This window comes from Bos javanicus, chromosome 17, assembly GCF_032452875.1.
Source record: "Bos javanicus breed banteng chromosome 17, ARS-OSU_banteng_1.0, whole genome shotgun sequence".
NCBI classification, from domain to species: Eukaryota; Metazoa; Chordata; class Mammalia; order Artiodactyla; family Bovidae; genus Bos; species Bos javanicus.
The window spans coordinates 50,535,024-50,607,112 of NC_083884.1; the positions used below are offsets into that span (position 1 = coordinate 50,535,024).

Sequence of the window (72,089 nt, forward strand, 5' to 3'; positions counted from 1 at the left end):
CCAGAGAGATTGCACTTCCTCTCTCTTCCAGATTTAATGAGCATTAGTCTGACAGGAACACCTTGGGGACGTCACCTCGGACCAGAAAGGGCTGGAGCGAACTGCTTGATTCCATAATGTGATTGCTCAAGACAGGGCCTTCTAAGTTGTGCCTGGAAAGGAACTGCTAATTCACGAACTGAAACTAAATGAGAAGAATCGATGCTGGAAATGTTGGCCGAATTAATTAAGCCTTCATGGGGAAACAAGGCTGCACATTATCAGTATTTGAACCTTCATTGCCTATTATGTCAGGAACTGGCTTCTGACGCAAATCAGATGAGCCTGAGGCAGGCTAAGCACTATATGGTTGGGTTGTGGCAAATGCCTGGAGAAGGCAATGGCATCCCACTCCAGTACTCTTGCCTGGAAAATTCCATGGATGGAGGAGCCTGGTAGGCTGCAGTCCATGGGGTTGCTAAGAGTTGGACACGACTGAGCAACTTCACTTTTACTTTTCACTTTCCTGCATTGGAGAAGGAAATGGCAACCCACTCCAGTGTTCTTGCCTGGAGAATCCCAGGGACGGGGAGCCTGGTGGGCTGCCGTCTATGGGGTCGCACAGAGTCGGACATGACTGAAGTGACTTAGCAGCAGCATCAGTGGCAAATGCCAAAGTTGCACACTCAGTCACTCAGTCGTGTCCCACTCTTTGTGACCCCATGGACTGTAGGCCGTCAGGCTCCTCTGTCCATTGGATTATCCCAGCAAGAATACTGAAGTGGGTTGCCATTTCCTCCTCCAAGGGATCTTACCCACCCAGGGATTGAACCCGGGTCACATATATTGGCAGGTGGATTCTTTACCACTGAGCCACTTGGGAAACCAGCAAATGCCAAAGGCAAGTTGAAATTCCCATTCAGCAATGGGCTCCTGTAGGGTCTGTGGGTGTACGGATAGCTTTCCTACCCATGTCTTTCATCCCTTGGCAACTGGTCCCAGAGCAACTGGGACTCTACTGGGTCACATGACCACCTTGAGCCAATCACAGTTGCCAAGTTGATGGACTACACGGATTGACTCTTCCAGGGTTTTATTCCCACCCTGGAGGGCATTTGGAATCGCTGTGTCATGAGAGTGGTCTGGCCCATAGGAAATCAGGGAGCTATTTTGAGAATTAGGGGATTGGAATCCAAGGAAGAAAAAAATAATTCATTTCAATTACACAGGAGTGACATTACTTGCAAATATTTCTGAATTCTCAGAAACACTTCCCAATCCTTAGAAGTTTCTGGATGTTTTCAATACACACTGGACTACAATATAATAATATTTATCATTGGGTTAAAAATGATTTTTACACATTTATCCTGCACAGTATGACATTTCTTTAGGAAGGAAACCACACTTGCACAAAATGATGATTCACACACAGAGTCAAATAATGGTTTTCTTTCTCTCTCTCTCTCTCACACACACACACACACACACAAGCAGCTTGAGAAAGCGTACACTTTGCAAAACCAGACACCCTTTTAAGCTCCGACCCTGGTCTCTTGGGACACACGGCACTCACTAAGTAATGTTAGCTATTAGGCAACACATGACTCGTAACCTTAGCTCTGAAATGCCGAATATGATTAGCAGTTTACAGGAAAAGATTTCTCCTAAGTCCCCTGCACTAATGGACCTTTCAGAATGCTAATTGCTCCATTTTTGACGTGTGTCCTTGAACTGAGTTTATTTTCATTGTTTTAAGCTTGTTGTTTATTGGTAGACAATAATTAGCTCAAAGAGGCAGTCTGCTGACAAGCATCCAGCTCACAACTGAGTCATCCTCTCCATCAACAGCCTGCCCTCCCAGCACCACCATTTTCAGGAAGGCAAATTTCTCTCTTCTTGTTCCAAAATGAACTCATCCCTGGACCACTTTAAAGACCTCTCTCTCTTTCTCCATCTTTCTTTCTCTCCCTCTCACTCAGGAGTTCCTGGATGGAGCTGAGGATCACAGCACGGAGAAAGCCAAACTCTATATTCCCAACTGTGCGACAGCTGGGAATCAGAGCGTCAGGATTGGATCCTTTCAGGTACTCTAAGTTATGGGCGGGAGTGCTGTTAATACCATCTTAGGAGAGCAGGCCTGCATCAGGACTGCCCAGGGCAAAGTGAAAGTGTTAGTCACTCAGTTGTGTCTGACTCTTTGTGACCCCATGGACTATGGCCCTCCAGTTTCCTCTGTCTGTGGAATTCTCCAGGCAAGAATACTAGAGTGGTTGCCATTCCCTTCTCCAAGGGATCTTCCTGACCCAGGGATCAAGCCCACATATCCTGAACTGCAGGCAGATTCTTTACCATCTGAGCTACCAGGGAAACCATCACCCAGGGCAAAACAAGGTGTATAGACATTCTGCTAAGTAGCCTTTCCCAACCCCCCTGCTTTAACTCTTACTGTTCACTGCCCTTGGATGTCCCTCCTCTATGATCCAGCCCAGGCCAAAAGCTCCCTCTTCCGTGAAGATTTCCTGTCCTTGGTTGACTCCAGTCCAGGGATGTCTCAATCTTCAATTTGCCTAACACTTGGCCTCTTGGAATACTGAGGTCCCTTTCATTTTGCTAGAGACAGAAACCCAACTCAAACCAGCTTAATCAAAAAGAAAAGAATAAGGCTATCACCCGAATCATTAACTGGAACATTCTGAGTACTGGTTTAGGTGCTGCTTGATCAAATAAGAATTGGAATCTCTCTTTCTCATGAACTCCTGGCTCTGTTCTCCAAATGTACTGGCTTCAATTTCAGGATCTCTACTTTGGAAAATCAGGGCTGTGCAAGATTGAGACCTCATGCCCACTGAGTAGCAGCTGTGCCCTTTGGGTGGGACACACATTTTCTTTCTCCTTGTGAAGAGGAGACCTTGTGAACAGGACCCTATGGTCCTTCCCCATATGTCTTCTGTAGTGTAAGGGAACATCTTCTGCCTGCCTTTTGTCTGGGGAAAAGCTTTAATCAAAAAATAAGTTTAATCAGAGAAATGAGAACATGCAGAAACGAAAACAGCCAAAAAGGAGACCAAATCATGCTTATGTACTCGGTCAAGGACATTTAGTTCCTCCTCAAGGGCTGTAGATAATATTCTGAACCATCTTCTGTGAGCCGTCTTGTCCATACTGAAACTCCCATCAGGTGGGAGAAGTTAACTACATGATGACCAGACTGTAGCCATGACATAAGCTGCCACTTCTAAGAACTGGCCACAAAGAAATGGAAACAACCCTGAAACTGAAGATTACCTATGAAACCACCAAGACGACCCATCTGAAGATGACAGTCAGAGTTGATTGTGCTGTTTCTTCATGTAGCCCACTCTCTCAGCCGGTAAAATCTCTCAGCTCCTGTTTGTCAGTGGTGGGGGAAACAGACCTTGGACAGACTTCCAGCCCCGCCCCCAGTTACCGGCATCTGAAATAAAGCAAACTTTCCTTTCTGCCAACCTGGTCTGTATATTGGCTTTTGGGCAGCAAGGAGCCAGACTCCACATCTTTCAGTAAGAGTTATAATCCCTAACCCTCCTTTTGGGAAAGCTGGGTGGGAAGGATGTGGCAGAGGAATGGTAAATGGGCCAAGCAGGCATGGAGAACAGATATAAGCCATGCCAACCCACCCTTCTGCTGAAAATACAGCTCATTGGGCTGAAAAGAGTGTTTTGGCAAGAAAGCCGGAAACACACGGCTCTGAAGTTCTCTCCATGACTAGTCGTCCTCATTCCTTCTCTGTCCAACCGAGGGAGGTAATTGCCCTTAGACGGCTCCCTTTCTTAATGCCAGCAGAGAGCAGTGGAATCAACTGTTTCATTGACACTAATATTCTTCTCCTGCCCGTGCCCTGGTCATTTTCTTTGCCAGGAAAGAAGGCAGGAGGCACATTCAAATCAAGCTCGCTGTGCTTAATGAGATTTAATCTCACAGAATGATCAGTATTTTTGGCAGAGATGTCCTTCGATCATGATACCCTTTGTTTGTCTTTGAGAAAACAGTGTGATTCCTAAGGCTCCCGGAGCCAGTGCAGTTCTTGTGTGTGTGTGTGTGTGTGTGTGTGTGTGTATGTGTGTGTGTGCGTGTGTGCACATAGGCATGTGTGTGGCAGGCAGTGCCTGTTTCTTTTTCCTTTTTTGGAACTTCTTCCTCTTTAACCCCAACTAAGCGCATTTTCCTCGAAAATAGCTGGAAAGATGAAAGGTTGTGTCTGACTTACTTATGAGTCATTAGCAAAATGATCATTTTCTCTCTCATTGTACATTTTAACTTCCAGAGACCCACTTAGTGGATACGTTCAGGATTAAAAATGTCATGTTCAGGTCGTTCACCCTTGAGCTTCAGCCACGGGACCAGAGAAATAGTGTCTTTCTCTGCTCCTGTTTCACATCCCTTCCATAGAGATAAGCATGAACCTTCTCATTGAACTTTCTAGAGGATACAATGGTGAATGTTTGTCCACATGGAGCCTGGAGATGACAAGACATAGGGTTCTTCATCCAGCAGCCAAGACTCTGAAGTCAGAGTCTCTTTCCTGTATGGGTTCCACACCCCTGACATTCGTGTTATCTCCACCAAAACCACCCTTACATTCCTTTCCACCAGTGTACTGGGCTCTTTGTCCATATTCTTCCTTCCATCTGAAATGACACTTCCATTCTTTTACTAGCAACTTTCTTTTTTTTTTTTTTACTAGCAACTTTCTTATCATTCTTTTTGGAGGAGGGTATAGTTGCCTCACAACATTTTATAGCAAAGCGAATCAGCTACATGCACACATATATCCCCTCCCTTTTGAACTTCCCTCCCTCCCCACCTTACCTGCCGAGGTCATCACAGAGCAACGAGCTGAGCTTCCCATGCTGTGTAGCAGGTTCTCACTAGCTATCTGTTTTACACATGGCAGTGTATACATGTCAGTCCTAGTCTCCCAATTCATCCCACTCTCCCCATCATCCCAACCCAGGCCCATGTGTCGATTCCCTACATCTGCATCTCTATTCCTGCCCTGCAATAGTTTAGTTTAGGTATAGGTTTAGGTACACCTGCAACAGGTATAGCTTCACCTGTACCATTTTTCTAGATTCCATATATGTGTTAGTATACAGTATTTGTTTCTTTCTTTCTGACTTACTTCACTCCGTATGACAAACTCTAGGTCCATCCATATCTCTACAGATGATCCAACTTCATTCCTTTTTATGGCTGAGTAATATTCCATTGTGTATATATATACACCACATTTTCCTTATCCATTCATCTGTCAATGGCCATTTAGGTTGCTTCTATACCCTGGCTATTGTAAACAGTGTATTCTTAAGGCACAGTTTAAGTAACCCCTTCCAGGAAATTGTATGTAATAGTCCAGTCTCTTTGGTTGCAAGTGTCAGAAACCCAATAGAAAAGTCTCAGACCAAGGAGGGAGTTTATAGGTTCATGATACCATATGTCAGAAGGGGACTGGGTGGGGCTGAGACTGGGGGATGTATGAAGCAAGGACTGGGGATGTGCCCCAACTGTTCATTGGCCTTTCCAAGAAACCTCTCTGTTCCACATCCTTACTCCCCACATCGTTCTACCAGGGTCTATAAACATGACCGCTAATACTCCAAATCCCACCTTCCGCCCTCGCTGTACAAAATGGGGCAATGAACAAACAGTCTCCCTTATCCCCCTTCTCTGACTAGCACCCAAGGGGTCAGGGACTTCTTAAGGTCATTTCTGATTCAGTTTGGTACCTTTGTGTCAAGCAGAGAAACCAGCAGTTGTAATAATACAAAACCTGCTGATTAAGTGAATGAATCCTGTCAAAATCATGGTGTGATTGGATAAAATTAGTCAAATGAGAAAAAATAAAGCTAACTAAAATGTGCTTTTTGTTTCTTGTGGACTGAGACATTGAGTTAATTCATCTGTCATGTTCTCAGTGTCTTATTTTTTTAAAACATTTATTTATTTATTTGCGTGTGCCAGGTCTTAGTTGCAGTATGTGGGATCTAGTTGCCTGACCACGGGTCAAACTCAGCCCCCTGCATTGGGAGCATGGAGTCTTAGTCTCTGGACCACCAGAGAAGTCCCCACACTGGTTTATTATTATCAATCATAAACCCTCCCTTGTGCATAGTTGTCTGGAGAGCTGCCACAAAATCCCATCCAGTTCACACACTTCCCTCCAAGAAGGTGGGTCATCCCTGTTTTTCTGGACTTGGCGGCACAGACTCAGAGATGCTGGAGTCGGCCAGACCTGAGTGTGACTCCTGCTCAGAAATTCTTTCTCCTCGAGCATCCCTCACCTAGTGAATTACCACACCCAGAAATGTGAAACCATCCTTTCTTCTCCACCATGTGCTGGGGTGTAGAGTGGTGTCACCAGATCCCCAGATCTCGGTGGTGGCCTCTGACTTGTCCACCGGCTTCCAGTCCACCTTCCCTTCCGTCTGTCCTCCAGGTGAGGGTTGACACCTGAATGAGAGCTTGCCATGCCTCCCATCTCTGCCCTCTACTCAGCGTCCTCTTACTGCAACATGAAAGGTTTTCCTAACTATCCCTTGGCCCTGCCTGCTCTCACTGACCCCAGGGTGTCCCTTCTTTCCTGTATTTTTTCCTTCCCATCTGTCCTGTTGAGGCTTCATTTCAGTGCATGGTTCATTGATGCCTGTTCATCTTGAAAAGGTGGGGAATGGAATAGCCGCCCAGAAGCTCTGGGTCTGTGGTCAGAACTTGCCAATTGGGTGGCTTTCCAGGCTGGGCTGGCTCATTTCAGGATCAAGGTCAGTATTTGTAATTTTCAGTTTGTTGGTTAAGGCTTGTCAGTCTCCCTGGAGACACACCCAGCCTTGAGGCACAGAGGGAGGCGGGGAGCCTGACTGCCTGCTTTCTGGATCTGAGCTCCAGGAAGGCACTGGGGTGTCCTCACTGGAGGGGAAGTTGACTTTTCTCTACTTCCTATTTTGAATCCGAGGTTCCTTGCATAAGATGGCCTGCGGTTTAAATTTACCATTAGTTTCCTCTTTCCATAAAGTGATTCCAAGCCTCTTTCTCATGGGTGGGAGAGGCAGCTTCCTAGTTGCTGGGGAGGGGAGGGAATATTATCTTAAGATTCTAGAGACTCTAATGGAATTCTCCTGTTTTCAGATGCACACGTGTCTCCATTTTTAACTGCCCGAAAACCTGAGACTTTGGGGGCCTCTGCTGGATGAACTTCATTTCTTCTGGGTTGCCCCACTGTTGAGTTCAGTTTCAGCTGCCTTTGGCTGGGACCTGAAACCCTGAACGAATGTTATCTTAGAGCGACAGATACAAAGTATGTGTGCTCAGTCATTAAGTGGTGTCCGACTCTTTGTGACCCCATGGAATGTCGCCCACCAGGTTCCCCTGTCCTAACTATAAGAGACTAAAACTCACTGCACTGCACGCACATTTGGGGCAAATTAACAACAAGATACAAAAAGGTCAAAACCCAGCTTCCACTTCTGAGGCTCCAGGAGCAAAAGCATTTCCCTGGGCATGCCCCCTGCACACAGCATCACCAAAGGAGCGGGCAGACCTCCTAAGCCACTCCTCAGCCCAACTCACCATGATGTCACTACCCTTAAACCATTTAAGAAACTATTCCCCGCCACACCCTTCCCTGCTTCTGGGAGCAAGCAAGAGAACCTGTTACTTGTTCTCACTCTCTTGATCTGCAGCCCGAGTCCCAGTAAAGCCTTGCCCGAATTTCTCGTCTGACACATCATCAATTTCTATTGAGTCCAAGAACCTGGTGGGTAATACCTCTTGCCTATCAGTTTTTCAGCTTTCAAATTTTGCTTTTACTTTGCTTTTTCCTCGTGGGCTTATGTCACCTCCTACTATCTTTTCAAAATGACTATCATGTTAATGATATTTCCAAAGAAAATGAAGTGAAGCAATACAAATAGTCAAGTATGTTTAATAGGAACCTGTGCATGGCAAGTCGTTTCAGTCATGTCCAACTCTTTGCTACCCTATGGACTGTAGCCCACCAGGCTCCTCTGTGCATGGGATTCTCCAGGCAAGAATACTGGAGTGGGTTGCAATGCCCTCCTCCAGGGGATCAAACCAACGTCTCATACATCTCCTGCATTGGCAGGCAGGTTCTTTACTACTAGCATCACCTAGGAAGGCTGACAGGAGCCTATATCACCTTTTCATTTGGACACATGGATTAGACAGAGAGGACAATCATGTTGGCAGTTAGATGTTGCCCTGTAGACAGAGGTCTGCTTCTCTGGCACTAAGGCAAGAGCTGCCTCAGCAGGTAATCTAGGGAGGTGATTCTGAGTGCCTATTAGCCAGGCCACCTTGGGCAGGTTGCTTAGCCTACTGGGATTTGAGTTTCTCCATCTGTAAAACGAGGACAATCACAGTATTTTCTACCAAGTTGAGCCATTGTGAGGATCACATAATTAGCAAATGGGAATCAACCTCTGTAACAAAATTAGGCATCTAGAAAATGCCAATTTTGTGTCTATTATCATTATTATTATTACCACTATTATTATTCACGCACATACCTAGTTTGTTGCCCACAATCTCATCAAGAGGAGCAACACTGCATTAAAAAGAATAAAATAATGCCATTTACAGCATCATGGATGGACCTTGAGACTGGCATACTGAGTGAAGTAAGTCAGACAGAGAAGGAGAAATATTGTATGACATCCCTTAGATGTGGAATCTAAAAAGAAATGATACAAATAAACTTAGAAAACAGAAATAGACTCACAGACATAGAGAATGAACTTCTGGTTGGGAAGGAGTGGGGAAGGGATAGCTAGGGAGTTTGGGATGGACATGTATACAGTGCTCTATTTAAAATGGATAACCAACAAGAAACTCCTGTATGGCACGCGGGACTCCACTCAGTGTTATGTGGTAGTGTCGAAGGGAGGGGAGTTGGGGAAGAATGGATGCGTGTATACATACGGCTGAGTCCCTTTGCTGTCCACCTGAAACAACACAGCATTGTTTGTTAATCAGCTATACCCCAATATAAAATAAAAAGTTTTTTTTTTTTAAAAAGATGAGAAAGACTGAGGTGGGGGGGTCCATATAATCCTAGTTGGTCTCTCCTCTTTTCCAGCCCATTTCTTCCTTCCTGCCGTTGCAGACCTGAGTTAGGAGAGCAATGTCTGTTTTTATGGTCTTGTTTCTCCTGGTTGGTGTCACACCATTAAGTCAAACGTACATCCTGGCCTTTAGAAATTCAGCATGGCCAGAGCTTTAATACCTGTCCAGGTGGATAAGGGCAGGAGCAGTCAAGAAGATGGTATAAAGTTAGATCCCCTTCCCATTAGCTCAGGAAGAAAAATGACAGGAGCCAATTGCTGCCAGTCAAAAGGGCTGTTAGCATTTCCTTTATTTTATTTTAGAAGTATTTTGCTCCTTTCTTAACTGCTATTCAGTCAGGTAGCTGGATGTTTTGTAGGTAACAATCTTTCAAGTCTTCCTCAGTTGTCTGGAACCAGACAAGGGAGTGACCACCAATCACCATTGGATTGAAAGGGTCCAGTGGCTGGATTGCATTAAATGATCCATTTGACATTTAAGAGTACCACTGATATTACTCATCAGTTTGTGCTCATGCTAAAACTTTGTCACTTAAACATTATCAGGTCCCTTGTCTTTTGCTAAATGTCAACCTACTTAGGACTGAAATTTAAATTGGAAATTTCTTTGTAGCATGTACCATGAGTTTTTGTTTTTCATTCCTTCTCTCATCTGAATATTTATCCATCCATGCATCCAGTTATCCATCCTTCCATCCATCCATCCATCCATCATTTCAACAGTCTGCTCCCCTGTGCCCTTAGTTTTATCATTTTCTCCTCTCTGGGAGATACTTGGATAAAACTGGCCTCAAGGGGCAACTTAGTCAAGCAGTCACATGCACAGTTCCAACACTTCTGTGTGAGCAGTGTAGTGTTACAGAGGATTAACAGCACAAAATAGCCATAGACCATCCATAAATGATGGAGCCTGGCTGTGTCTCAAGAAAACTTTATTTATAAACACTGAAATGTCAATGTCATATTACTTTCAAACATCATAAAATACTATCTTCTTTTGATTTAAATTCACAATGTAAAGAAAAATTCACTCTTAGGTCCTGGGTCATACAGATATAGGTGGAAGATTGGATTGGGCCTTCAGACTACAGTTTACTGATCAGTGGCCGAATCCATACAAGCATATTCTGAGTTCCTACAACTGAGCTGTGGACCAGCCATCACCTGTTGAGGGTAGGCATTCTGTCTTTCATTAACAAAAGCTAATATATATGGAGAAATCAATCTGTTTTAACTTAAACTAATGCGTTCATCAAATGCTCCTCTCTCTTTATTATCTAATACAGAAGTGCAGGCAATAAAATTCTATACTGGCTCCATTAGGAAACCAAAGAATTAAACAATTAGGCAATCAGTGAGATAATGAAAACCTTTTCCATTAGGTTTTTGCCCACCAAGAGAGGGTTGGGCTTTCATAATTCAAATGCCCTCTGCAAATGTCATTGCTTGGAGCTAAAAGCATCTACCCATATGAATGCAGGCAGGATGTGGGGAGCAGTGTGGGGTCACCCTCAGTGTTCTAGAAAATTGATGAGCATGTGGCAGCCCAGGGATGCCATCAGGCAATTTCATTGTTCATCAGACCCTGTCATTTTCATCATCTCTGAAAACTTCTCTGAAATTCCCTCTCAAACAGTCCCTAAAGAGGAGCTGACAGACCACGTGTTGCTCTGGCTCCCCATTCGCTGTCACTTCTTCTGAAAATATTTTTTTCTCATTATAGTACCCTTACTGTGAGAACAGGAGATGCCTGTTGCTGGGGCAACCCTTTGTGACGCTTCAGCATGTGTCTCAGTGCAGACTCTCTGCTCTGTGGTTAAGATAACATACAAATCTTAGCCCCCCTGCTTTCTGCCACAGATTCTCCCAATATTTTCCTGAATGATACATAGTTTCCCGCCCCCAGCCCCGCATTCCCTGATGCGACACTTCTTAGTTTAAAAGAAAACTCAAAATATCTTCTATAGAGCTATACTTCTACAAAAATAACCACCAAACCCCCTTTATAGGCTCATTCTACACAACAATACACTTCCTCAGCTTCAGTCTGATTAGATTGACCTTCTGGTCAATACTCCCCATTATATCAAGGGAGGAAATGATCCCACATCTGAGGCTGCCAGCTTTATGAGGAAGTTGACATTAGAGATAAATCACAGAAAATGTAGTAATAATAAAAATAGCAGCAAGCATTTATACCACATTTACTGCAGGCCAGGCATCTAAATACTTTATTCACCAACTTTATTTTTATCTCCATTTTACAGATGAGCGAATTGAGGGATAAGGAAGGATGTTCAAGATATGAGGAAGAGTTGGAACAAAACAAGATGCAAAAGTCAGAATATTTTGATGAACAATTATTTTTAATCCAGGTAAGTTGGAAGTATGCAGTGATGAGAAGAATATTGAAGGTCATGAGTTGGGGGCCTTGAATAATGAATGAGGTGGTGATTTATTTTTCCAGTCAGTTCAGTTCAGTCGCTCAGTCATGTCTGACTCTTTGCAGCCCCATGGACTGCAGCACACCAGGCTTCCCTGACCTTCACCAGCTCCCAGAGCTTGCTCAAACTCATGTCCATCAAGTCCGTGATGCATCCGACCATCTCATCCTCTGTCCTCCCCTTTTCCTCCTGCCTTCAATCTTTCCCAGCAACAGGATCTTTTACGAAGAGTCAGTTCTTCGCATCAGGTGGCCAAAGTATTGAAGCTTCAGCTTCAGCATCAGTCCTTCCAATGAATATTCAGGACTGATTTCCTTTAGGATGGACTGGTTGGATCTCCTTGCTGTCCAAGGGACTCTCAAGAGTCTTCTCCAACACCACAGTTCAAAAGCATCAATTCTTTGGTGCTCAGCTTTCTTTATAATCCAACTCTCACATCCATACATGACTATTGGAAAAACCATAGATTTAACTGGATGGACCTTTGTCAGCAAAGTGATGTCTTTGCTTTTTAATATGCTGTTTAGGTTAGTCATAGATTTATTTTTTACTCTTCTGATTTTTCTCTCCTGGATTTCATAACCTAATTTTCAGGTCATAAAATATCTGTCTCACTTGTAGGTTTACCGTCCTGTACTTTGCCATCAAATGTTGAGACTTCTCTTCAATGCCACGCCTAAAATCCCATCTCCTGTGTACTTTATCTCTAGAAAATCCAACCCTCTGTGTGGGCCAATTTCCCCGTTTTATCTGCTCAAACAACCTCATTTCTTTTTTTTTCCAGGAAACACATCTCTTTTGATACATATTCGCTGATTAGCATGATGTTGGATTAATAAAGAATTGTTAAATAAGTAAATAAATAGCTTATTGCTCAACTAAGTAAAATCTTATTTTAAAAATAACTTTCTTTCCACCATAGAATAGACTTCTGCTTCTTAATAGCAATGTTCTCCCTCACAAATATTAGAAAGACTTCCTAACTCACAAGCTTATACCTAAATTCACCTATGAAAGTGAAAGTGTTAGTCTTTCTGTCATGTCCAACTCTTTGGGATCCCATGGACTGTAGCCTGCCAGGCTCCTCTGTCAATGGGAATTCTCCAGGCAAAAATATTGGAGTGATGTAGTCTTTCCCTTCTCCAGGGGATCTTCCTAACCCAGGGATCGAACCCAGGTCTCCTGCATTGCAGGCAGATTCTTTACCATCTAAGCCACCAGGGAAGCCCCTATATTTCCTCCTAATAGTTTGAAGATGATGATGATGAAGATGATTATTTATTGAGCATTTATTTATTGAGCTCTAATATTTTTTGAGCTCTTACTATAAGCTAAGCCACATGGTCCATTCAATTTCTATAATACCTCTGCAATACAGGTAGTATATCCATTTTATAGAGCATGAACTAAGGTTTACAGTTTTTGAGAGTATAATTGCTTTACAATGCTGTGTTAGTTTCTTCTGCACAATGAAATAAATCAGCCATATGCATACATATATCCCCTCTCTCTGGAACCTCCCTGCCACCCACCCCATCCCACCCCTCTATGTCATCAGACAGCACTGAGCTGAGCTCCCTGTGCTATACAGCAGGTTCCCACTAGCTATCTATTTTACACATGGTATATATATCACACGGTGTATATATCAATCCTAATCTCCCAATTCATCCCCCCTTTCCCCTCTGTGTCCACATGTTCATTCTCTACATCTGGGCTCTTCCTGCTGTGCAAATGGGTTCAACTGTACCATGTTTCTAGATTTTACACATAGGCATTATTATATGATATTCGTCTTCTCTTTCTGACTTACTTCACTCTGTATGACAGGCTCTAGGTCCATCCACATCTTTACAGATGGCCCAGTTTCATTCCTTTTTATGGCTGAGTAATATTTCCTTGTATATATGTACCACATCTTTATTCATTCATCTGTCAGTGGCCATTTAGGTTGCTTCTATGTCCTGGCTATTGCAAACAGTACTGCAATGAACACTGCTGGCTGATGGGAATGTAACTTGATACAACCACTATGGAGAACAGTGTGAATATCCTTTCAAAAACTAAAAATAGAACTACCATATTTTTACCGAGTCTAAGCTCACTCAGCTCACCACAGGATAGGCCAATTGAAGAGGGGTGAGGTGTTTTTCTTTGAAAAAATGGCTGACCCAAAAGTTTGCAGGCTGTCTCCAAATCACCATTTTGTCTGGGTTTGGATACCAGGTTCTTTTATAGATAATAGATGGGGGCAGGTAATGAAACAAAGTTAAAAGGCTATTAATTTTCCACATATCTCCTAGAATGGCAAGCCTCAGGCAGCAGGGGTGGTGGTGGTGGTGTGGGTCGTTTCTTCCTTCGGGCAATCTACAGGTGGACACAGTTCTGAACAGAAGCACTTTAGCTTAACAGTCAGGCAAAGCGGCAGGATTCTCTGAGTCAGGCAATTACGCTTGATTATAATAACAAAAGCAGTGGAAAGCAAGTCAAAAAAACACTTCCAACATGGAGTCAGAATTGACTTCTCTCCGTAACTTCTCTCTGTGACCCAGCAATCCCACCCTGGGCATAAACCCTGTGTACCTACATGTGGGTTGAGTCACTTGAATCCTGTCTGACTCTTTGCAACCCTATAGACTGTAGCCCACCAGGCTCCTCTGTCCATGGGATTCTTCAGGCAAGACTATTGGAGTGGATTGCCATTCCCTCCTCCAAGGGATTTTCCCCATCCAGGGATCAAATCCCTGTCTCCTGCGGCTCCTGCATTGCTGGTGGATTCTTTACCACTGAGCTGCCACCAGTGAAGCCCATAAACCCTGAGGAAACCATAATTCAAAAAGCCTTACATTTTTTAAGGACCTGAACCAAGTTCACAAACAAGATCAGCCAAGTCATGGAGCCAAGATCCTGAGACAATGTGACCCCAAAGGCTGGGCTGATGTGCTAAACATTCTGCCTATTGATTTTTCCAATCATCTATCAAAGGGGTGAGTGTGATTTCCATAATCAATGCCTCTTAGTCTCTTCCCTTCCGTTGCCTTCAGTACCTTTTCCTCCATTGTCACTGCCATTTCTAAATTTGAGTTCCTATGACAAACAGCAGGTTTGTTGATCCTTCTCTCCCTTTGCTTATATCACATGCAAACAGATATATTCACTGGGTATGCAAAGATCCCTCTTATATCAGGATGGTGATGACAGCAGCAGGGAAAAAAATTTTAACATCAACTTCCCATATCTTCCAATGAAGTTATTCCATTTCCAGAAATGCCTTTCATAACATACAGCAATGGTTTTCAGAATGGTCTCTGGACCAGCAGCATCTTGTCTCAAGTACAAATTCTCAGGTCCTAGACCCACCGCATCAGAAACTCTGGAATCTTTGCTTTCACAAGACTTCCAGTTGATTCTTTTTTCACTTTTTTAAAAAGATTTTTTATGCAGACCATTTTTAAAATCAATATAATATAATGACATTATAATCTGTTATAATATTGCTTCTGGTTTATGTTTTGGTTTTTTGGCCCTGAGGTATGTAGGATCTTAGCTCCCCAACCAGGGGTCGAACCCATACCCCCTGAGTTGGAAGGTGAAGTCTTAACCACTGGACCATCAGGGAAGTCCCTTCTAGGTGATTCTGATATTGCTAACCGTTGACCTGTAATATCGTCATCAATGAATCACTAAAATAACAGCATAATAGCAAGCATCTTATGGGCTATTCCTCTACAGAAGCATCTATAAACAACTTCAAAGAAGGCAGCAACCTCTGGGGAATCCTGTACCCTGTTGATCTCAGATGTGCTGTTGTTTTCAGCTGGCATCTCCTGCTTGTGTATATAAGGGGTGAACCCTTGCCTTGAGCACACTAAATTAAAATGAGTGCTATAATGAATTCCTCACACACACAGACATGGCATTTGCAGGCAAGTCACTAACCACACATGTCCTGATCATGTTCATTTATTTCAAATGAATTCTCTTCTCATTTATCATCTGGTAAAAAGGACCCTGGCTAATGAGGGCTGGAGCTGGGTGGGAAGGAGAAGACGAAGGAGAACAGAGCAGATGTTTTTGCAGTGTTACTAACAGCCTTGAAAACCAAAAGGGTCAAAGATTACCTTTCAACGTGCTCTTTCTGCCGAGTCTTGAGTTGTGGACAGCATCCTGGGGCATCCACGGAGGCGTTCCTTCCAAAGAATTTCTGGATGCTCTTGACTGGCCGTGTTGAATTTGGGGTGGTCCTAAACAGAAGTCTGGGCTTCCCAGGTGGCACAGTGGTGAAAACTGCACCTGCCAATGCAGGAGATGCAAGAGATGCAAGTTCAGTCCCTGGGTAGGGAAGATTCCCCTGGAGTAGAAAATGGCAACCCGCTTGAGTATTCTTGCCTGGAGAATCCCATGGACAGAGGAGCCTGGTCGGCTGTAGTCCATGGACTTGCAAACTCCAGCACAGTCGAGCACATACATACACACACAAACAGAACTCTCAGACCGCTCTTTGATTTTCCTGGCCTTTCATGAATGTGAATGACTAGAACAACCCACCGCCTTGTTTTCTCTTTTGTTTATACTCTGCCACATTCTAAACAGGCTATAATCTTTGGAGCTCTTGTCTGCAGGAAGAAAGTTAAACAAAAACACACTGTTCCTAAAGAGCAATTGTTCTCTGGTCACTCGTCTCCCTGCAGGGACCAAATTGTTTTGTAATTTTTCATTAGGCAGCCACTAATTAGCAACCAGCAATTAGCCATCATTTTCATTATAAGCTGCTCCCCCAGTAAAGACTTAAAATACAGTTAAAATGGAAGCAATCAGACTGGAGGATTACCACGGAAAGACAAAAGAGCTGAGAAAGGACGCTCACCCCAAAGTCACTATTGTATACAGAGAGAAGGTTGCATAATTAAAAGACAAAGTTGGTGTGTCGCCTATCAGCTTTGCTACCAAGAGGTGAATGCGTCTTTTTAAAATTCAACTCCGATTTTAAAAATCAATAGGTGGTTATACTCTTGAGAAAAAATGGAATAATTTCTCATATTTGAATACATAAATGAGCAATGTTGGCTTTACATCTGTTTGGAGTCAGGAATGCATTTTCTTAACCTGATATCAGAATGGTTTCACTATCCTATCAGGACTCTGGTCATGTAAATTTTTAGGAAATAAATACTATTTCAACATTTCAAGAAATAGGCTTGGGAATCTGATATTTGCATATAAATAGGTAATAACTCAGATCCCAACTACAAAAAGAAAATGATTTCAACAATTTAATCATTCCTGGTAAATTTGCTATTACAAATGTCCTTGTCGTGTTATTTTTAAATGGAAGTTAATTGCTGAAATTCCTTTTGAAACAAAAATGAAACAAGGGCTTTCAAGACACATCAATGGCATGATGCAATGAAACCACACAGAATTCTTTTTTTCCCCAAGTTTTAGCCACATGAAAAGAACATGTGTGATGATCATTTCCCATCACTTGGTTTGACTGCTTTCACCTGGAGTCATAGATTTCCACATTCACGGTTTTGGAAATCCAGACAGCACAGCAACCAGTCCACCCAATTTGGCTCCCTCCTTTAGAATAACTTGTGTATGTGTGTGTGTGGTCAATCATGGTCAACTCTTTGCAATCCCATGGACTGTAGCCCTGCCAGGCTTCTCTGTCCCTGAAATTGTCCAGGCAAGAATACTGGAATGGATTGCCATTTCCTACTTCAGGGGATCTTTCCAACTCAGGGACTGAATCTGAGTCTCTTGCATCACTTGCAAGAATGGCAGGCAAATTCCTTACCACTGTGCCACCTGGGATAACTATTAGCTGTGTACTTTCAAAGTGTCTCTGGGCTGGTATCTGTGTCATTTCCAGCATTTAAAGACTTTTAAGCAGAGAAAGACTTCCTTGTTTATCAATGTCAGAAGACCAAACTAGATTCCTGGAGCTTGCTCAATCCAGAATAAAAGGAAATTCTCTGACCCTTAGACCATCATGGCTGCTGTTTCCAGGTGTCCCCGACCTACATCCACTCAGAGGTATCAGCTTCCTCCCTTTATGCCAAGCTGGGGCCAGACATATTGTATCCACCCAGCCTGGTAAGGTCCCCAGTTGCCTCCAGCTTTTCAGGATGATGTCCTTGAGTAACAAGATATACAACCTTAACCAAACATCCTAGTTTGTGAGGGCTCTATTTTAGCACAGAAGGTCTCACTTCCTAGGAACCCCTTAGTCCTGGCTAACCCAGAACAGCTGCTCCCCTAAATCATACCTTTTTATCCTCCTCCAAACTTTTCAGTTGGCTTAGTAACCCTCTAGTTGGGCTACCTGCTCCCCTCCACATCAATGGCACACCTAGAACTACCTCTTCTCAGAAAAATTCAGCTACCTAGCCTTCAGACTTTTGAAATCCAAGCTTTCTCTATCCTCTGACATATGGAAAATGTGTATTTCTAGGAGAGAAATCTACAGTGTGAGCGTTTTCCTTGAAAGGGGAATAAAAAGACATCTTCCATCCTTTGTAAGTGCTTTCAGCCCTGAGTATATGTTAGAATTCTCTATGGAACTTGAAGAACTCTCTTATGCCTGGACCCCACTCCTGGTCAATTCAATAGGAATCTATGATGTGTGACCTGGTCATCAATAGGACTAAAATCCATTTGTCAGAAGGCAGTGGAGAAAAGGTTTTGCTTTATTTCAGTTATAAGATGTTCAATAAATTAATACAAGTGGACATCTATGTCTATAAGCTGTGAGCCTTAAAGTCTCAACTACTGATCCATGAAGGTCACAGAAATACAGCTCAAGTAAAACTAAAAGTTTCCTACATGCTGAAATTTGCTGACAGTGAAAATTTCTTGATTCATCTCCCTTTCAGATCAGATCAGATCAGATCAGATCAATCGCTCAGTTGTGTCCGACTCTTTGCGACCCCATGAATTGCAGCACGCCAGGCCTCCCTGTCCACCACCAACTCTCGGAGTTCACTCAGACTCATGTCCATCGAGTCGGTGATGCCATCCAGCCATCTCATCCTCTGTCGTCCCCTTCTCCTCCTGCCCCCAGTCCCTCCCAGCATCAGAGTGTTTTCCAATGAGTCAACTCTTCCCATGAGGTGGCCAAAGTACTGGAGTTTCAGCTTTAGCATCATTCCCTCCAAAGAAATCCCAGGGCTGATCTCCTTCAGAATGGATTGGCTGGATCTCCTTGCAGTCCAAGGGACTCTCAAGAGTCTTCTCCAACACCACAGTTCAAAAGCATCAATTCTTCGGTGCTCAGCCTTCTTCACAGTCCAACTCTCACATCCATACATGACCACTGGAAAAACCATAGCCTTGACTAGACGAACCTTTGTTGGCAAAGTAATGTCTCTGCTTTTGAATATACTATCTAGGTTGGTCATAACTTTCCTTCCAAGGAGTAAGCGTCTTTTAATTTCATGGCTGCAGTCACCATCTGTAGTGATTTTGGAGCCCAGAAAAATAAAGTCTGACACTGTTTCCACTGTTTCCCCATCTATTTCCCATGAAGTGATGGGACCAGATGCCATGATCTTTGTTTTCTGCATGTTGAGCTTTAAGCCAACTTTTTCACTCTCCTCTTTCACTTTCATCAAGAGGCTTTTGAGTTCCTCTTCACTTTCTGCCATAAGGGTGGTGTCATCTGCATATCTGAGGTTATTGATATTTCTCCTGGCAATCTTGATTCCAGCTTGTGCTTCTTCCAGTCCAGCATTTCTCATGATGTACTCTGCATAGAAGCTAAATAAGCAGGGTGACAATATACAGCCTTGACGTACTCCTTTTCCTATTTGGAAACAGTCTGTTGTTCCATGTCCAGTTCTAACTATCTTCCTTTAGGTACTCCAATTCTCCTTTTTTATATTTTTGATTGAAGTATAACAGTTATCACAGAAGTTTCAGGTGTACAACAGGGTGATTCAAATTTTTTTAAGTTATATTCCATTTATAGTTATTGTAAAATATTGGCTGTATTCCTTGCATTGTATAATATATCCTTGTAGCTTATTTATTTTATACATAGTAGTTCCTCTGACCCCCGTAAATACTAAATATAAAATCCAGTGCTTCACAGACTGGGGCCAACAAACCTACAGTCTCAAGATTTGGGGGCAGAAAGATGCTCATTCTTCCCCATCCTCCTCTACAACCCAATTGAACTCATATTATTAATATTATTATTGTTTTTAATTTCCTGATCACCTTCAGAACCTTGCTTAGCAAACTGTGACTGTCAGCTCTAAAGAGTTTCTCAAAATTGCACTTTGGTCATGCCAGCTCTCAAGAAGACACAGGAGTGTGTATATTTAAACATATGTTTAACTGTAAATGTAATCATTTATAACCACTTTTAAATGCTCACTCTGGACTCAGTCTCAAATGCCATGCTTTTACATTATTTTTGACATATTTATAATTGCCTGGAAGGGTTTCCCAGACAACTAACACTTTTATTGGGCCAGAAAATCTTGATGTGACCTAAATTTTATATAGGGCTCTTTATTTCTGTTGGTGATGCAAAATATTGGAATAATTTAAGATCCTGCTGTGTAGGAGAATCAAAAGAGGAAAATGGCATGATTAGTGCCTTTTTAAATTCTAACTAAATAATTCAAAGAAGTTTGGATAAAATATATGATACAAAATAAAACTACCTGGGAAATGTTCAAGACCATCTATTATTTAGAACCAAAGTATGTGGGTAAGAATATTAATAAGACTGTGCTGATCTGGGTCTGTTCAAATGTGGCCGCTAATGAGAACAGGCTTCAGAAGTGTTGAGTCTTGAATTAATAAGTCCTCAGCCAGAAACTCCAGACCAGAGCTTCCTCTTCTAGGACAGTGTGGCTGGAGCCTAGAGGATCCTGAGACCAGGGAAGGCAGACTCCAGCTATGAGAGTGAAATTCCTGCTTTAGATGTGTGTGTGTGTGTGTGTGTGTGTGCTAAGTTGCTACAGTCATGTCTGACTTTGCAATCCCATGGGCTATAGCCAAGCTCCCTTTCTATGGAGATCCTCCAGGCAAGAATACTGGAGTGGGTTGCCATGATCTCCAGGGGATCTTCCCTACCCAGGGATTGAATCCGTGTCTCTTATGTCTCCTGCATTGGCAGGCAGGTTCTTTACTACTAGGGCCACCTGGGAAGCCCTCTTTTAGATGTACATATGCTAAATGAGGGTTTCCCTGGTAGCTCAGCCAGTAAAGAATCCACCTGCAATGCAAGTAGATCCAGGTTCGATCCCTGGGTCAGAAAGATCTCCTGGAGAAGGAAATGGCAACCCACTCCAGTATTTTTGCCTGGAGAACCCCATGTACAGAGGAGCCTGGCGGGGATTTAGTCCATGGGGTTGCAAAGAGTCGAATATAACTTAGGAACTAGACCACCACCACAGTAAATGAAAGCAGTTTTTAAAAAACTAAAAGCAAAATTTTTAGAAATGAGAACATAAATATGAATTTTAACCTTATTTTGTATTTCTTATTTCTTCCAAGTCTATGTGAAGCCTCAAAACTGGAGGGACTTTAATATTGGATGAATGTGTGACACCCTAATATCCCTTCCTGTTCTCAGCCACTGTGTCCAGGGAGGTGGACGCTGGGTGAGACCTCAGGTTTTCTTGATGTGTCACCCAGAGTAAGTTCACAAAAGGGCCCCCACTTCAGTATTCCTCTTTGGCCTTCTGTCTCTGTTCTGGAATTCCTTTTAAACTGCTATTAATATTAAGGAGACGCCCAAAGGAGGGCAGAACACAACTGATTTGCAAGACACCTAACTGCTTTAGGGCTCCAACTTCTCTTAGTTTTTCTGGGACTTTCCCTATTTAAACACTGAAAGCCCCTTGTCCTAGGAAAAAAACCCCATCTCAACCACACTACATGGTTGATTCCCCCCAGGTGTAGAATATTTTTGGCTCCACTTTCTCATATTCAGACACAGAGATCATGCTCACAGAATAGAGTTTCTCCATTTGGAGGATGTGCAGACCAAGAGAATTGAACTTGAGATGCTCAGAGGAAGGCAGCCAACCTGGTTTATCTGCAAAGTCATAGTCAGAGGTCAAACCAAAGTGGGGCTTAAAAACATGTGAGTTCACAACAGACGTAGAGAATAGGCTTGTGGTTGCCAAGGTGGGAGCGGGGTTGGGGAACGAAGGATCAGGAGGTTGGGTCAGCAGATACAAATGATTACATATACAATGGATAAACAGCAAAGTCCTACTGTATAGCACCAAGAACTATATTCTCTGTGAAATGTAGAAATATCCTGTGATAAACCATAATGAAAAAGAATGTGGGTATATATATATATGAATATATATGTATTACTAATCACTTTGCAGGCGTCAATACATTGTAAATCAACTATGCTTCGATTTTTAAAAATATATTAATTCAGTGTGGTTGGAGACATTGAAGGAGATGAGGGTCCCCAGTCTTCAAAGCAAGAGTCATATTGTGGAACTAAAGGTCACAAATCCTTTTGTTGCTTCTCTAACTGAAAATAAAATCCTGTTTGATCTGAGCCACATCACAATGAGATTTCACAAAGGACCTTTAGCAGGAGAGGAAAGAATATACATTCAGTTGTGTTAACTCAGACCGAGTGCATAATTCAAGGTCTACCCCATTGATTTTGGAGGTACTCTTTTATAGCTGTCACAACAGTCAAAAATATTAAAGGGAATCACTAGGAATTATCATTTCCTAGTAATTATGAGAAAAGGTTTGGGGGAAACTTTGTATTTTCTCCTCCCTGTCCTCTGTTTCCAAGCTGCTGGAGAGCAGCAGAGAGCCAGAGGCTTCCTGGATGATGGAAGGGATGCAGTTCACAGCACAAGTGATGCTGAGTTAACTGGCTGGGTGTCTGAGATGGGCTGACAAAATGCAGCATGGAAAATTAGCCTGGTCAAACAGCTACAAAATTTGAGTCACAGCATCATAAAGATGCCAAAAGACCAAGGACAATAAATACTGCAAGCAGCCAAGAACAGGCAGGTTAACACATGCACAAACCTGGAAACACCATTCCCTTTCTTAACTTCCTTGTTGCACTTTTAATTAAGCCACCTCCAAAATAAAAGTCGATGTACTGAAGAGAATGAATCCCCTATCGACAGTGGGGGCAAATGTTAACCCTGAACTGACTTTGTATTTCTTCAAATAAAAAAAGCCTGCAAAGATGGAGAAGCAAGAATAAAGGCCGCTGTTCTTCCAAGTAGGAGTCAATTCTTGTTGTCTGTGGTGGTTGTGTTGTATAAAGTCATCGCAAACATTGAATTAGCAAATCCAAAACTAGGGATTCCAGAGGAAATACAGATAGAGACTCCAGGAAGCCTCTTCTCATATTTTCATCAGCTGACCAATACATAACATTTTAGAATCTGTGTTTGTGTTTAAAGGCAACATATTTAATACACATTGTTAATTCATTAACTTTGAACTCATGGCCAACTTTAAAACTAGGACAAGGACTCATGTTATTTACTGATACTTCTCTGTAAGGCACATGGCAGCACTTCAGCTCCAAGCACTATTTAGGGTCCATTTTAAACAGGAAATCGTCAATCAAAAGCGCAAAAGGGCAAAAAAACGTGACACCAAGGTGATCATGAAAAGGATGCTTGTTTACAATAAGAGAGCTGGAACAGAAGGCCAAGTGTCACCTTATTTGACTTCAACTGCTGCTGCTGCTGCTAAGTCACTTCAGTCGTGTCTAACTCTGTGCAACTCCATAGACAGCAGCCCACCAGGCTCCTCTGTCCTTGGGATTCCCTACACAATGGTGACTCAGATATTCTGCTGCTCTGCATATGCCCTTGAATGACCCTGAGAGTACTGTGAGTATTGATAATAAGTTCCTTGCTGCTAAGTCTGCTAAGTCGCATCAGTCGTGTCTGACTCTGTGCGACCCCATAGACGGCAGCCCACCAGGCTCCCCCGTCCCTGGGATTCTCCAGGCAAGAACACTGGAGTGGGTTGCCATTTCCTTCTCCAATGCATGAAAGTGAAAAGTGAAAAGTGAAAATGAAGGCGCTCAGTCGTGTCCGACTCTTAGCGACCCCATGGACTGCAGTGTACCAGGCTCCTCCGCCCATGGGATTTTCAAGGCAAGAGTACTGGAGTGGGGTGCCATTGCCTTCTAAACTTCCCAATTGATTTATGTACCTCTTGTGAAAAATACAAGGAGGCCTCAATTACAGACAGTCGGGATGGCCTGTAAAGGGAGCTGTAACACTCTACCTCTCATCAATTACCCGAAACAGGAAGACATCAGTTACTGATTCCATCAGGAAAGGACACCAGCATTCCCAAACAGGAAGTCTGACTACTCACTACCCAGCAGGACCAAGGAAAACTTCCTTCTTTCTCAACCAATAGAAAATGCCACAGCTCAGCCAAAGTGAAGCTGTCTTCACCTGAACTTCTACTTTCCTCCAATGGGTTGTCATTTTTTTCCTTACTGATGACTTCCCTTTCTTGTCCCACCCTCCTTACTACAAGTTTTCCTGTTGTGTTACCCCACTCACCCGTCTGTTTGCCAGATGAGATGTTGCCTAGTTCATGAATCATTTAAGAAAGCCAATTAGATCTTCAAATTTACTCAGTTTTATTGTTGTTGTTGTTATATCCTGAACAGTCAAACTTGCTATTTTGGGAAGATTGTGCCAAAACTATAAGAAGGCATATATTACAGTCAGAATGCCCTTAGAAGAGAGAGTCCTACACCCCCATCAGTCCTGGAGAGAGCGGACCCTCATCCCCACCTCCAGTTGTGAACCAAGACCACTTCCTCCTCTCCCTGTTCTCCAAATTTGTCCAGAGATGGACTCTCCACAAGCCAGATTCCTTTGCCTGACGCTGCTGAAGACGTGCTCCGTCTGTTTCAATTTCTGGTTTGTACTGAAGGGGAAAAAAGTAATCTATTATCTCTTAGAGGAGACAAAGCCATTTGGAGGAAATCTACTTTTCTATGGTCAGAATAGCACTACTGGCTCTGGGTGAATTTCAAACAATAATAGTGAAAGGAAGGAAGAGAACAAATAGAGAAAGAAAAAGAAAGGGAGAAGGAAAGAAAGAAAGAGAAATAGAGGAGGGAAGGAAGGAGGTAAACGTTGTGGCCTGTACACTGGTTGGAAAAGAGTTTCCAGACATGAGGCAGAATGAGAGGAGAGTAGAGTTTATTAGAGTGGGAGATGCTCAGCTCAAGGGAGAGCCCTTATGTGAGCTAGTAGCCAATTTGTATAGCCTGAAGACAAAGAAAATTCCTACTGGGAGGTTGGCATTAGGTCATTGGTTAGGATGCTATAGAGTGAGTGATGGGTGGGTATTTCACCTAAAATTCCATCAGGGAACTGGCTGGTTTAGATCCAGAGGTTCACGGCAACAGTTGCTACAGCGTTTGGTTATTTCTGGAAATTTTTGTCCTATGACCTTGGTATAAGGCTCCCATGACCTTGGTACATGGCTCTGCAGGAAGGAGGAGGGGGAGAAAAGGAAAGGAAAGAAGAAGAAAAAAGAATCTGGGAGGGAGAGAGGAGTGGAGGAAGAAGAATCCTCAAAGTTGCCCATAACCTCTGGATATTCCAGACAGTGAACACACAAATCTGTTTGCTTCTTTGTATATGAAAAAAACAAGCCATGTAAATAATTTTTCACATAGAATTTATTAAATGGACAGGGACATAAGCACAAAGAATAAAAATTCCCTTGGAATTTTCTCACTTAATTTTGTGGCTAAAATAACATTCTGAGATGTTGATCTCAGAGGCACAGTGAGCAGTGTTTTGAAGCAAGATCTGAGTTCTCTGCCCAGGAATTGAACCTGGGGAGCCTGGATGAAAACCAGGAATCCCAGCCATTAGTCCACCAGGGGCTAGAGACTAGGAGCAAAGTCATCCTGGCTCTTGACTCTTTTGAAAACAAGAATGTTTCAAGGAGGCAAAACCTGTAAAAACAGGTACAAAGTCTATTATTAGAAGCACACACAACATGTGGGAGAACACACAGAGAAGCAATTTGTTTATTTAGAACAGAAGCAAGGCAGAAATACACACCCGGAGACAAAAGATGTGAACATCTTCCCTAAAGAGGAGGAGTGCAGTAAAGACACAGTTTAAATCACTTATATGGGGCTTCCCTGACAGTCCAGTGGTTAAGACTCCACACTTCTGACACAGGGAGCATAGGTTCAATCCCTAGTAGGGGAAGTAAGATTGCACTCGCTGCATGGCGTAGCCAAAAATAAAAAATCACTTACGTAGGACAGTTCTTTCAGGTCTTTGTTTACCTTTGACCAATTATCTTGCTTCTCATGGTCATCTTGTTTCTTAGTGGTCATCTTATCTGTTTACTCCAGCAGAGTTCAGCTTCGGCCATTAACTTGGTCCTTGAAGGGTCTAGGGAAAACGAAACTCTAGTATATTATTCCTGACAAACACCAGCTTCTCAGCCCATCTACCTCAATGGTACCATTTTGTTAGGATCTTCTCCTTGGTGTTTCTCTTTTTTCTCCCCTTTGCTCTTCAGTAGACTCACCTCCTCTATTCATTGTCTCCTGGAAAGTAAGGGGCCAGTGGGCCACTTGATGGCTAGATGGCTGGTCCCTAGGGGATAATGACAGCTCACACATGTGGAGAACAGTGTTCTGGACCCAAGACTAAGCTTTTCACATTCATTAACTTATTATTAACACAGGCAGTAGCTTTAACATCATCCCTGTTACAGAACAGAAATGATGAGTTGATGACATCACCCAGATGTGCACATCTATGAAGTGGCAGAGCCAGGATTTGAACACAGCCTAGTAAGTCCCTCTGCATCCTGGGTTTCAAAATGCTGTGATGCCTCATGGTGCAAAGCTTAAGTAAACATCATCTACCATGACAGCTACCTAGTCTCCAGCAAATCCTCCAGGATAATATAGAACTATTGTCTCCTATTTGTAAATCAGGATGTGCTGGGTGTGCTCAGTCGCTTCGATCGTGTCCAACTCTGTGATCTCATGGACTGTAGCCCAGCAGGCTCCTCTATCCAAGGGGATTCTCCAGGCAAGAGTACTGGAGTGAGTTGCCATGCCCTCCTCCAGGGGATCTTCCCAACCCGGGGATCGAACCTTTGTCTCTTATGTCTCCTGCATTGGCAGGAGAGTTATCACTAGTGCCACCTAGGTCGTCTGTAAATCAGGATGGACAGCAGTAAAAGCTGTTGACAAGATCCCTCTTAATAATAATCAGCTAATGGCATATTTTACAAAGACCATTTTTTAATTAATTTTTAGTGGAGTGTAGTTGCTTTAGGATGTTCTGTTAGTTTCTTCTGTAAAGCAAAGTGAATAGGCTATACCTATATGCATATCCCCTCTTCTGGGTATTTCTTTTCCATTTTTAGGTCACAGCAGAGCAGAGTTACCGATGCTATACAGTGAGTTCTCATTAAGTGAAAGTCGCTCAGTCAAGTCTGACTCTTTGCAACCCCATGGACTATACAGTTCTAACTAAGTTCTCACCAGTTGTCTGTTTTATTGTACACGCTCAGTCACATCTGACTGTAGCTGGCCAGGCTCCTCTGTTCCAGGAATTTTCCAGCAGGAATACTGGAGTGACCTGCCATTTCCTACTCCAGGGGATCTTCCTGACCCAGGGATCCAATGAGGAAGATTCTTTACCACTGAGCCACCTGGGAAACATCTATTTTATACACAGTATCAGCAATGTGAAAGTCACTCAGTCATGTCTGACTCTTTGTGACCCTATGGTCTATATAGTCCATGGAATTCTCCAGGCCAGAATACTGGAACGGGTAGCCTTTCCCTTCTCCCGGGGATTTTCCCAACCCAGAGGTTGAACCCAGGTCTCCCACATTGCAGGCAGATTCTTTACCAGCTGAGCCACAAGGGAAGCCCAAGAATACTGGAGTGGGTAGCTTATCCCTTCTCCAGTGGATCTTCCCAACCTAGGAATCGAACCAGGGTCCCCTGCATTGCAGGCTGATTCTTTACCAACTGAGCTATCAGAGAAGCCCTATATCAACAGTGTATATATGTCAATCCCAATCTCCCAATTCATCTCACCACCCTCCTTTCCCACTTGGCATCCATGTTTGTTCTCCATATCTGTGTCTCTATTTCTGCTTTGTAAATAAAATCATCTATACCAATCTCTTTAGATTCCACATATACGATATTTGTTTTTCTCTTTCTGACTTACTTCACTATGACACTCTCTAGATCCACCCACATCTCTACAAATGACCCAATTTTGTTCCTTTTCATGGCTGAGCAATCTACAGGTTCAATGCAATCCCAATCAAATTACCAATGGCATTTTTCACAGAACCAGAACAAAAGAAGTTTACAATTTGTATGAAAGCACAAAAGACCTAGAAAAGAACCATGTGTTTTGAAGAAGTTGGCACATGTATATCCATCTTCAATATGGCTGCCTAAGCGTATTCCAACAGCAGAGCAATTCCTGCCATCTACCTGAATGATCTTCCTATTCTAATTGCCTTAAATGTCCCTTGTTACATTTGCTGAAGAAGTAGCCTCAGTCCTTACCAAACCCAGATTTACATAATAAAAATGCAACAACGCACATATATAAATGTTAAAAAGTGTACAAAAGCACTTTTAAGCTTTTGTCAAGCCCCACATTTTCCTAAAAGAGACTCAGAGTAAAGGATTGGGTGTCTTTTGGTAGCAACATATTTTAAGTTTGATTGACATCCAAAGAGTCAAAGGCAATTCTTTAAAACCCTTTTTCATTCTCCTTTATGTGTTTATGTCTTTTTAAAAATGAAATATTCCCCCAATGCATCTGTGTATCTCAACCTTCTGACAAGGCCACTTAATTATCAGGGGCATTGACTGGAAATCTCCCCCTTATCAGCACAGGGGCTGCCTGCTTTGTGTAGCCAGCAAGTGTTTGAACGGCTTTACGGAGCTAAGTCCTAGTGCTAGGAGATTTTCGTCTTTCCAAAAGTCTGCCTGTCATTGTGACTGGATTATCTGGCTGTTAAACTGTGGTCTCTTCAGTTTGTCAAGCCTCCAAAGAGACTGTGCTAGAAACTCAAGCGATAAGCAAAGAAGTGACTTTAAGTATAAATAAGCAGACTCCAGCCTTACTCCTGAGAAAGACTGAGATTCCAATGTACCAATTATTTAATCTGCAAGCAGCTACCTAGGTGCCCTCTCCATGCTGAAAACTACTGGATGACATCCTTTATTTTCTTTTTCAAAATGTCAATTTTTACTGGAGTAGAGTCGCTTTACTGATGTTATGTCAGTTTCTTCTCTACCACAAAGCAAATCAGCTTTACATACACATGTATCCCCTCTTCCTGGGATTTCCTTCCCACTTAGCTCATCACAGAGCATTGAGTAGGGTTCCCTGTGCTATACAGTAGGTTCTCATTTTAAAGTAAAAGAGTTAGTAGTTCAGTCATGTCCGACTGACTCTGCAACCCCATGGACTGTATGTAGCCTGCCAGGCTCCTCTGTTCGTGGAATTCTCCAGGCAAGAATATTGGAGTGGGTAGCCATACTCTTCTCCTGGGAGTCTTCCCAACCCAGGGATCGAACCTTGGTCTCCCCCAAGGAAGATTCTTTACCATCGCAGCCACAGGGAAGCCCAGGTTCTCATTAGTTATCTACTTTATACCTAATATCAATAGTGTATATATGCATCAATCCCAATCTCCCAATTCTTCCCCTCTTCCCCCCTTGGTGTCCATATGTTTGTTTTAGTTTATGTCTCTATTTCTTCTTTGTAAATAAGATTGAGGATGACAGCCTTTGGAAGAGGAATTTAAAAGCTAGGTTAAGTTGAGGTTATCTGAAGCTGTGGAGTCAGAGAAATGAAGAGGTAAGGGGTGAAGCAGACATACCAAAAACTAAATATATTTCACACTTCATCATGTGAGTGGGCAATTGTACAGGTTTGTAAGCAAACAGGATGAAAAGGAAGAAATACTTTTAGCATGATGAGATTACAGTGGATGGGTCCCATTGGCAGGTAAGGTTACTCTAGGACGTTGGAATCTACCCTGCCTGGTGTCTTGCCCAAGGCACAAACTCCACACTCCACTGAGCATTTTCTCTCACTTTCCACCCTGATCGAGGACAGCGCCCCCTGTGGTTGCCTATAGATTTGGGCTGTGGACTTACAAAATTTCTTAAATAAGTCTTTCTGAAATACATTTAAAGTCATTTTCTTGCACACCCTCATTCAGTTAACAAATCCCTCTTTTACCAATTTCAGACCTTAGTGGCACAAGACTGTAAAGACAGTGAGTTCCTTATACTTACCACCCACTGGAAAAATCACCTCCTTCTGTTATTTATCCTTAAATTATACCTTTTAAAGGCTGGAGGGACGTTGGAGAAAAGATCAAAGGATCTAATCAAGGGAATGTTCTCATTTCAATCAGCTATTAGTGCCCCAACTGTTAGTTAGGTGGTCATGAAGGAAAGACGGAAATTACTTAATTTTGTGGTTCAATACTGATTTTTAAAAACAATTTAACAATATTTAGACTTGTCAGCACACACAAAAATAATTTTGCACTTGTAATATCTACGGGGATAAGGTACACTCAGGTTAAGTATATTATTTTGGATGAATCACAAACAATATGAACTATCAAAAGTGCAATTCATATTTAATTATACCTCATCATAAATCTTTTTTTTTAATATTTACTTATTTATTTGACTGTGTTAGATCTTAGTTGCAGCACACAGGATCTTTACTTGAAGCATGTGGGATTTTTTTTTTAGCTGATGCACATGAACTCTTAGTTGCAGCATGTGGGATCTAATTCCCCAACCAGGGATGGAACCCAGGCCCCCTGCATTAGGAGCTTGGACCACCCAGAGAAGTTCCATCCATCTTTCTTCACAGCCTTTGAAGGCATGGAATCAGGCAGAGCAGCCTCCATTTGTAAAATGCATAGTCTAGGACCCCAGCATTCACTTCCCAGGTGTATGTCTTTCATTCTCTGGATATTTTAACAAAGTTGGATTTAGGGCTAAGAACCAGGTATTTGGTTATGTGTATTCACATTTCTTTTTTAAGCTTGCGTATGTTTGCATCATCATTTTAGAGAAGATAAAACTAAAAATTACAGAGTTGAAGTAATTTTCCCAAGAAAACTTCCAGTGTAAACCTGAATCTTGATCTGTGGCTTTCTTTGCCACTAACTCCCATGATTGCAGTGTCCACTTTACTCATTGCAAATGACACGAAAATGGAGACTTAGTAGCTCATTTGCTAGGATTTTTCAGTTTTTTCTTCCTTCCCTTCATCTTTTCCTTCCTTCATTGTTTCTCTTTTTCTTTATTTCTTCTTCTCTCTATAAGCATCCTTGAAACAAGCAATTCTTCAAAGCCACGCTGAATTTTGATCTTCAGGGGTCTTTCTTGTTGTTCCATTTCTTTTCTAGAAATACTACAATTTGAATTAAAAAGAATTTTTTCAGGTCAATAATTTGCCTATCTGAAGCAAAAAATTTCTACGTGTTGAAGGCCTTATTTTAAAATTCCAGCTACTTCAATAGCTGGTGATGTGTACCTGAATCTCAGAGGAAAAGTTTTGGTCTGGGGGTACCTATTTGGCAATGATCATCATAGAGACAGTTGTTGGAAAAACCATAAGAGTGGGGAAAATACCAAGATACATGCGTTGAGACGACCAGTTGGCCGAGGCAAAAATAATTAACAATTAAACAAAACCTTAGGGAGCAGGGAGTAGCCTCGTACATATGGAAGACAGGAGACAGAGGCAATGGAGCCACAGCTGAGCAAGAAGAGGGGGTGACGTCAGAGTCCTCGTGGTTGAGGGAAGCTTGTGAAATAAACAACTGGGTACAAAACCCAGTGAGTTACATTTCAATGTTCATGGTCAACATTTACCCTAAATCACCATCTAAAAGTAGTTCAAGAATAACATCAGCCCACTTGCCAAGCACCAATGCCCACTAGACCCTACATTCTTGTCTCCAACATCAGTTCAGCCCAAAGAATCCAGCACTCATTTGAGAGCAACTGATGCTAAACCCTGGGGCAAAAAATGGGGTCAGAAACTTGCTGATGTTGCCAGAAAGCAAGAACATTTTGTTTAAATATGGAAAGGAATTCTAAAGGGGAAGAGCTCTTTAGTTAAAGGCTCTTGCTGGCCCTTTGCAGTTGTGCAAATCTTAAGAGACAAAATACTCATAGCAATAGTTTATGGCTAATTGAAATAAACTGTTTGTGAAAGGTAATGAATTAAATTTATTCAAAGGAAAACCTTGATTCAAAAGGAAAAAATATAATAAGACATCTTACTTATTAAAGAAATTTTTTTTTTCTTTCTGTGACTGTGCCATGGCATGCAGGATCTTAGTTCCCCTACCAGGGATCAAACCTGTGCCCCCTGCAATGGAAGCTTGGAGTCGTAACCACTGGACTGCCAGGGAATTAACTAATAGGACATTTTAATTTAAACAAGTACCCAATATTTGTGTACATACATGTGTGTATATATGAATTTCATTTGTTCTCTTAATCATATGGCTGTATTTGTGAGTAATGAAATTAATTACATCAATTATATGGTGCTTTAGAATATGCTGAAACACAAATAGAGTAATAAGTTTTATAGTAATTTTAATTTTTACATGTTCTGTCTCTTATTAGCGTCTATTAAGTAATAAGAAAAAGACAGTATTTTAAAAAATGTCATTTAATCTCTCCGGGAAGTTTAATGAATTGGTCCTGCACATTTGAGGGCTTAAAATATTTTTAAGTCATATATGTGTGTATATATATAGATCCTCTGGAGAAGGAATGGCAATCCACTCCAGTATTCTTGCCTGGAAAATTCCATGGAGGGAGGAGCCTGGTGGACTACAGTCCATGGGGTAGCAAAGAATCGGACACAACTGAGCAACTTCACTTTCTTTCTATATACATATATACATATATATATATATATATACACACATATATGCACATTTACATTTATATCTATATATAAAGAGTTCAGATCAAAAGAAACCCAATTTCAATCAAGAAATCATCAACAGTGGCCAAATAGGATTGAATGTGCTAATTTGACCAGTAGGTTGGCAATGACAGATGTTAGTTGCTCAGTTGTGTCTTGACTCTTTGCAACCCCATGGTCTGTTCATGGAATTCTCCAGGCAAGAATACTGGAGTGGATTGTCATTCCCTTCTCCAGGGTATCTTCCTGATGCAGGGATTGAACCTGGGCCTCCTGCATCGCAGGCATTCTTTACCATCTGAACCAGCAGGGAAGCACCAGAAAGAAGCCCTCAGGTAGATTGTAAATAACATACCACACTACCTCCCCCAAGAACAGGGAGAGGTAACCCTGAGCCAGCCAGGACAATGACAGAGCAGATTTGATTGACTGTGAAGGATGGGAACCCCAAAGGTGAGCGTCATTGAGATGACCTTAGACACTAAGGCTAAAGAGGCAGACAGAAACATTCAAAGGGCACAGAATCCCAGTGTGTGCTCACTGAAATGGCAGGGGCAGCACTGGCACTGCCAGGAAGGAAGGATGGGGAGTCACAGAGACCAAAATCAAGCAGCAGAAGGATTCATCTAGTCAAGGGCTGACGCCGTCTAAGTGGGAGGAGACTCCCGTCATAACTGGCTGCTGTGGGACTTCCTTGGTAGTCCAGTGGTAAAGAATTCACCTTCCAATGCAGGGGACATGAGTTCAGTCCCTGGTTGGGAGCTAAGATTCCACACGCCTCAGGGCAACTAAGCCTGAGCCATGCACACTGCAACAAAGACCCAGTACAGCCCAAAATACAATAATAAAATAGGCACATTACTTTTTTTTTTTTTTTTTAAAGACTGGCTACTGTGGGCCTTGTATTGAGGACCTTTGGCTGCTAGATCTCTTGCCTCAGAAGCAGGGACCTTCCTATTAACTGATATAAAGATACTTGAAAAGGCCTAAGAAGGTGGTACAGATGGTGGGAAAATCATCCAGTGAATCCGCCGCTCCAGATTCCCTGTGCTCAGTCGCTCAGTCATGTCTGGTGTCCGACTCTTGTGCTCAGTCGCTCAGCCGTGTCTGGTGTCCGACTCTTGTGCTCAGTCGCTCAGCCGTGTCTGGTGTCCGACTCTTGTGCTCAGTCGCTCAGTCGTGTCTGGTGTCCGACTCTTGTGTTCAGTCGCTCAGTCGTGTCTGGTGTCTGACTCTTGTGCTCAGTCGCTCAGTCGTGTCTGGTGTCTGACTCTTGTGCTCAGTCGCTCAGTCGTGTCTGGTGTCTGACTCTTGTGCTCAGTCGCTCAGTCGTGTCTGGTGTCTGACTCTTTGCGATCCCATGGACTATAGCCCGCCATATCCCCTGTCCACCAGGATTCTCCAGGCCAGAATACTGGAGTGGGTTGCCATGCCCTCCTCCAGGGGATTTTCCCAACCCAGGGATCGAACCCAGGTCTCCTGCATTACAGTTGGATTCTTTACCATCTGAGCCACAGGGAAGCCCAGATCCCCTGGCTCAGCTGAAAATATGGCATCTCTAAGTAACTTAAAGTCCACTAAGTAACGTCAATAATTTTCAAAGAAAAAAAAAATCCCAATTTGTTTGAGATTATAATCCTCATTTTCTGGAAATGTTAAATTATTTCCTTAGTAGGTCTTTAAACCTAGGAAAGTTTAGAAACAATAGCACAGATGAATTATATGACAAGCCTATTTTATTTTTCTGTTATAGTGAGACATAATTGGGGAATTATTTGTATTTAGAGCATTTATAGTTAAGAGAATTTACCCCATGATAAATTAAATAAATGGGGGTAAATTTAATTTATCATAGGGTTAAATTCTTTGGCCACCTAATGCAAAGAACTAACTCATTTGAAAAGACTCTGATGCTGGGAGAGATTGAAGGCGGGAGGAGAAGGGGACGACAAAGGATGAGATGGTTGGATGGCATCACCAACTCAGTGGACATGAGTTTGAGCAAGCTCTGGGAGTTGGTGATGGACAGGGAGGCCTGGTATGCTGCAGTCCATGGGGTCGCAAAGAGTCAGACACGACTGAGGAACTGAACTGAACTGAACCCCTATGACATTATAGATTCGCCTCTTTTCTCAGCTAGAAAGCAATTTGAAATCAATTTTTGACTTGTGATTTTAAGTTGAAAAGTATGAGAACTCTATATTAATACTGAAACTATATTGGAGTACTGAAGACAACTTGTTTATTTAGTAGATATGTTAGGTCTGTTTAAACCCATAAGATAGTTTTGCTTGATAAATGGCATTTGAGTTGCTTAAAAAGAAAGCAGACTTGGACTTCCTTGGTGGTCCAGTGATTAAGATTTCCCTTCCAATGCAGGGGGTGTGGGTTTGATCCCTAGTCGGTGAGCTAAGATCCCACATCCCTAGAGGCCAGAAACCAAAACATAAAAGAGAAACAACATGGTAACAAATTCAATGAGGACTTCTTTGAAAAATAAAGCAGACTATTACATTTCTACACACAGTTTAAAATAAATTTATTGAATGATGCTATAAAGAGCCTCATTAAAACATACTCATTTTATAAATAGATTATTAGGATTTGTAAGTTGAACTTACAAAGTAAAGTTCTGGAGTTCGGGGATTTTACTTTAATATTTTGATTTTAAATTTAAAATCAAGTAGCCACAGATGGGGCATCCCTGGTATCTCAGCTAGTAAAAAATCTGCCTGCAGTGCAGGAAACCCCGATTTGATTCCTGGGTGGGGCAGTTCCCCTGAAAAAGGGGTAGGCTATTTACTCCAGTATTCTTGGGCTTCCCTAGTGTCTCAGCTGGTAAAGAATCCACCTGCAAAGTGGGAGACCTGGGTTCGATCCCTGGGTTGAGAAGGTCCCCTGGAGGAGGGCATGGCAACCCACTCCAGTATTCTTGCCTGGAGAATCCCCATGGACAGAAGAGCCTGGCGGGCTACAGACCAAAGGGTTGCAAAGATTTGGGCACGACTGAGTGACTAAGCACAGCAACAGCACAGCCACAGATGGTCTTTCTCTGGATGAAAACCACCCTGAAGGCAACAACTCATACTGACATAGCATGGATTGAGGTGTTACTGGAAAACCAAGACATGGATCACTTTGGCATCCTAAATGGGAAGGAACAGAGAGGCAGAAGCCCATTCATTGAAACCAGGATGAGTGCCAGAGACATTCTAGGATTTCTGTCTCCTTGGAGTGAGCACCGCCTGACTAAGCAAGTGGAATCTGATGGAGAGGTGGCCTCTCCTAGGGGCAGTTGGATTCCCTTCACTCAGAACAGCTTTGGGTCTCCCAGAACTCACCTGTGTTCTTAGGAGGCCCCCGGATACAGCGTGTCTGGGGGCAAAAACTCAGGTGACCACAACCCCACATACCCACTGCTCTGTCTCAGCAGGGTCTCCTGGAGCCGCCTGGTCAACCCCACAGCCTGGCAGTAAGGAGGAGCACAGGATCTAAGTGGTACACGGGGGCTTCCCTCAGGTTCTGTCCCCACCAACCAGGTGACCTCTGGCAAGGAATTTACTCGCGGTTCCGCATCCGGAAAACGCAGTTAAACAGAATTGACCTCGTTAGTTCTGTTGTGAGAATTAAATGGAAAAAATAAATAAATTGCAAAGTGATTATATATTAGTACCTGGCACAAAGTGCGCTAAATCTGACATACCTAAAGGCCAGTGGAAAGTGGAGGGGAAAATTCCCAAGAAGAGAGATTGAGGTTCATCCCCGGAGACCTCAGTGACTTCTGCTGAGAAGAATTGACATCCCACCGGCCTGGATCAGAGCCACGAAGACGCAGTGTGGGAGAATGGTCCTCATTTTCCTCTTCTCATCAAGGTCTCCTCACAGATCTGGATCTCAGGATTCCCGCCAAGCTGCTTCTCCCTGGCGGTTACCAAGGAAGGTGAAGAACGCGTTGCTAGGAGACCAGGTGAGAAGGCGCCAATGAGAGGATTTCCGCTTCGCCCACCAACCCAGCAGAGCACAAACGCTCATCCCTGCTGTTTAAAACAGCTGTTTCTAAATCCCTTCCAAAAGTCCCATTTCCAAGAAGTTGACTTGCTCTTATAAACCCAGATAATTTAAGAAATCCATGTCCGTTGTGCTTCAATCTTTGTGTAAAACCCTATTTCTACTTGTGATTGCTTGCTTTCTGCCTGAGGGACATCCTGATGGATTCTTTCAGCTTCTGGTTGTCTGGAAAAAGTCTTTACTTCACCTGTTTTTTGAAAGAAGTTTCTTTCTAGAAGTTAGTATATAATTCTAATTTGACAATCCTTAATTTTAAAGACATTGCTTTGTTGTCTTCTGGCTTGACTCAATTCCCATGAGAAATCTTGCATCATACTTAACTTTCTTCCAGAGAACTTGACGTTTTTACCTAACCAGTCTTTCTAAGGAGACTTTTTCCCTGACTCTTTTAAGATGTTATCACTGGCTTGACCAATTCTATTATGACTATGACGTGCCTTGGCATACTTTTCTTCTTTCCTTCTTTTCCTTCATCCTTCTCTTCCTCCCAACCGCCTCCTTCTCCCATCCCCTTTTTTATTGCCATCAGATCATCGAGTTTTTTAAGATCCCTGGGATTATGGTTATTTTTTTTACTTGAAGTACAGTTGTGTACAATATTATATGTTACAGGTGTACAATGTAGTGATTCACAATTTTTAAAGGTTATACCCCTTTATAGCTATAAATAGAATTGTACAATGTATCCTAAATAAGCTATAAAGCTTATTTTATACTGGCCATTGTTTCTTTGTTTTAGATTTTATTATTTACTTCTTTATTTTTGCCTGCACAAGACATTCATTCCTGCACTTGGGCTTTCTCTAGTTGCTGAGAGCAGGGCTTTACTCTCTGATTGTGGAGGCTTCTCTTGTTGCAGAGCCCAGGCTCTAGGGCGTCTGGGCTCAGTGGTTGCAGCTCAAGGGCTTAGTTGTCACTTGGCAGGTGGAATCTTCCCAGATGAGGGATCAAACCTGTGTCCCCTGCATAGGCAGGCAATGCTTAACCGCTGGACGACCAGAGAAGTCCTGGCCATTGTTTCTTAAACTATTTTTCTGTCCCCCCTTTCCTTTGGGGATTCTGAATACATGTATATTAGGCTGCTTAAAGTTGTGGTTACTGGTGGATGAGTGGGGGGCAATATGTGGGTGGGTGAGTGGAAGGTACAAGCTATTGGGTGTAATAAGATTGGCTCAAGGATGTATTGTACAGCATGGAGAATACAGTCAATAATTTTGTAATAACTGTAAATGGAAAGTAACCTTTAAAACTGCCCCAGGGCAGGCTGGCTTTGACCCTCACTCAGAACCCTGATGCTGCACCATCTCACACAGACAAATATGCACACACACATGCAGGCACACACATACATAGAAACATGAACATACTTTACACAGAAGCATGTGCACACTCAAATACACACGCACAATGCACTTAATATACACACAGGCTCACATGCACAAATGTGCACAAAAATACCTAAGTTCAACACAACATACACACACCCTCCTACACACATTCAACACGCACAGACTTACAGACACATACATACACATGTAATCATACCCCATATCATTTGCAGTTATACTTTTAACCACTAGACAATGATTCTCTGTGCTAAAAGTTATCACGAACTTGCCCAAACATAGATGTTTAGGATCTGTACTCTTCAATCCACACATGGCAGATTTAAGGGCTTTAAAATGCTTCTTCAGTCACTTTTGATCATCCCTCCCACAAGCAGGACCCTGAGCCAACAAGAGCGAAAGAATTTTGACATTCAGCATCTGTCCAATGTGTATTTGTTCTTCTTCTTCTTTTTTTTTTAATTAAAATGAAGTCCTCTCCTGAATAGACTGAGGCAGTGGGTAATGAGTTTCTGGCATCGAGAAGGTTGTCAGATTTATTCAATAAAATTACAGGACTCTCAGTTTAATTTTTGTTGTTGTTTGGGGTTTTGGGTAGGGTTTTGTTGTTTTAATTTTTACTGCCATATAGATAATTTCAATGTTGTGTTAATTTCAGGTGTACACCAAAGTGAATCTGTTATACAAATATATATATCCACTCTTTTTAAGATTCTTTTCCCAGATAGGTCATTACAGAGTATTAAGTAGAGTTTCCTGTACTATACAGTAGGCCCTTATTAGTTATCTGTTTTATATATAGCAGTGTGTATATGTCAATCCCAATCTCCCAATTTATTCCTCCACTCAGTTCAGTTTGAATTTCAGAAAAACCACAAATAATTTCTAAGCCCAAATGTGTCCCAAATGGCAGACTATCCTGTATCTTATCTGAGGACTCTATTTGTAGTACAAGTATGATCCCAGATTGGGGCTTCCCTGGCACCTCAGTGGTAAAAACAAAACAAAGCAAAAAAACCCCGCTTGCCAATGCAGGAGATGCAGGTTCAATCCCTGGGTCAGCAAGATCCCCTGCAGGAGGAAACAGCAACCCACTCTAGTATTCTGGACAGAGGAACCTGGCAGACTACAGTTCACAGGATTGCAAGAGTCGGACACAACTTAGCTACTAAACAACAACAACCCGAATTGCATTGTATGTTCTATGCTTTATCTGGGAACACTGAACCCAGGGAAAGTAGACCGAAATCTCACACACAGTTGGGTGAGGCTGCCATGTAGTTCTGGAATTCTGTGTCAGAAACAGGTTTAGTAAAGACAAGCGTCCCCTGAGCATATCATTTTGACTTCAGAATCATCCGACTGCCTCTGTTGGTCGCTGCATGCCTCATTTCTGTTCTGCCAATTACAGATAACAAAGTTGTGGTTATCCTGAAAGCGGGTGCCTACAGGAGCAGGGGACAAAGTCTTCTGTCTTCACAGAGGACTTGTGGGTTAGAAATTCACCCCACCTGAGACTCCTCTTTCCTAAGTAACAATATTAATTATAATCATTTAAATACACAAACCTCAACCTACGAAATGAGTTCTTTATGAACAGGGCAACTTGCTCATGAAAGGAACTACCTTTTAGGATGTGAATTTTTCTTGATAAGATACTTAACATGTGTGGCAATAATTATAATTTCCATTACTCTGGCTCTACTTGGTTGTGTGGACAGAGCTATTATATTATGTAAATTGTATAGAGTTGTTTAATAAAGAAGTTTAATCCATCTGTGTGTCAGGGATTAAATGACTCGATCTAAATATTCCTTCTTGACAGAGGAGAATTTTTCTCAGCTCAGAATGAGGAAGAAGTTGCAGGTTGTAAGGGCTGAGTATATATTTAATATCCCTGGGAGCAAACAGAGCAGCCAGTTTTATTCGACTCATTGAACAAAAATGTGATATTAAGCGGCCTTCACCAAATACATCCTGAGATAAAAACAAAGTCTTTCTTTTAGTCCCCTATGATGTAATGAAATTCAGGCACCACTGGTTTGTTATAAATTAGAGATTAGTGTCATTTTCTGGTTCGGTTTCAAATACAGGGTGACAGAGATGAATTAACTTTACAGATGTTCAGAGAAATTGTATTAGGTTCACCCAAGTAGAACAAAAGGGAGGTCGTTATTAAGGAAGGGGATAAAATTTGAGACAGACATTCTCTAAAAGAAGCAATGATCTGCTAGGATAGAACCTACAAAGAAGCTCCAGGGCCCACTTAGGAATTCATACAATCAAGGGGCGCCCCCGCCGGCCTCTGAGCCTGATGATTCTGAGGGTCATTAGCCAGGGCTGAGCTTCACAAGGGCTTTGATAATCAAAGGGATCAAAGGATGAGAACAGGCCATTTCCTATCTTCTCCTTTTCCTGGCTTCTCAAATTCACAGGCATGCAGAGGCCAGCCCAGACACTTAAATAAGGACTTCAGGGTAAAACTGTGGACCTGGGGAGAGTGAAAGAGGAGAGTGAAAAAGTTGGCTTAAAACTCAACATTCAGAAAACTAAGATCATGGCATCTGGTCCCATCACTTCACTGCAAATAGATGGGGAAGCAGTGACAGACTTAATTTTCTTGGACTCCAAAATCACTGCAGATGGTGACTGCAGCCATGAAATTAAAAGATGCTTGCTCTTTGGAAGAAAAGCTATGACCAACCTAGACAGCGTAGTAAAAAGCAGAGACATTACTTTGCCAACAAAGGTCTGTCTAGTCAGAGCTATGGTTTTTCAAATAGTCGTGTATGGATGTGAAAGTTGGACTATAAAGAAAGCTGAGCACCGAGGAATTGATGCTTTTGAACTGTGGTGTTGGAGAAGACTCTTGAGAGTCCCTTGGACTGCAAGGAGATCAAACCAGTGCCTCATAAAGGAAATCAGTCCTGAATATTCATTGAAAGGACTGATGCTGAAGCTGAAACTCCAATACTTTGGCCATCTGATGTGAAGAACTGACTCACTGGAAAAGACCCTGGTGCTGGGAAAGATTGAAGGCAGGAGGAGAAGGGGATGACAGAGGATGAGATGGTTGGATGGCATCACCAACTAAATGGACATAAGTTTGAGTAAACTCCGGGAGCTGGCGATGGACAGGGAGGCCTGGCGTGCTGCAGTCCATGGGGTCACAAAGAGTCGGACATGGCTGAGCGAGTGAACTGAACTGAACTGGGGAGAGTAGGCAATGTTGAAAGTCTTATATCCCACCTGGTCCGAGCCCAGTACTCCCATGTAGGACTAGCTCTTCCAATTTCAGGAGACTCCCAAATCTAAATTTTTATGTGAAAATTTGCAAGTATTTAGTCTTAAATACTAATCAAGTAATGTTAAAAAATCAGAGTGCCTGGGTGGACCTAGAGATTATCATACTAAGTAAGCCAGAAAAAGAAAGGCCAGTACCATATGATATCATTTATATGTGTACTCTAAAATAAGACACAGACTCACGGACATAGACAACAAACTTATGGTTATCAAAGGGGAGAAGGGGTCAGGAGGGATGGAGTGGGAGGTTGGGGTTAGCAGATGTAAGCTTTTATATGTGGAATGGATAAAGAACAAGGTATGGCTTCCCTGGTGGCTCAGTAGTAAAGAATCTACCTGCCAATGCAGGAGACGTGGGTTCCATCCCTGGTCCAGGAAGATCCCACATGCCACAGAGCAACTAAGCCTTTACGCCAAAACTATTGAGCCTGTGCTCTAGAGCCCGGGAGTGACAACTACTGAAGCCTGAAGGCCCTGGAGCCCATGTTCAGCAACAAGAGAAGCCACCGCAGTAGGAAGCCTGCACACCACAACTAAAGAGTAGCCCCTGCTAGAGAAAGCCCGCGCTCGGCAGTGAAGACCCAGCACGAAGAAAGAAAGAAAGTTATAAAACTACTAATAAACAAGGTCCTACCGTGTAGCACAATAGGACTCATTATTGTTCTGTAGCTCCCCTGCCCAACATGATGCTAAGTGCTTAATCAGTGCTTGTTGCGTGAATGGATGGGTGGGTTACGTCTGTGTCACTCACTAGTGTGGCATCCCCATGAAGCCAGGATCTACCATCCTCATGTGATGTAAATAAACCAGATATTCCCTGTATATTGGCCTCTAGATTGTATATTTCTTCACTGCAGCCTGGATGAGACCCATTAGCTCAAAAGCCTATTGGCACCGGATTTTTTTTTTTTTTTTCCTGCTCAATGGATTGTTTTAAGCATAGACGATATAAGCGCCTTTGGAATTTTCTCACCCAGAGATTCCCCCTTCCTCAACACCTAAAGCTCCTAAGAGACCACCGACCACCTGGACACATAAGACTCCCTCTCCACAGAGCTTCCTTGTTGTCCTTCCTTTCTGGGTAGTGGCCCCCACACCACAGCCTCCGGACAATTTCATGAGGTGGGTGACTCCTGCCAGCCAACCTGTCAGTGTTACCCACCTAAGCCTGTTGTCTGCTACTGCCACCTTGTGGTCGAATATTTCCCTTGACTGGCTGCTGCTAAGTCACTTCAGTCGTGTCCGACTCTGTGCAACCCCATAGATGGCAGCCCACCAGGCTCCACCATCCCTGGGATTCTCCAGGCAAGAACACTGGAGTGGGTTGCCATTTCCTTCTCCAATGCATGAAAGTGAAAAGTGAAAGTGGAGTCGCTCAGTTGTGTCCGACTCTTGGCAACCCCATGGACTGCAGCCCACCAGGCTCCTCCATCCATGGGATTTTACAGGACTAGCCTCCAAATCCCTCATTAGAGTGCTGCCCAATGTAAACCTATGGCCATCACTAGTTGGGACCTGAGGGACATCTTCCCATCATGCGTACAGAGCGTTTGCTCAGTCAATGCTTGTGAATGAATAAATGGATGGATGAATGGGTGGGTAGATGGATGGATGGGTGGGTGGGTGGATAGATGGGAGGATGTGTGGGTGGATGAATGGGAGGATGGATCTCACTCTACTACTCTGTGATCTCCATGAAACCTGTATCTACCATCCTCACTAGGGTGTCCTCCAATGAAATCTTCTGCCATGATCACTCTAGACTCTTGAGCTAAGATCCCATCAGTGATGGTACATAATCAGTTCTTAACGGATGCTGTGAATTGATTAGTAAGAAGAGGAAACCACCTGCATCCAAGTGAGCCTTAACTTTTGGTTAAAGAAGAACAGGAATAGAGCTAGATTGCTCTAGCCACAGCATCAGCTCCAAACCCTAAACATAGATACACGGACCCACATGCCTCTCTCTGTCCTGGAGCCTCCTGACAGATACAGGAAGCCAGAGCCTCCCAGACATAGAATTAAGCCGTTTGATTAAAGAGTTTAACTGAAACTCACATGATATTTCTGAGGTCAGGAAGGGTTAGTCAAAGAGTCAGGGCTAGATCCCCCAGATCAAAGGCTCTCCCAAGCTGTTTTCTTTCATGTGCCCCACTTTATCATTTCCTCTGGTTTCTGTATTCATCTTTATGTCTGTGCATCATTTATTCAGTCACCATTGAGGAAGTTCGACATCCGTGCTGTGTTCAAGGGACACCAGGTGAATAAGACATGGTTCCCACTTCAAGTACTAAGCAGTCATTTGAGCATCACTTCAAACATTTATTTACAGCAACTTATTCATTACTTTCAGCCTTCCCAGGTGGCACTAGCGGTAAAGAATCTGCCTAATGCAGAAGACATAAGAGATGTGGGTTCGATCTCTGGGCAGGGAAGATCCCCTGGAGGAGAGCACTGGCAACCCACACCAGTATTCTTGCCTGGAGAATCTCATGGACAGAGGTGCCTGGTGGGCTATAGTCCATAGGGCTGCAAAGAGACACAACTGAAGTGACTTAGCACACACACATGCTTTCATTACTTCCAGACTTGATGCACAGAAAATAGAGCACAACAGATGCTATAAGAAAGCTCCCTCAAAAACAACAGGAAGTCTCTTTAGATTTCTTTTTTCTGCTTTCTTCATGAACAAAATGACTGTCAATCATCCCAAAACTTGTTTTATCACAAATCAATGCTTGATTTCTAGTATTTGGAGGAAAATAAAATAATACCCCCTGCTCTATGCTCCTGACTTGAATTGCTCTCTAATTACAGAATGCAGAATTCTTTTTGAGAGTTTGAATGTGTGTAGACAATCCTATGGAGAAGGCAATGGCACCCCACTCCAGTACTCTTGCCTGGAAAATCCCATGGACGGAGGAGCCTGGTAAGGCTGCAGTCCATGGGGTCGCTAAGAGTTGGACACGACTGAGTGACTTCACTTTCACTTGTCACTTTCCTGCATTGGAGAAGGAAATGACAACCCACTCCAGTGTTCTTGCCTGGAGAATCCCAGGGACAGGGAAGCCTGGTGGGCTGCCATCTGTGGGGTCGCACAGAGTCGGACATGACTGAAGTGACTTAGCAGCAGCAATAGCAGACAATCCTATTAAATGATGTAGCCAGTGTGTGTGTGTGGTGTCTGACTCTTTAGTTATTATATGGACTGTAGCCCACCAGGCTCCTCTGTCTGTGGGATTTTTCAGGCAAGGATACTGCAGTGAGTTGCCATTTCCTCCTCCAGGGGATCTTCCCACCTGAAGGATTGAACCCAAGTCCCCTGCATCTTCTGCATTACAGGTGAATTCTTTACCGCTGAGTCACTAGGTAGCCAGAGTGATCCATTAATGCTTGTGAGAAAATGTTCCTGGCCAGGGCTCTTTCCAAAAGAAGAGGCACTTTTAAACTTTGCATTTGATCAATTAGGTTTTATATTTTTAAGCAGTTGGCATTATCTATGGCCACAAATGAAAAGAAGGTGTCATTGTCTGAACACACTGGGAAGAGAGTAAAGATGAAGTTGTCCTGTGTTGTAAGAGCTGATGGTATGAATGGTTGCCAAGATCAATACCAGGGGGACCACTGCCAGCCAGAGACATAGTTTTGAATCAATGAGAACTTGGAAAATCATTTCAGATACTCTATCCCTGCTTCACCCAGCTTCCAACTGCGGACCTGCTTATCCTACAATACATGAGAGATTCATTAAAAATAAAAAAGTCCCCATCTGATTCTAGCTAGAGTCACCCACAAAATTTAATGCTCTGTTCTCCTGAGGACACGCTTTTGATCTCATGGGGTTATGCCCTTTTTTTGGCTAATGCAGCTTTTGGCCATGACCCATGGAGTTAATGCGGGTGAAGTCCATTTTCCTCCCCGTGGACATTTCAACATGATGACCAGAGGAGGTAATTATTTCTCCCTTCAAATTGAATTAACAATTTTAAGAAGATGTCACTTTCATCTTTGCAGGAGGAATATCAACTTCCTCATTATCCTTGAACCCCAGGACCCTTTCCCATGGTGTCTGTGTTGGATTTCTTTATTTAAAACTCCCCTACTGCATTGACACGATGGATCCATCTGGATGGATACATTCTGAGAGGGGCTTTGGCAGGAAACAAGGATTTAAGAGTTCCACCATATAGAGGAATAGGTAACAGAAGTTACATAGTGAATGTAAGCATCATGCAATAACCGCTTATCTTTTTTAAAGACATTTTCAGAATTCAATTTAATGTGGTTGGTGATTTGGGATACGGAAAGGGAGAATAAGCTTTTGCCTCATTTTACCTAATAATATAAGTATAAATCTGACTTTAAAGTGTATCCAAAGGAATTTATTTATATATTTATATATTTGGCTGTTTCAGGTATGATTTGTGGCACGTGGGATCTTTCATTGCGTCCCACGGACTCTCTAGTTGTGGCACTCTGGCTTCGTTGCTCCTTGGCATGTGGGATCCTAGTTCCCTGACCCAGGGATCAAACCCATACCCCTTGCATTGCAAACTGGATTCTTAACCACTGGACCACAAGGGAAGTTCCTATCCTACGGAATTTTATACCTGCCATTTTATCTTTAGCCACCGAACAGTACTTGCACCAATAACATCCCAGGTACAACAAATCCTCAGTTACTGAAGCTGGGGGTGGGGATGGGGAAAGAAGTTGACAGACAGAATTCACAAGAGACAGTCTTCCCCAGAAAGTTACACAGATGCTTCAAGCTTCCCTGTATTCCAAGGGATAATAGGTAGGCAAGCTTCAGGGGCTCCCAGGACGATCAGATCCCCTCCCCAGAAAACTGTTCTCCAACAGGAGGCACTGACGTGCTTCCTGGCAGCATAGAAGCTGTCACAGTAGATCAGGCGTGTGCTGGTGAGCATATCTTAGTGGCTTCCTTTCTGGGCCATATGGCATCTGCGAGTGGGTGGCCTTTTCCTGACACTGGAAGTGAAATTGCCAACAATCCGGAATTTCCATGCTTTACTTTCTTTCCCTAAGTCCTGTTCAAGTGACACCCCAAGATCCAGAAAATCACGGGACTCAGTTTCATCAGGCTGATATCCACAGGAAAAAGGAGAGTTTGCTTAGTTGTTAATAAAATCTATCACTTACCCCGTGTAGACAAGCATGTTGGCACCTGGTGTGAGAGTGTGTGTGTTCCCAAGTCATCATCTCTGAGAAAAGCCCCTGCTACTATGAGGCATTGTCCCAATGATATTATTTTAAACAATGAAGAGAAAAATGAGGAGGGCTTCCCTGGTGGCTTAGCAGTAAAGAATCCGCCTGCAGTGCGGGAGATGCAGCAGGAGACGTGGGTTCCATCCACGTCTAGAGTGGGATGGTTAGATCACAGGGTAGCTCTATCATCAGCTTTTAAAAGAACCTCCATATCATTTTCTATAGTGGCTACACCAGTTTACATTCTCACCAACTGTATAGGAGGATTCTCTATTCTTCACACCCTGTCCAGCATTTATCTGAAGGATGCTTTTCATTCAAACATCTCCTTAATTCCTGATTTTCAGTACTCAGAACATAGGTCATCTCACCATTGGTTCATTGTGTTGTCTATTACCAGGAATGCTTTTCCTTTCCTCTTGACACAAACATCTTTCAAGACCCAATTCAAAAGTCACCTTCCCCAGATACCCAGATCATCCCCACATCTTGTAGGAAGGCCAAGGCGCTCACCTTAGAGAATCTGTGGCCCCAGACCTGCTCTGGTCCTCCTCGTGACCTGCACCTACCTTGGACAGCAGAGTTTCTATGAGCACTGTGTCCTTCTCCTGCTGCTGCTGCTACTAAGTCGCTTCAGTCGTGTCCGACTCTGTGCAACCCCATAGACGGCAGCCCACCAGGCTCTCCCATCCCTGGGATTCTCCAGGCAAGAACACTGCAGTGGGTTGCCATTTCCTTCTCCAATGCATGAAAGTGAAAAGTGAAAGTGAAGTCGCTGAGTCACGTCCGACTCTTAGCGACCCCATGGACTGCGGCCCACCAGGCTCCTCCGTCCATGGGATTTTCCAGGCAAGAGTGCTGGAGTGGAGTGCCATTGCCTTCTCCAGTGTCCTTCTCCTAGAACATAAGAAATTCCAGGACAGGGGCTGGGTCTCAGTTTATCTCTGTTACCCTTTGCCTGTCAAGGGCTTGCTTGAATATACTCAGGGAAATTTTGCTAAAAATCAACATCAAGCCTTTCAGATGAAAACCACAGGGCAATTTGCAGACCTCCCTCCCTCCTTAATGTTTCATTGTGATGACCTCAAAACGCTGATGCTTTTTGCTTAGTATAGACACACACACACAGAAACACATGTATGTGAGCTTTCCTATCTGCCATGTCAGGTGTATGGAGTATGTTTGATCCCTTGAAAAGTGGAAGTTGCAGCTTGGAATTGGGGTTTAAATCAAAGTTGTGATGTTTCTTCTCCCCACAATGGGATTACAAAGGAAGCTAACACGTGAAGGAAACCCTGAGAATAACTACAGGACTGAACCCTGGGTCCTCAAAGCAGTTTGCCCGACAATGAAAGCCATGATTTTATCTGTGGCTAAGAATATAAAAGTAGGACAAGCTATAGGAGATCAATTTTAAATCATCTGAAGCTACAGGAAAGACATTTTTTAACGTTCTTTTGAACTGGGATAATGTATGTTTCTGCCATGGCCTTTTACCAGAGAGCTGGACACCCCTCTTTTTCATACTCCCGTCTTGATATCATGCTTTCCACAAATGTTAATATTTCAGCCAATTGCAAGCCATTGAAACTGTTTTATTTCAGCACATGGGTGTGAGCTGTAGTGATTTCTTACATGTGTGTCTTTGCTAAAAATAAAACAATATTTAAATTGTACCATTCATTAAGTGTTTCTCCTTGCTGGAGGAAAACTTGTGTCTTATTTTGGTTTGGGAAGATTGCTTTTTGGAGCTCTCTTTTGGGAAATCTTTATTGGAAATTTTACATGTCAGATAAAACTCTTTCTTGGAGGAAGTGGGGAGAGAGCAAGACCAGCAACTATACGTAAGTGTCTTCATTCCTCTGGCACCCGGGGATGTCATAAGTTAGACCCAGTTTATAGAGCAGGAAACTGACCACAACAGCCTAATCATCATCTTCCGGAAACAGCTTCCAGCACCTGCTGGGCTGTCCCCATCTGGCCCAGGGGCCCTCATGTCTGGGCATAGCTACCTGGGTCTGCCCTCACCATCACCCTGGGGACCCTCAGCACTCTCTCGCATGCTGACACTCCCGTTTTCTGTGTCTTTCTCTGTCTAGCTTTGCTCCCTTTTTTGGGCAGAAATCTCATTCAGTGATCGATCATTTGTGACATTTTTTTTCCCTTCTTTCTTTTTTTAACTTTTTTGGCCACATCACACAGCATGCAGGGTCTTAGTTTCCCCAGCCAGGGATTGAACCCACCTCCCCTGCAGTGGAAACACAAAGTCCTAACCATTGGACTGCTAGGGAAGTCCTATGAGATCATTTTTGAACCACATCTATGTGACTCTTTTTTAAAATTAGAGGACAATTGCTTTACAGTGTGTTGGTTTCTGCCATACAACAATGGGGATAAGTCATAGCTATCGATCCCTGAGTCGGGAAAATTCCCTGGAGTAGGAAATGGCAATCCACTCCAGTTTCTAGCCTGGACAATTGCATGGACAGAGGAGCCAGGAAGGCTATAGCCTGTGGGGTTGCAAAGAGTTGGACACGACTTAGCAACTAAACCACCACAATTTTATATATATATATATATATCTCCCCTCCTTCTTGAGCCTCGCTCCTACTCTGCCCATCCCACCCCTGTAGGTTGTCTTAGAGCACCAGGCTGGGCCCCCTGTGTCATATAACAGCTTCCCATTAGATATCAGTTTTACGCATGGCAGGGTATATATGCCAGTGTTACTCTCTTAATTCCTCCCACCCTCTCCTTCCCTACAGTGTTCATTCTCTGTGTCTATGTCTTCATCCCTTCCCTGCAAATAGGTTCATCTGTACCATTTTTAAAACCAAATGACAAGGGACTTCCCTGCTGGTCCAGCGGCTGAGACTCTGCGCTCCCAAAGCAAGGGGCCCAGTTTGATCCTTACTCAGGGAATTAGATCCCACGTGCTGCAACTAAGACCTGGTGCAACCAAATAAATATTAAAAAAGAAAAGGATGAGCCCCACTTCAGTGCCCACATGGATGCTGGCGTTCATGATCGGGTTGGTGGGGTGTAGGTACTCTAGGGGACACGGCACGCGGGTTATACTGCAGCTTTTCTTAAAGGAGGGATCCTGAGCAGGGGAGGCTGCAGTTACAACCACCTGCAGTACTCATTCAACATGAAAGAAGCCCTGGGAGTGGCCTGGGGGAGCGAATGTGACAGGGATTGTCCAAGTGGAGATGGACAGTGAAAGTCACGGGCCACAGATGAGAATGGCAGGATTTTCAGCATGGCACACCGCACACTTCATCCCTACCAAACACATCTGAGGATGAAAACAAGATGCAGTGTTTTCCCCTGGGCCCAAGGAAGCTGGTTCAGCACAGAGAAAATTGTATGCAATCCGGGGAAATAAATTAGAATATGCAAAGCTGCTAAATACAATACTATCCATATAGACGATAAAAAGGCACATAATTTGATGAAGCCAAATCAATGCCCTCCCTCTTTCCCAATTGCCACCTCTTTCTTCCCACTCCAGTGAATCATTTTTATTGTGATTGCTGTAGTTTATGGAAAGAAAAAAATAATCTTTATTTAGAATGGGAAAATGTTTGCATATAACAAATCTGCTCTTCTCTGCCCTGTTCACCCTTAATAAAAGTTGATTCTAATAACTGTGTGTGAGTCTCTTTAAGATAATCTGATATGCATGCACATCTTTCCTAATGGAAAAGTCTCTTCTAAAGAGAAAGCTCAGACTACTAGACAAATATTTTATTCTTATGCTGATCAGTCTTCTATATAAATATCATCTTCTCCCCGACCCCTCCCAATACAGCAAGAGAATGTTTTCCTGCAAAAGAATTGAGAAGGCCTGCCTGTTTTTGCTCCAGGGTAATGGAATATATTTATCGATGCTGAATAAATGACGTGAGTCAGGAGTTCAACTATGGAGGGTCCCGAGGCTCTTACTAATCTTATAAAGATGAAGCATCCTGGGATTCTAAATAAATGAGACACATCTAGTCCTTAAAAGCACATTCAATTCATAATTTTAACCCAGTGTTCCTGCATTTTTCAGGGTCAATAGCAAAATGCAATATCCTCCCATCTATTTGGTTTTTAGTGATCTTATCTTTGGGGATCAGAATCTCATCAGGGAAAATGAACCAAAGGATAAATCAGCATAACTGTAAATAGTCTCTGCTTGCAGCAAAGTATCCAACACAATCCAAATTCTCCCTCATCCATTGTTCTGGGGATCAGGAGAAACACAATGTCAACCCCACGGACAAGCAAATGCCTCCCCACTAGAGCTCCAGAAAGAGTGGCTTATGATATTTGAGATTTGTTTCAAGACTTCTTTCCTCTCCTGCACAGTCTGAGAAAATAATATTCACAGAAATGACATTCCGAGTAATGAATGCAAGTTCATCAGTGTCTATGCAATAGTCACAAGATACAGAGTATTGAAAAACTTGCACACTCTTGTCTGAGAATTTTCACTTAGAAATACTACAAAGTTGACACCTGTATGCAATTTTTTGAAAGTTGTTTCATCAAACTGTAACAGATCCTCAAAGTACACAAATCAGAAGAGTAGAGCTTCTGAGGAGAAAAGGAGGGAATGGGATGAATTGGGAGATTGGGATTGACATATATACATGATGGATACTACATATAAACTAGATGAGTAATGAGAACCTACTGTATAGCACAGGGAACTCAATGCTCTTTGATGACCTGAATGGGAAGGAAATCCAAAAACAAGGGGATACATGTATATGTATAGCTGATGCACTTTGCTGTACAGCAGAAACTAACACAACACTTTAAAGCAACTATATTCCCATAAACTTTTTTTAAAAAAAGAAGATTATACCTTGATAAATTACCACACAGGGAACACGCATGTACAGCTTCCACCTAGGTCAATAAATAAAACATAGGAATGTCCTCAAATTCCCTGTGGTTTGCCTTCCTGGTCACTACACACACTCACTCCCCCAACTCCCATATGTCAACACTCCAGCCAGTTCTACCTGTTTTGAAGTTTACATAGATGGAATTATCATGGTTATATATCCTTTATTGCCTGGTTTATTTCATTCTGAATTTGGTAAGAGCCGTCTACCTTTGATGTATATCCATGATGTGTTCCTTTTCACTTTGTACGCATGCATGCATGCATGCATGCTAAGTCGCTTCAGTCATGTTCGACTCTTTGCAACCCTATGGACTGCGGCCCACTTGGCTTCTCTGTCCATGGATTCCCCAGGCAAAAATACTGGAGGGGGTTGCCACTTCCTCCTCCAGGGGATCTTCCCAACCAAGGACTCAAACTCCACATCTTTTAACTTTGGTATATTTGAAATATACCAAAGTGTATTTTAACTCATTATACTGAGGATTTAGGTTTGTCTGTTGTGGGGCTATTTTAACCATCCCACTAATACCATTCCTTACACATGCTTTGGTATACCAAGTGAAATTGCTGGATTGGAGTCTATAAACATGTTCCATTTAGATAATACCAACTGGTTTCCTACAATGGTTGGACTAGTTTTGATTTCCACCTGTAGAATATGACAAAGCCAGTTAATCAAAATCCTCACCAATACTGGGAACTTGTCTGGCTTTCAAAATCTTTAGCTATATAGATAGGTGTATAAGCAATGCTGTTGTGGTTCTAGTTGTCTATGACAAATGAGCTTGAAAACACGTTGATGTATTTATTGATTGTGGAATATCAGCAATCCATTTCCCAATATTTACAAGCACCTTTTCCAGTGGTTAAGACTCTGCTCCCAAAGCAGGAGGCATGGGTTCCATCCCTGGATGGGGAACAAACATCCTGCATGCTTCAAGGCATATCACACGGCAAAAAAATAAAGCCATTATACATATATAAAAAATAAATAAAAGTGCTTTTTCAAATGACAACAAAAAATTAAAAAGAAAAACAAAGCAAAAACAAAATTGACTTTTCAAGAATTCTGCCATTTTTCTAACAGGTTTTAAATGTCTTTTGCTGATTGAGTCATAGAAGTTCTATATGTCTCAGATATAAGCCTTTGGTTGATTTTATATATGCAGATATTTTCTCTCATTCTAGTTTAACTTTCCATGTTCTCTATGTGGTCTTTTAAAAAAACAGAAGTTCCCAGTTTTACTGTAGTCTAATTCATCAAAATCTGTACCCATTGCTTATTATGTCTGGTTTAAGAAATCTTTGCTTATACAAACAGCAGGTTTTCTTATAAAAGTTCTATGTCTTACCTTTTGCCTAGAGCTTTAAGAGTCCCATAAATCTGGTTTTTGTATATGTTTTGGGGTAATCATCATAATTTTTTTCTAGATGATATCTGAATAACCCAACACCATTTATTGAAGAGTCCCCTTCCCTACCATGCTATAGGGTCACGTTTGCCATCAGTCAAGGGTCCATAGAGGTGCTGATCTCTTTCTGGGAGCTCTATTCTGTTCCACTGGTCTGATTATCTTTCTCTGCTCCATTACTGTACTGATGCAATAGCTAAAACATTTTATTATATCTGATAGAGTCATTTCTCCAAAGTCACCTCTTTTCTTAAACATTTTCTTGGCTATTCCAGGCTCCTTGTATTTTCACATAAATCTTAGAATCAACTGATCATTGAATACCTTCTGGGATTTTCACTGATGTTATATAAAACTGTATTAACATGTTTGTGGTATTAAGAAATCCATGAAACATAGTATATCCCACTGTATATCCATTCTTTAATTGATCTGAATGATGCTTTATAGTTTCCATTGTAGAAGTCTTAAATATTTTTCGTTAGATTTAGTATCTGTTATCTGCTCTGGAAGTTGGTGATAAATAGAGAAGCCTGGCGTGCTGCGATCCATGGGGTCGAAAAGAGTCAGACACAACTGAGCGACTGAACTGAACCGATCTTCTCTATTCTACTTTATATGGAAACATTACTTAACTTCATTTTCTAAGTGTCTGTTACTGTGATACAAAAATATAATTGATTTCTTACATTGATTTGGTGTGCAAGTTATCTGAATACATTTACTTATTGATTTTAAAAGTCTTTATATTCTTTTAGCTATATAATCATGCCATCTACAAACAATGACAGTCTTTATTCAATCCTTAAATATGTATTTTTTTCTTTCTATCGCTCATGAGACTGGCTATGACTTCTGCACAGTGGTTAATACAAGTAGTGATACTAGGTGCCTTTGCTCTCATTTTCAGTTACAGAAAGAGATTTCAATATTTTGCCATTAGGTATGATTTGCTGTAATGGGCTTTCCAGGTGGCTCAGTGGTAAAGAATCCCCCTGTGAATGCAGGAGATGCAGGTTCAATCCCTGGGTTGGAAAGATCCCCTGGAGAAGGAAATGGCAACCCACCCTCGTATTCTGGCCTGGGAAACCCCATGGACAAGAGGAGCCTGACAGGCTACAGTCCATGAGGTCACGAAAGAGATGGACGTGACTTGGCAACTAAACAACAACAAAATGACTTGCTATAAGTTATATCTTGTGAATATTCTATCGCAGGTCAATATACTCTCCTTCTACTTATGGCTTTACATGTTTCCTGTTTACATCATGGACATGAAGAAATTTTCAGATTTTTTCTCCATCAATTAAGATAATTACTGAATTTTTCTCTTTTATTTGCTAATAATTTTGTGTCCTTTCCCCATTCAATGTTTCAGAAAATATTTTACTAATATTATAAACTAGCGATAAATATTTTATTTTTAAAAATATCTTCACATTGAATTTTTTTTTTCAGTATGAAATCTTCCCATTTTCTCACAATTCCACCCCCAGAGGTTTTCACTCTTAATCTTTTGGTGCAGAATCTTTCCAAATTTTCCTCTATAGGAGTCCAAACTTAAATGAAATTATTAAACATATGATCTACTGTCTTCTTAGCATAGTTCTCCTTGAGGATAAGATATTACTGTAGCTAAATCTATATTTGATCGCCTGATAGAGAAAAATATATTTTTAGTTTGTGATTTTTCCAGATTTAGTAAAGATAGTTATATAAAAAGTTACATAACTGTCTGGCTAAACTCCCAATGAGTTCTTGAACAAGCTCATCAAATCAGTAAAATTAATACCAATCAGCTGAATCTGGTAAACTGATATTTTTAGTACCCAAATTGAAATGCTTTAATACTTTTTTTTTAAACCCCAGATATCTTTATTGGATCAGCTAGAAATTTAATGCAGCATAGAGGAAATAGCATGGACTCTTGAATCTTCCCTTTATCCATCTTTCCACCTGATTTTGTGGGGCTCCCCAGGTGGTGATAGTGGTAAAGAATCTGCCTGTCCATGCAGGAGACAGGAGATACTGCTGTGATCCCTGGGTCAGGAAGATTCCCTGGAGTAGGAAATGGCAAGCTGCTCCAGTATTCTTGCCTGAAAAATCCCATGGGCAAAAATGCCTGATGGGCTACAGTCCATAGGGCCACAAAGAATCAGACACAACTGAGTGGCTGAGCACACAACTAGTGTTGTGGGGCTCCTTAAGACGTACCTGGTTGGGCATCTGGGTTGCTCTGGAGAGAGGGGTGAACAGGACAGCTGTGGCCCCTGCCTCCACAGCGAAGACAGAAATGAGACATCAGCAGTGCCATGTACTGTTATCAATAGAATGACCTGGAAGCACGCAGCACACACATTCAGGAGGGAAAATGACCGTCAACTAATGGAATCTGGAAACAGTGGAGACAGATCGCAGAGATTCCCACGAATGAGTCTGGATTTTATCCTAAGGGCAATAGAAGTCACGCAGCCCATCTCACATAAGGCAGTGTTGTTTGTAGTCATGCTGGGTTGCCCAATAAGAAGTCATGGAAAAAGCCCAACAAGCTTTTTGGCCAACCCAATATTTGTGTTTGAAATTCATCGAAAACTCCTTCCTGTTCTCTGGGGCCATTGTAATAGGCCAAATGACAGACAACAGAGCGTAGATTAACACTAGGGCCAGCCAAGAGCATGGTTATAAGAGAAACATGGCCAGGAGGTGGAATTCAGTAGACTTTGTGATCAGATAGAGAAGAGACGAGAGAGAAAAAAAATCAAAGGCAATATTCTCATTGTTCCCATGAATAACTGGGTATGTACCAGAGACCCTGGAGCTGCCTAGGGGGTCAGCAAAGTTGGCTCGGACAGGACCTTCCATTGTTGGGGAGGCCAGTGAACTGAACAGCGTCTGAGCCCTCCCCACCCCCCAGGACAGTTGTTGTTCATTTGCTAATTCATATCTAACTCCTTGCAGACCCATTAACTGCAGCATGCCAGGCTCCCCTACCTTTCACTGTCTCCAGGACAGTAATCATAACCATAAATAGTCTCATAAAACATGCACTATCCACTTGTTATTTTCCATTCAATATTTTAGAAAATACTTTATTAATATTATAAACCAGTCATAAATATCTTATTTTGAAATATCTTCACATTGAAATAGCTGTTCACTTTGGTTAAGCTGAAATGCTTAACCAAGGTGAACTCAAATGTGCCCAGCCACGATCCAATAGAATCAGAATTGTTTCCTTCCATTTTACAGATGAGATTGCTAAAGCACACAAGGATCGTGAGATGGCCCAAGGATGCTCAGTTCGCCTCCCTGCTAAGCTGAACTGGACACCAGGCTCCTCTGTCCGTGGGATTTTCTAGGCAAGAATACTGGAGTGGGTTGCCATTTTCTTCTCCAGAGAATCTTCCCGACCCAGAGATCGAACCCAGGTCTCCTGCATTGTAGACAGACGCTTTACTGTCTGAGCCACTAGGGAAGTCCAAGAAATCTGACAGCAGGTTATAAATTTTCTGGGCTCCATCCCTTCTGTTGCAAGGGACGATCAGACCTGCCATGGAAGATGTGACAGTAAAGAGAGTCTGATAGTCACACTGGCCTGAGACCACAGCTGCGAGTGTTACATGAGTCCACACCCAGAGCAGGGTGAGAGCCGTGGAAGGAAGCCTCATTAATGCACTTCACCTTGAAGTGACCATACCCAGCACCCACAGAGGATGACAAAGGCTCCTACAAACAGCAGGCTCCCTGGGAACATTGTGAATCTCCCACGCCTGCCAAGGGCCCCCAGGGATGTGCCTGCATTTCTCTGGGCCTCAGCTTTGCCACCTGTAAATTGGATCACAAGCATTCCTCCTGCTCAGGGTTGCTGGGGAGTTTAAGTGGATTTCTGTCCTACCCTTGGAGCCGGGAGTAGGGGCTCAGTGGTGGTCATTCACCACAGACTACGCTGGGGGAGCAGGGACAAGTGAAACACACAGAAATGCAGGACCAGGCCTTGAGGCTGTCCTCGTAGCTCATCTGTAGTTCAAAGAAACACTTGTTATTTCTGCCCTTTGTCAGCCTGAAACCACAGGCAGGTCAGGTGTGGTCAGAGACTTATCCTTAGCTGCCCAGAGGCCATTCAGCTCCAAACTAAGTAAGCTAGAGGAAAGTGAAAGTGAAGTCGCTCCATCGTGTCCGACTCTTTGCAACCCCGTGGACTGTAGCCTACCAGGCTCCTCCATCCATGGAATTTTCCAGGCAAGAGTACTGGAGTGGACTGCATTTCCTTCTCCAGGGGATCTTCCAGATTGAACCCGGGTCTCCTGCATTGCAGGCAGACGCTTTGCCATCTGAGCCACCAAGGAAGCTAGAGGAGTAAAGGATTAATTCATAGATGATTAATTACAGACAGATTTATTTTAAAAGAAGGGCACAATTTAAGGATGTTTAGTTGAGGAAACATGTGGAATGACATCACACTTAGTTTCTGGACTTTTACATAATATGAACCACCTTCCAGGGTCAGGACTAGGGTGAAAGAGGCAAGGCATACAGGACTCAGAATTTAAGGAGGCACCAGTGCTTGGGTACTTGCCTGCACCCACACAGCCAGAGAGCAAGTGATGCCTTAAATTTTGCACCCTGGGGTGTGGAGAAAAGGGAATTCTCTTACACTGTTGTTGGCAATGTAAATTGGTGCAGCCACTATGGAGAACAGTACAAGATTCCTTTAAAAACTAAAAATAGAACTACCATATGACAAAGAAATCCCATTCCTTGGTCAGATCAGATCAGATCAGTCGCTCAGTCGTGTCCGACTCTTTGCGACCCCATGAATCGCAGCACGCCAGGCCTCCCTGTCCATCCCCAACTCCCGGAGTTCACTCAGACTCATGTCCATCGAGTCAGTGATGCCATCCAGCCATCTCATCCTCTGTTGTCCCCTTCTCCTCTTGCCCCCAATCCCTCCCAGCTTCAGAGTCTTTTCCAATGAGTCAACTCTTCACATGAGGTGGCCAAAGTACTGGAGTTTCAGCTTTAGCATCATTCCTTCCAAAGAAATCCCAGGGCTGATCTCCTTCAGAATGGATTGGTTGGATGTCCTTGCAGTCCAAGGGACTCTCAAGAGTCTTCTCCAACACCACAGTTCAAAAGCATCTATTCTTCAGCACTCAGCCTTCTTCACAGTCCAACTCTCACATCCATACATGACCACAGGAAAAACCATAGCCTTGACTAGACAAACCTTTGTTGGCAGAGTAATGTCTCTGCTTTTCAATATGCTATCTAGGTTGGTCATAACTTTCCTTCCAAGGAGTAAGCATCTTTTAATTTCATGGCTGCAGTCACCATCTGCAGTGATTTTGGAACCCAGAAAAATAAAGTCTGACACTGTTTCCACTGTTTCCCCATCTATTTCCCATGAAGTGGTGGGACCGGATGCCATGATCTTCGTTTTCTGAATGTTGAGCTTTAAGTCAACTTTTTCACTCTCCACTTTCACTTTCATCCAGGTGCTTTTGAGTTCCTCTTCACTTTCTGCCATAAGGGTGGTGTCATCTGCATATCTGAGGTGATTGGTATTTCTCCCGGCAATCTTGATTCCAGCTTGTGTTTCTTCAAGTCCAGCGTTTCTCATGATGTACTCTGCATATAAGTTAAATAAGCAGGGTGACAATATACAGCCTTGACGAACTTCTTTTCCAATTTGGAACCAGTCTGTTGTTCCATGTCCAGTTCTAACTGTTGCTTCCTGACCTGCATACAAATTTCTCAAGAGGCAGATTAGGTGGTCTGGTATTCCCATCTCTTGAAGAATTTTCCACAGTTTATTGTGATCCACACAGTCAAAAGCTTTGGCATAGTCAATAAAGCAGAAATAGATGCTTTTCTGGAACTCTCTTGCTTTTTCCATGATCCAGTGGATGTTGGCAATTTGATCTCTGGTTCCTCTGCCTTTTCTAAAACCAGCTTGAACATCAGGAAGTTCACGGTTCACGTATTGCTGAAGCCTGGCTTGGAGAATTTTGAGCATTACTTTACTAGCATGTGAGATGAGTGCAATTGTGCTGTAGTTTGAGCATTCTTTGGCATTGCCTTCCTTTGGGATTGGAATGAAAACCGACCTTTTCCAGTCCTGTGGCCACTGCTGAGTTGTCCAAATTTGCTGGCATATTGAGTACAGCACTTTCACAGCATCATCTTTCAGGATTTGGAATAGCTCAACTGGAATTCCATCACCTCCACTAGCTTTGTTCGTAGTGATGCTTTCTAAGGCCCACTTGACTTCACATTCCAGGATGTCTGGCTCTAGGTCAATGATCACACCATCGTGATTGTCTGGGTCATGAAGATCTTTTTTGTACAGTTCTTCTGTGTATTCTTGCCATCTCTTCTTAATATCTTCTGCTTCTGTTAGATCCATACCATTTCTGTCCTTTATCGAGCTCATCTTTGCATGAAATGTTCCTTTGGTATATCTGGTTTTCTTGAAGAGATCCCTACTGCTGCTACTGCTGCTAAGTCATTTCAGTCGTGTCCAACTCTGTGTGACCCCATAGAAGGCAGCCCACCAGGCTCCCCTATCCCTGGGATTCTCTAGGCAAGGACACTGGAGTGGGTTGCCATTTCCTTCTCCAATGCGTGAAAGTGAAAAGTGAAAGTGAAGTCGCTCAGTTGTGTCCGACTCTTGAGACCCCATGGACAGCAGCCTAACAGGCTCCTCCGCCCATGGGATTTTCCAGGCAAGAGTACTGGAGTGGGGTGCCATTGCCTTCTCTGTGAAGAGATCCCTAGTCTTTCCCATTCTGTTGTTTTCCTCTGTTTCTTTGCATTGATCACTGAAGAAGGCTTTCTTATCTCTTCTTGCTATTCTTTGGAACTCTGCATTCAGATGTTTATCTTTCCTTTTTCTCCTTTGCTTTTCGCTCCTCTTCTTTTCACAGCTATTTGTAAGGCCTCCTGAGACAGCCATTTTGCTTTTTTGCATTTCTTTTCTATGGGAATGGTCTTGATCCCTGTCTCCTGTACAATGTCACGAACCTCAGTCCACAGTTCATCAGGCACTCTATCTATCAGATCTAGGCCCTTAAATCTATTTCTCACTTCTACTGTATAATCGTAAGGGATTTGATTTAGGTCATACCTGAATGGTCTAATGGTTTTCCCTACTTTCTTCAATTTAAGTCTGAATTTGGCAATAAGGAGTTCATGGTCTGAGCCACAGTCAGCTTCCAGTCTTGTTTTTGCTGACTGTGTAGAGCTTCTCCATCTTTGGTTGCAAAGAATATAATCAATCTGATTTAGGTGTTGACCATCTGGTGATGTCCATGTATAGAGTCTTCTCTTGTGTTATTGGAAGAGGGTGTTTGTTATGACCAGTGCATTTTCTTGGCAAAACTCTATTAGTCTTTGCCCTGCTTCATTCCGTATTCCAAGGCCAAATTTGCCTGTTCCTCCAGGTGTTTCTTGACTTCCTACTTTTGCATTCCAGTCCCCTGTAATGAAAAGGACATCTTTTTTGGGTGTTAGTTCTAAAAGGTCTTGTAGGTCTTCATAGAACCGTTCAACTTCAGCTTCTTCAGCATTACTGGTTGGGGCATAGACTTGGATTATTGTGATATTGAATGGTTTGCCTTGGAAACAAACAGAGATCATTCTGTCATTTTTGAGATTGCATCCAAGTACTGCATTTCGGACTCTTTTGTTGACCACGATGGCCACTCCATTTCTTCTGAGGGATTCCTGTCCGCAGTAGTAGATATAATGGTCATCTGAGTTAAATTCACCCATTCCAGGCCATTTGAGTTTGCTGATTCCTAGAATGGCGACATTCAGTCTTGCCATCTCTTGTTTGACCACTTCCAATTTGCCTTGATTCATGGACCTGACATTCCAGGTTCCTATGCAATATTGCTCTTTACAGCATTGGACCTTGCTTCTATCACCAGTCACATCCACAGCTGGGTATTGTTTTTGCTTTGGCTCCATCCCTTCATTCTTTCTGGAGTTATTTCTCCACTGATCTCCTGTAGCATATTGGGCATCTACTGACCTGGGGAGTTTCTCTTTCAGTATCCTATCATTTTGCCTTTTCATACTGTTCATGCGGTTCTCAAGGCAAGAATACTGAAGTGGTTTGCCATTCCCTTCCAAAAGATATGTACACCCACAGTGTTCAGTGCAGCACTATTTATAATACTCAGGGGATGCAAGCAACCTAAATGTCCATCAACAGAATAAGAGATAAAAGAAGATGTGGTACATATATACAATGGAATATTACTCAGCCATAAAAAAGGAATGAAGTTGTGCAATTTGCAGAGATGTAGATAGACCTAGAGACTGTTATACAGAGTGAAGGAACTCAGAAACAGGAAAACAAATATCATATAATATTGCTTATGTATTGAATCTAGAAAAATGATATACAGATGAACTTATTTCCAAAGCAGAAATTGAGACACAGACATAGAGAATGAATATATGAATATGGGGATGGGAGGGAGGCGGTGGGATGAACTGGGAGATTGGCATTGACACATATGCACTGTTGATATTGTGTATTTATAAAATAGATAACTAATGAGAATCCACTGCATAGCACAAGGAACAGCACAATGCTCTGTGTTGATCTAAATGGGAAGGAAATCCAAGAAAGGGTGGATATGTGTATATGGATACTGGATTCACTTCGCTGTACAGCAGAAACTAACACAACTTTGAAAAACAACTACACTCCCATAAAAATTAATTAAAAGCAAACAAACTAATGTGTACCCTGAGAACTTGCTTTCTGGCCCTAGTCTAGCCCCTGTCACCATTACAAACTTAAAATTTTCATGTAATTGGTCTCAGTAAATTATTCAAGCCTCACTGCTGCCAGGCTGAAAGTCACAGCCAGAGAAGGAAAAAGATAGTCCTACCCTCTTGTCTCCTGCCAAGACTGGAGGCCAATCTCTCCACCTGCTACTGTCTCTGTGATATACCCAGAGATTTTCTTAAATCCCCACCAAGTGATTTCCTGACTATGATCTTAGTAACAGCTGATGATAGGCACTCCATAAAATTGCAGAGTGGATCCTAAGCTGAAAAACAGATCCTATTCTTCTTTGCCTTATGGAAGGACTTGAACTAGGAAACCCTCGGAGCTTTGGGGGTTCTAAGTGTTTTCTGGTAGAAAGGACACTTTTCCTGTTTTACACTTTGCATGGGAGACCATGCTGGGTACAGCTTGATGACAATGTAAAAGTTATTCCACCAAGGTCAGAATCACCTTGACATGTTTTTACTCAGACTTGGAGTCGGCATGCTGATAGTATCAATAGTGAGTCCAATATGTAATCACTCTCTTATGTAGTAGACATTGGGAATTTTCACTGTAACCATAACCTTGGCTCCAAAGAAAGGTGCTATTATTGCCATACTTTAAATATAAAACAGCTAGCTAGTATGAGAGAGAGTGTGTACATGTTATTCTTCTACATACTTTATGTCTTTTTATTTATGGAACTTTCATAGCATCTGCAGAAGGTAGGTGCTATTATTATTCCCATTTCACAGATGAGATTGAGGGAGATACATGCTTGACAAACTATGGAAAAGTTAATAATTGTGTTAAATCATCTGTATTTTGGCCATGCTATGAGCAGCTTCATGTGTTTCAAAAATTTTTAACATTCCCTTCTAGGAACTTCCCTACTGGTCCAGTGGTTAAGAATCCACCTTTGTACGAAAAGGACAAAATGATCCCTGGCCAGAGAACTAAGAACCCACATGTCATGGAGCAACAAAGAGCCTGCATACTGCAACTAAGACCAGTAGCCTGCCAGGTTCCTCTTCTGTAGGATTCTCCAGGCAATAATACTGGACTGGGTTGCCACGCCCTCCTCCAGGGGATCTTCCTGACCCAGGGATCGAATCCACATCTCTTATGTTTCCTGCATTGGCAGGCGGGTTGTTTACCACTAGCGCCACCTGGGAAGCCTGAGCCACCACAAAAGACCCCAATTGAGACCCAACAGAATCAAAATCAAACAAATAAATATAAAAAAGATTCCCTTCTAAAGTACTGAAAAATCAGAGTATAAGACTCAATCAATATGCAGACATTAAAGCTTTATAAATTTGCAATACTTATAACATCATTATTCTTTTCCCTAATAGGGCAGGTAATCAATATTACTTGGAAGGGGAAAGCTACAGTGTGGACCCTGAAACAGAAGTATAATCAGTCATATCACATCACAGATGTCAGCAAGCCTCCATGACAACCATTCTGTGTTGGGATAAATGTATAAACATAAAACTGGAGACTTGCACCTAAGTCAGTGGGCAGGATGAATACTAGCAGGGCTTCTTTTTTATAATTATTGTTCATGAACTACCACAACCTCCAGTAGATGGGGAAACAGTGGAAACAGTGACAGACTTTATTTTCTTGGGCTCCAAAATCACTGCAGATGGTGACTGCAGCCATGAAATTAAAAGATGCTTGCTCCTTGGAAGAAAAGCTATGACCAACCTAGACAGCATATTAAAAAGCAGAGACATTACTTTGCCAACAAAGGTCTGTCTATTCAAAGCTATATTTTTCCAGGAGTCATGTATGGATGTGAGAGTTGGACTATAAAGAAAGCTGAGTGCCGAGGAATTGATGCTTTTGAACTGTGGTGTTGGAGAATATTCTTGAGAGTCCCTTGGACTACAAGGAGATCAAACCAATCAATCATAAAGAAAATCAGCCCTAAATATTCATTGGAAGAACGGATGCTGAAGCTGAAACTCCAATACTTTGGCCACCTGATGCGAAGAACTAACTCATTGGAAAAGACCCTGATGCTGGGAAAGATTGAAGGCAGGAAGAGAAGGGGACAACAGAGGATGAGATGGTTGGATGACATCACCAACTCAATGGACATGAGTTTGAGAAGGCTCTGGGGATTGATGATGAACAGAGAAGCCTGCTGTGCTGCAGTCCATGAGGTTGCAAAGAGTCGGACATGACTGAGGGACTGAACAGAACTGAACTGAACCATAACCCCCAGTACTGTATCCCCTTACTGAGTGAAAGAGACATGAGCTGAAGACCTAGAGACCATCTTGTTGAGTGAAGTAAGTCAGGCAGAGAAAGAGAAATATCGTAGGACACTCTTTATATGTGGAATCTAAGAAGAAATGATACAAATGAACATATTTACAAAACAGAAACAAACTCACAGACTTAGAGGACCAGCTTATAGCAACCAGGGGGGAAGGTTGGGGGAAGGGATAGTTAGGGAGTTTGGGATGGACATGTACACACTGCTGTATTTAAATGGATAACCAACAAGGACCTACTGTATAACACAGGGAACTCTGTCCAATGTTATATGGCAGGGACTTCCCTAGTGGTGCAGTGAATAAGGAATCCATTTGTCAGCGCAGGGGACACTGGTTCTATCTCTGGTCTGGGAAGATCCCACATGCTGCAGGGCTACAGAGCCCATGCTCTAAAACAAGAGAACCCACCCCTCGATGAGAAGTCTGCACACCGAAACGAAGAGTAGCCCCTGCTCACCGCAAGTAGAGAAAGCCCACACAAAGCAACAAAGACTCTGCACAGCCAAAAATAATAATAAATGGTATGTGGCAGCCTGGGTAGGAGGGGAGTTCAGGGAGAATGGTACATATATATGTATGGCTGAGTCCCTTTGCTGTGCACCTGGAATTATCACAACATTGTTAAGCGGCTATGTGCTCAGCCACTTCAGTCGTGTCCAATTCTCTGTGACCCTATGGGCTTTAGCCCACCAGGCTCCTCTGTCCGTGGGATACTCCAGGCAAGAATACTGAAGTGGTTTGCCCTGCCCTTTTCCAGAGGATCTTCCCAACCCAGGGATTGAACACCCATCTCTTGCTTCTCCTGCACTGCAGGCAGATTCTTTAGCACTGAGTCACCTGGGAGCTCCACTAAGTGGCTATGTGCTGTGCTTAGTCACTCAGTCATGTCCAACTCTTTTCAACCCCATGGACTGTAGCCCACCAGGCTCCTCTGTCCATGGGGATTCTCCAGGCAAGAATACTGGAGTGGGTTGCCACATTCCAATATAAAATTAAGAGTTCTTTAAAAAAAAACATATCATAAAGAGATTACAAAAGTAATGGACAGGGAAAGAACAAGAGAAAGTAGAAGATGGTGGACAGGGAGTTGAATGCAAGGCAGAGAAAAAGAAAACAGCACCTGCCTACCCACAGGAAATTCAAATCCCATGTTGCATTTCCTATAATAAAAGTCATCACCATGCTTTATGTTAAGCTTTGGTTAACAGGGATAAAATGTAAGCTCTCAGTGACAGAGAATCATGCTTTGAGATTCGCCCCAATACATTATTCATAAGTCGTACTTAAGCGACTGAGACACTGAGTATACTTTCTCTCACAAACATAAACTCAAGGGCCAAAGAACATTGAGCTGGAGATCTTGAATGCTCAGTTTCATACGGAGCTGTAGGTTTGCTGCATGACTGGTGGGTATTTCTTTCACATGTGGAATTTCTAAGACCTGTGCCTCTCTTCCTCACCAAGGGGATGGGTATTTCACTCAAGACCCTCTGAAAGATTTTGACTTGAATAAAGGTCTTAAGTCATCAATTGTGGGATCATGGACTGGCCATCTAATTCACTGTGCCTCTAAATGAGATCAGGGATGCAATAGATAACATCTGTCATGTATTTTAAGCCATTAAATTTGCAGTAATTTTTTCCAGAAGCAATAGAGAGCTAAGAAATATGACCCTTAGTCCCCCAAGAGTCTGATCATAGCCTGATTTCAACAGGCATCACAAAGACTTCTCTGGTGGTCCAGTGGCTAAGACTCTGAGCTCCCAATGAAAGGGGTCTGGGTTCAATCCCTGATAAGGGAACTAGATCCCTTGCTGCTGCTGCTGCTGCTGCGTCGCTTCAGTCATGTCTGACTGTGCGATCCCATAGATGGCCTCCTACCAGGCTCTCCTGTCCCTGGGATTCTCCAGGCAAGAACACTGGAGTGGGTTGCCATTTCCTTCTCCAATGCATGAAAATGAAAAGGGAAAGTGAAGTTACTCAGTTGTGTCCGACTCTTAGCGACCTCATGGACTGCAGACCACCAGGCTCCTCCGTCCATGGGGTTTTCCAGGCAAGAGTACTAGAGTGGGGTGCCATTGCCTTCTCCAACTAGATCCCTTATGCCACAGCTAAAAGATCTTGCATTGTGCAGCTAAGACCTGGTACGGCCAAATATACACATAATAAATTAAAAAAAAAACACACAAGCATCACTTAAGTTTAAAATAAAATATCACCTCCCTGTGAGGATGCTCCCTGACTCCCTAGCTACGTAAAATCACATATCCTTCTCTCTCCTGATGCCCTAGAGATTCTCTGTTCCATCACTCTGACTTGAACAATACATCATTCATTGAAACTATCTGTTTATCACCAGGTACCCACCATATTGGGACATGGGCTCCTACGGGCAGGGATCTTATATGCTCTGTTCCTGATTGCCTCTGTCACCCAGAATAAAGTTCATTACAAAAAGATACTGGAAAGAAGGCTTGTCAAGATGAGCAAGAAGGCAGATGCTCACACATTACCTCTGTCAAGTGTAATATAGAAAAGGGAGACATGGGTAGTCAAGTGGTTAAGACTCCAGACTCCCAATCCTGGGGGGAGTTGGTTCCCTCCCTGGCCAGGGAACTAAGATCCCACATCCCACATGGAATGGTCAAAAAGAAAAGGGAGATGTATATGGACTTTAGAGTCAGACTGTTGGGTCCCGTTACCAACTCCTTCATTTACCAGGTCTGTGCAACCCTGGGAATTTGCTTCAACTCCCTGAAGCTCTGATTTTTCATGTACAAGTGGTGGTATATATCGTGTCTACCTCCCAGGGCTTGTGAGGATACCCCGAGGAAACTCTCATGCAATCTGCCTGGCACATTAAAGACCAGTCTGAGTTTTTGTCTGAGATGATCTGGGATGAGGTTCCAGGAGGCATCCCCCATTCTCTTGTTCTCTTGCAATTACTAGAAGAAGAGCTTGCCCTCATCTTCTCCTTGGATATTTATCACACCTTGACTCAACTTGACTTAAAAGCTTTCAGGAGAGAACTCCAATAAAAGACACATGTTCTGGAATGGACTTAAAATTTTTTTTGCAATTATAAATTTTTGCATGTAAATTATACTCATATCTTTCATTGTGGGTAACAAGCCCATCTCAAATGAGTTTCAGCAAAAAGGGAATATCTTGGTTCATGTGCCAGATGAAGGAAATGATTCAGGGAAAGTCGTTGCTTCAGGCATGGATGGATCCAGGGCCTGAGAAATAGAATATATTCTTTTTCTATCTCTCCATTGCTCAACTCCTCCCACCCAGGCTACAAAGTCTGAGGGGGACGTGGGAAGAGGCCTCGGAGAAGCATCGATGGTATTGATACAAAAGGAACAGAGGATGGGAAACAAGATGGTGAAAAACTCAAAAGAAGGTGTTCTGCCTACTCCTTGAACCTGGAGAGGCCTGGAGAAAAGAAACCTTGCTGAAGGAAAATGTCACTTAGATTACTAAAGGAAATTTGCACCAGCAATCGTGAGGTTCTTTAGAGACAATGTAAAAAAGAGTTTTATTTCCATGTGCAATTGTCAAAACAGAGTCTCCTCTGGTGCCCGGCAGATGAATTCATTGTCCTTGTGAAGGCTGCAGGTTCACTTCTGAAACTGTATCCAGTATGGGTACCCAGTGTGATTTAAAGTTCCGTATTAAAGTCTGAAGTTCCAAGGACTTCCCTAGTGGTCCAGTGGTTAAAATTCCATGCGTCAAAGCAGGGGACTCGGGTTCAATCCCTGGCCAGGGAACTAAGGTCCCACACGCTAAGTGGTACAGCCAAAAATGACTTTTAAAAATTAAAAAAAAGTCTGCAGTTCTGTCCTTCAGGTCTTCAGACATCCGTGTACAAAAAGGTTTCATATGTGACCAGCTCTTATGGGCTGCACTGTGCTCCCCCCAAATTCATAGGTTGAGGCCCCAGTGCCTAATACACAGTGCCTCAAAATGTGACCGCATTGGGAAACAAGTTCATTGAAGATGTAGATACTTTTTTAAAAATTTGGCTGCATCAGGTATTAGTATTAGAAGTGGAATCCTTCGTTGTGACATGCAAACTCCTAGTTGTGGCACGTGGGATCCAGTTGCCTGACCAGGGATCGAACCCAGGCCCCCTGCATTGGGAGCATTGGAGTCTTAGCCACTGGACCACCAGGGAAGTCCCACTGATGTAACTCCTAAACATGAGGTCATTAGGGTGGCCCCTTATCTAACATGACTGGAGTTCTTCTGAGAAGTGGACATTGGGAGACAGACACACACAGAACGCCACGTGAAGATGAAGGCAGGGATGGGGGTGATGCTTCTACAAGTTAAGGAAAGCCAAGGATCGCCCACAAACCACCAGCGGCTAGATGAGAAGCCATAACAGATTCTTCCTTGGAGCCGCCACAAGGAACCAACCCTGCCCACACTTTGCCCTCGGACATCAAGCCTCCAGAACTGTGAAGACATTTCTGTCATTTAAGCATCTGTGACACTTCATCCCAACAGCTCTTGTAAATGAACACACCTGCCAAGGAGATGTGAAGCTGGGTGTGAGATGAACAGATTCCTGGGGTCAAAATGCCCCCATCACCCACTTCTGACGGCCCTTGTCCGTGCCCTTAAAGCATCTCAGTGGAAACTGGACACAGTGAGATTACATTACGGGAGCTGGCAGCAAGTCGCAGCGGCATGGGCATCACTATAGGTGCATCGATTGTCCTCAGAAATGTTTTTGTGATTAAGAAATCAGCTGGGGGAAGTCAGCTGATGACAAGCAGCCTACAAAATGAAGGTTTTGCGAAATATCATTAAATTGTCACAGGCCCACTGTTTCCACAATGATGTACAATAATTCTGCAGTGCTAGCCCAAACCAGGCAAAGTAATCTCCTTATGCAAAATGTATGCGATTAATAAAAGATGAACATTTTCATGCAGCTGTCCTTGCCCTTCCAAATACTAATTATATTTATTCCTTTTTATTCATGCAAAGTTTTGTTATATAAATGTAATCATGGTTTTGTAAATCCATAACTGTGTGCAGGACAGCAATGCTGATCTCATCTCTTCAGCTAAGACTTACAAAGCGTTTCATTAAAATGATGTTCTGCCCTGAGGTTCACCCAATGAATTGAATGTGTGACAATAGAATAATGCCACAAGCATACCAGGTACTTTTAAAAAACCCTTTACCTATTATCAGGCAATGTTGCTAGAAAATTTCCTTGTCTCCAAAGTGATGGAGACAGGGGGTCAGGAATTAAACCATCTAAAAGCCCCTGTGTCCTTGTCTTTTGAAGTAAAATGCTGACTCGAGAGTTAATGATGGGGAAATGTGAAGATGTAGAAACAAAGCATGGCTGTTGGGGCTAAGAAACTGGTAACAATTTAGACTATAATTCTGCCACATCACAGCATCACCAAATTCCCAGTTCCCTGAACAATACAGATTAAAGTCTTAACGCACATTCCTAAGTTGTTTTTTACAGGAAGCAGACCCCCTCCAGATGAAAACTGCCAACCAAAAGAACACAGACCCTAGACTGGTTGAAACCAGAAAGTTGATGATGTTTGAAACTTCACCTTGATGCCAACCAACCCTAGAACTGTGTCCGATCACTCCTTACTCCTTTAACACTGTAAAACTCCTCCCTAATCCCTCCAGGGTGGGTCACATGGTCTTCAGGGCATTAGCCTGCTGTGGCCGCCTTTGCCTGGCAAAGAAATAAAAGCTACTCTTTCCTACTTCTCCCAAAATTCTGTCTCTATGTTTCTGTTCAGCACCGGTGAACAGAGGCCAAGTTTCAGCAACAGAAAGATGGCAAACATAAAAACACTTCTGTTTGACAAAAGTCTTTGTTCTAGCTTTTTATTTCCTGGTTTGTACTGGGTGGTAGGGGTGGGGAGGGGGGAATGAAAGCATCAGTCTTGCAGAAATAGTGTGGGTAAAAAAAAAAAAAAATAGGTTCCTCAGACATAGAACTCTTGTAGATTTCTTTGAAGTCATTTGGTCAAAGTTCTGGATTTAGAAACGGCAGAGGAACCAGAGGTCAAATTGCCAACATCTTCTGGATTATCAAAAAAGCAAGAGAGTTCCAGAAAAACATCTATTTCTGCTTTATTGACTATGCCAAAGCCTTTGACTGTGTGGATCACAATAAACTGTGGGAAAATCTGAAAGAGATGGGAATACCAGACCACCTGACCTGCCTCTTGAGAAACCTATATGCAGGTCAGGAAGCAACAGTTAGAACTGGACATGGAACAACAGACTGGTTCCAAATAGGAAAAGGAGTTTGTCAAGGCTGTATATTGTCACCCTGTTTATTTAAGTTCTATGCAGAGTACATCATGAGAAATGCTGGACTGGAAGAAGCACAAGCTGGAATCAAGATTGCTGGGAGAAATATCAATCACCTCAGATATGCAGATGACACCACCCTTATGGCAGAAAGTGAAGAGGAACTAAAAAGCCTCTTGATGAAAGTGAAAGAGGAGAGTGAAGAAGTTGGCTTAAAGCTCAACATTCAGAAAACTAAGATCATGGCATCTGGTCCCATCACTTCATGGGAAATAGATGGGGAAACAGTGTCAGACTTTATTTTTTGGGCTCCAAAATCACTGCAGATGGTGATTGCAGCCATGAAATTAAAAGACACTTACTCCTCGGAAGGAAAGTTATGACCAACCTAGATAGCATATTCAAAAGCAGAGACATTACTTTGCCAACAAAGGTCCATCTAGTCAAGGCTATGGTTTTTCCTGTGGTCATGTATGGATGTGAGAGTTGGACTGTGAAGAAGGCTGAGCACCAAAGAATTGATGCTTTTGAACTGTGGTGTTGGAGAAGACTCTTGAGAGTCCCCTGGACTGCAAGGAGGTCCAACCAGTCCATCCTAAAGGAGATCCATCCTGGGTGTTCATTGGAAGGACTGATGCTGAGGCTGAAGCTCCAGTACTTTGGCCACCTCATGTGAAGAGCTGACTCATTGGAAAAGACCCTGATGCTGGGAGGGATTGTGGGCAGAAGGAGAAGGGGACGACAGAGGCTGGATGGCATCACCGACTCAATGCACGTGAGTTTGGGTGAACTCCAGGAGCTGGTAATGGACAGGTAGGCCTGGCATGCTGCGATTCATGGGGTCACAAAGAGTCGGACACGACTGAGTGACTGAACTGAACTGAACTGAACTGAATGTTCTTAAACTCCCACCTCCTGCAGTACTTGCCAGTGTCCTTGGCTGGAGGAAGCACAAGGGAAGATGGCAGGGAGGGTTGTTCAGAGATACTTATGATGCATAAAAGATCCTGTGGGAGTGAATGAATGGTTTACCTGTGGCTTCTTACAAGCACAGGGCATACACTTAAATGGAGGGAGGAAAACGTAACATGGTATCCAGTTTCCCTCTAGGTAAGAAAATCGTTTACAATTAATCCCATCTCTTTGACTTTGTTCTTTCCAGGGCACCATGTTGTGCAAGACTCACCAAGAATGTTCATGCTTGAGCATATCTGCCCTGGATCCTCCTTGGGAGGTTTCTCCTTAACCTTTAAAGCATTCCTGTGCCTACAAGGTTCTCCTGAGCTGACAGTGATGTCAGTGATGTGAAAACTTGCTGATGAAGGAAGATACATGTTTCTTTGTGTAAAAGAGGTGGCCAGGGGGAGGCGCTAATTTGCACTGGTTTTTAGAAATGAATCTGTCAGCATCACAAGAATTTACACACAGGTCTGTAGAAAGGAGGGTTTTTCCAATGGCTCACAAGGTGAAGAATCTGTCTTCAATGCAGGAGATGATGTGGTTTCAATCCCTGGGCCAGGAAGATCCCCTGGAGGAGGAAATGGCAACTCATTCCAGTATTCTTGCCTGAAAAATCCCGTGGATAGAGGAGTGTGGCATGCTACAGTCCATAGGGTCATAAAAGAGTTGGACATGACCGAGCAACTAAGTACACGATAAGGGAAAAAAAAAATCCAGGACAAAGGAGACTCCCTTCTTCTGGTTAAAGTGAAGTGAAAGTTGCTCAGTTGTGTCTCATTCTTTGCGACCCCATGGACTATACAGTCCATGGAATTCTCTAGGCCAGAATACTGGAGTGGGTAGCCTTTCCCTTCTCCAGGGGATCTTCCCAACCCAGGGGTCGAATCCAGTTCTCCCACATTGCAGGCAGATTCTTTACCAGCTGAGCCA

The 72,089-nt window shown here is 42.8% G+C and overlaps 1 long non-coding RNA gene across 1 annotated transcript; it reads right to left on the reverse strand.

The window, feature by feature from the left end:
- Positions 1-25,569: 25,569 nt before the first annotated feature.
- Positions 25,570-36,552, reverse strand: LOC133228473 (uncharacterized). The gene is made up of 2 exons (XR_009730210.1): positions 36,248-36,552; positions 25,570-25,959 (listed from the first exon to the last, which is right to left on the reverse strand). It is a non-coding gene; the product is annotated as an uncharacterized LOC133228473 (long non-coding RNA).
- Positions 36,553-72,089: the final 35,537 nt, after the last annotated feature.